Source organism: Cryptomeria japonica, chromosome 1, assembly GCF_030272615.1.
Source record: "Cryptomeria japonica chromosome 1, Sugi_1.0, whole genome shotgun sequence".
Classification (NCBI taxonomy): domain Eukaryota; kingdom Viridiplantae; phylum Streptophyta; class Pinopsida; order Cupressales; family Cupressaceae; genus Cryptomeria; species Cryptomeria japonica.
This window is the reverse complement of record NC_081405.1, coordinates 672,816,361-672,888,449: the sequence shown is the minus strand read 5'-3', so window position 1 is coordinate 672,888,449 and position 72,089 is coordinate 672,816,361.

Here is a 72,089-nt window from a genome sequence, read left to right as displayed (position 1 = left end):
ATAAATCCTAGTAGTAAATTCCCTCAAGACATTCCATGCATTTTGAATATTTAAGTTCTTTATTTATTAGACTTCAAAACTAACTTTTGTTCAATTACTGTAAGTATTAAAGGGTAAAAGAATTTACCTACCAAGTAAATGTGTTTAGATTCATAGTTATTCATGTGCTGCTAAAATTAGGGTCAATTGCAATAAACAAGCACATAGATGAAATTATGAAGCAAATTGAAAGCTAAATAAAAGCAAACCAAAATCTCCTTTAAGATGTCCCATCTTCCTCTATTTTTGAGGACCTTGAAGGTGTTGAATTTTTTGGCTCTCAGAGGAGCAATGACCTCCAAAGTGGAAACTCAAAAGTTGAGTAGCTACTTCACGATAATTCAAGTGATGTATTGCATGATTGATTGTATGCATGATTAGCTAAAATGATGATTTAAGCTACATGATTGATAAATAGAAACTAAATTAACATGCTACTATTGATATAGTTGTCAATTATGCTAGATGATTAAGATATAAAATTCCTATAGTAATGATGTTAAAATCTAGGATGCAAGGGATCTTTGTTGCTCCAAAATGAGGGGTATTTATAGGAATTCCAAGGCCAAAGCTGAGGTGGCTGGAATCAACAGTCTGGATTCGATCTGAAGATATCAAGGGCTATAATTGAGGAAGTTGGAGAAGATGTTAGAGGAAGGGACACATGTCATCTCTATGGTGACAAGTGTCAAGGAACCTTACTCATGAGAGGGCAAGTGTCCAAGGGGGAAGACATGCTGCCAAAGTGCCATGTGTCTCAAGGAGGGGATATCCAACCCACAGGAGGTTAGAATAAAAGAGGTTAGGATGTGCAAGATAGGATAGGGTTAGTTAAACCTAGGATTAAATAACATGGGTTAGGTTAGGGGGTGGTTAGGATAGGTGGTTATAAGTTAGGAGCCATGTGCTCAATTTGAATTTAGAAATTCAAATAATTGAGAAAATGGATAATTAATCTCAACAAACTTGGATTTGTTAATTTTAATTATGGGATTAGAAGAATTGATTTAAATGGAGGGAATTAATAAATGCAGAATTAATTAATCAAAAGGTAGATGTGAAATAAACTATATAAATAAATCATTTAGATTTATTTACTAGAAGATGAATGGGGGAATTAATGAAATTATTTGTGAATTCAATTAATTGGGAAGGGTTATTAATTAAACAACTACGTATTTAATTAATTATCTTCAGATCATTTTTAGGTGTATACACTTTGCCCCTCTTTGAAGCGATGTGTGACGATGCATTGGTTCAAAGAAAATATGATTCAATGATGTTGTTGATATGATTCGATGTGGATTTGATCTTGATATGATAAATTTTGATTTGATGCACATGATTTGATATGATGCCCTAGACGTTGATTGATAAATTGCAATACGAGGATGTCCCCTCGAGAGATCAATTGAGAAAATTGGTGGTTTTGTTTGATTGTTTGGATTCGGTGTGAAATTGATTTCTCGATAAAGATATTTGATTTATGCAACTTTGGTTGATAAAAATGTCAGTTCTCTAATTACTTTGATATTTTGCTTGATTTGATGATTGATAGAGTTTGATTGACCTCATGTTTGATGAGGGTCAATGATGTAAACTTGAAGCTTTGATAATCTGATAGGATGAGTTTGATTGACTTCATGATTGATGAGTGTCAATGATGTAAACTCAAGATTGGATGATCTATTAGGATGAGTTTGATTGACTTCATGATTGATGAGTGTCAATGATGTAAACTCAAGATCAGATAGACTAGATGTGTGACCTCGTGATGAATGAGTGTCATTGATGAGTGCTCAAAGAGTTTGATGGAAATCTCTAATGAGATGACAGGATAGAAAATCAATTGATCAAAGTGATTGATTGGATAAAAAACTGACATTTTGTTGATATCCCATTGCAGGAAGATTTAGATTGTTGCATTCGGGGGAGTAGCATGAGATTCAGTTAGCCCGACAACATCTGGAGAGAGTTATGCTCATCGTCCCAGTTGAAATTGATATGAGAGATTGACCATTGATCCGATTTTGTATACACCATTGATAAGACATTAATGATTCCTGCAATATATTTTTGCAATGTATCTCAGATATTTTTGTGATATCATTGTACCTTGGACATTGATTCTTTTGTATGATTTGATATGCAGTCAATTCTATTTTATCTATATGATTTATGAGATTATGTTGTGCATCTATTTACATGATGTATGCTTTACTTTCTATATGGTTATGGATTATAGATAATGGATGTATGCTTTCTATATGATGATACAATATTTACATGATGTGTGGGTATGTACTACATGATGCTGATGGTATTGAAAAGCACTGAGAGGGGGGGTGAATCAGTGACACCAAAATAAGCACAAATTTAAACACTAACTGGTAGATGAACTTAACTAAGAATTTGAACAAAATACATGCTATCCAAAATGAAATAATAGCATCCACATAAAGTAGAACATCCACCATAACACAAGTGTTTATACGTGGAAAACCCAAATAGGTAAAAACCACGGTGAGATGGAACTCACAAGTTAACTATCTGTAATAATACAAAACTGACCGGTTAAGGTCTTACAAAGAGCTCTACTAGGAGTGAATCTTGTTAGAGATCCCAAGATTGATTAGAAGCTTATACCCTATTAAGAGTAACCTTGCTGGAAGATTTTAGAACCCAAACTAATGGATCACCTTGTTAGAGGATTTGTACAATGAAGCTTGTTAGAGCTTACCTGGTTAGGGGATTTTATTTTGCTGTAATGATTGGAAAACAACAAGAAAGATTTGATCTATTCTGAGTAGCACAAAACTTGCTTGATCAGATCATTCTAAGTACATTCAACACTGCTCTCCATCTTAAAAACTTATCGATCTTCAACAAAAGTATTCGCATAGATCACCTCTTCTATATTTGTTCTCTCTTCATCATCTATGAAAATGATTCACTAAGATGTCTTTAAATAGACATACAAACCTTATGTCGGCCTAAGGAAATCACAACACAATTTCCTAGGTGCAATGTATCTAGACAAGTAAACATAACTCGTCACAAAAATGACCGCTAAGAAAACGGTGCTGGTAACTCATCACAAAATTAGATACCGGTTAGAGCAGTCAATATTGGTTGGAATAAAACTAGTGAACCGTTGTCCTGGAATCTTCCACTTGATCTTCATCTTCATTTTGATGCCGACTTAGTGTAACCACAGGTTATCTCTCAAGCACATATCGGTTGAAACAAAGTACCGGTTAGAGATAGACCTTAAACATATCGGTTGGTAGTATAAACCAATTGAAGTTACACTAGTAGTCAATGTAATCATATATGTGTGTGAGAGTGTTTCATTAATGACAACAAGTGATGAATACATTACAATCATCATCAAGCCAACAATCTCCCCCTTTGGTATTGATGGCAACACTTAGAAAATTTTAGAGTAATACAATACCGCTAAGTGTGCATACACAACATATTTACATATGTACTCATATTCCCCTCTTAATGCAATACTCCCCCTTAATGCATGCATAAATACAAAAAATTTTAAAACACACACATACATATTATTACTCCCCCTTTAACAACAATGCCAAAATGATAAAGTAAAAAATATATACATATATATAGAAAATCTATATCAAAGTGTGCAACATATAGTACAATTTTAAATAAGTTCTTGCATTGGCTATTCTCATGAAAATATTATTGAAATTCTACTTCATCTGGGATAGAGCATTCTTCTATGATTCCGGTATGTTATCTGTATACTTAGAGGTAGACAGTAGCTGGGAATAGAATTCTTCCATTGAGTCTAGCATGCAGGTTTCAAGAGTAGCAAGAATAGCTTCTGCACTGGAGTAGGCTCTCTGAAGAATGTCAACCTGTGAGGTGAGTTGAATCTTGAGCTCTCTTAGAGATTGGAATCTCTTAGCTCTCTCATTATCATTCATGTTCAGTCTGTCATGCAGTTCATCTATAGACCGATTAAAGGCATGAATGGAGTCCTGGAGTGGGACATATGCCTTGCATAACCTTTCTATTTCCCACTCAGTTTCAACTTGATTCTTAGAAATATCAAAATAAAAGAAAGTAATATTGGAGCTAGAGGCAAGATACTTTCCTCCAGATTCAATAGCTTTCTTTAATAGACTGCCATTATGAGATAAAGCCACTTTTCTATTTTCAATTTGCTTAGCCAATTTATCTCCACATGCCTTCTTGTGGCTCTTTTCAGCAGATATTTGAGTAGCATCTTCAAGCGGTTTGATTTGATCAGATGAATTTGCAACTAACTGACCAAGTTTTCTAATAGGAGTAGGAATATGTACGACAGAGGTTTCTGGTAGTAAACCAGACAAAATTTCTACTGTATTCTGGATTGTCTCTACCTCAATTCTTTTCTCTTTCAATCTCTTCTTATGTGCGCGAGATTGCATAACATTAGCAATCTTCATCATTTTTGATGCACTCAAGATATTAATGTCAATAGGTCCTGAAATACTTAAAGAGTCTTCATCATCATCATCAAGTAGTTCTTGCTTTACCGGTTCAGGGGGTATACTCTTAATGATGGCTCTTTCTGTGTTTTTCTCCATTGTATCTTCTGTTTGTTGAGTAATAGTTTCCTCAGTAGACTCCTTTTGAGTAATCTCAATGACTGGTGGAGATTAGGGTTTCTCCAGTTATTCAGTTGCTGGTTCACTGACCACTTTTAGTTGATTACTCGGTTGATCACCTGATGTAACTTGTACTTTTGTGATTGTAGGAGGATCCATATTTGGTGCAGTGATGTCTCCAGATAGGTCTACTGTGTCCTGAATATCTTCATCAACAAGAATAATGGAATCATCCTTCTTCTTGGTTGGATAGACTATGTCAGCTTGAACAATTTCCTCTTCATCCATTTCTGGTCTAGGAACATCTTTTGTAGTATCATCTGTACTGCTTGAGTGGATGACATCTTCCCTCTTTTTGATTATACAGGCTAGCTGACGTGTCTCGGACTCAACAACTGACCTTTTTGCATAAAGAAGCTTCAATCTTTTTAATTTAAAATCAAAATATGCTTTGTATTCCTCAGTTGGAGCACTAATTCCTTTTGATGATAGATTGGGAAAATACTATACAAATACTTCATCAATAATCTTCTTTTCTAATTGAATGGCTTCTTCCCATTTATCTAACAAAGTATTATACAAAGAGACTTAAATATCTTTCTCCAAATCATGTGTAAATCTACTGTAATGACCCAAATAGGTTATTACTAGTTGGAGTACTTGCTTCTTCTCATCTTCAGTAAAAGAATCATAGTGTTCTTTGACATTGTCAAACGTGTTTCTTCGCAATGACTTCATTGTTCTCTCAAATGTTGTGTTGGGTTTGTAGGTGGCAATATTTATAGGTGTAGTTGCCTTTGGCACTACCTTTACCTTCTTAGGTGTTCTGCCGGTTGCTTTTTCCTTATTTGGTTCTTCTTTTGAATCTGTACCCTTGGACTCTGGTTGCAAAATCAGTTTCCTATTCCTCTTCTTTGGTGCACTCTCCTTCTCAGATATTTTAGGTGTTGGTTCCTTCTTGGTTAGGACACTCCTAATCACCCTTGTACTCTTCTTCACAGGAGATTTTTCATCATATTTCTTTTGCTTTCCTTTCACTTTTGCTAAAGGTGCAGTACCGGTTTCAATTGGTGCAGCTTGGACTACCAAGGTGTCCAATTTTACCTTCTTTTTATCTTTGGGAAATGCTAACAAGGTATTAGCATAGCTGACCAGTAAATCATGATTGACCTCGTAGCTCATATCTTTCATTTCTTCTTCTCTAGGTTCAATTGCTTGCATCAAGCAGAAGTTAGTGGTAACTGTGAAGATTATGTCTTTTGCAAAGTGTTTAACCACATCTTCAGGTAACCTCATTCTCAAGCTCATCTTCTTTTGGAATTCATTAAAGTACCTGTTCACGGCAGCTGAAAAGTATTCTTCATAGCCTTAATGTTGTTCTTGATCTGTGAATTGACCGATTGTTCTTTGGACCAATCAATGTTACTTATACCTGGTAGAAAGTTCTGAAAGTAGAAAAATAACACAGCTAACAGCTGACCATATTTGAACTTCTGAGAATTGTCCTTCTTAATGGATTTCAAATTTTGAAATAACTGGATTCTGATAGCTTCACAAATATCATAGTCTACAATATCAACTATCATTCTATGTGTTGTATGAATTGCTACAGATGGAACACTGTTAAGTCTAATGGAGTAAAATACTCGGTAGCCTATCACCATTGCTGCAAGTTTCACTGCAAGGTCTCTAATATTGTTGATAGAAAAAGCATGCCCATTAGATGTAGAACTAGTTAACTTATAGACAGTATCTTTTAAAATTCTCCTCAACACAGGAATTTCACCGGTTGAGCAATAACCCGTTACAACCCTAATAGTTTCCTTGGTTATTGTGTGAGTCCTCTCCAGATACATATTCTCTCTATGAACTCGACTCAAAATTATTCTAATGTGATCATCCTCAAAATATTCAAGAAAGTAGGCAGGATTATGAAACCCTTTTTCAAAAACCCTAGCATATTTAGTTTCAATCTTTCTGTCCTTATCACATAGTGATTTCAACTAAGTATAGATGTGTAGAGTTCCTAAATCTTCTATTTTACAATCTATATAGTTGGACAAATCACCTTTGACCACAACACCACTCAGACTTGCGACAATGCATTATAAGACATAATTTCGTCTGCCTTTAGAGCTTCCTCAGGCTCAACAGTGATCATCAACCTCTCTACAGACTTAGAAGTAGATGCCATTCTAGATAAACAAGTTTTGAATTGGTATACAAAGAAATACCTTGTATCTTGCACGTCGCTTCATTTCCCAGTTGAACTGTTCAAATGCACACCCATTCTCTTTTTTGCAACTTCTGATTCAACTTGATTTCTCTAATCACAAAGCAATTCACCAATTTATACCAAGACAATCTTGTTCAGCTCTACAATCGCTTCAATTTTCCTTTTTCGAAAGAGTTAGGGTAAAAATGATAAGGTAAAACTTGTTTTTATCCTTTTTACCAACCATAATAAATTCTCACACTTTTAGGTTACAAACCCTAATTTCACAGCTTAAGTGAAATACCGGTTAATAACATGTCAACAAAAAGTCACCAAAATTCAAAATTCAAAAATTCTTTCCCGCTCATTTTACAAAAGGGCTCCGGAAATGTTTTACCGTTACGCTCCCCTTAGCCATGTTAGACAGGCTTAAGTCATCGGTGTTGGATTCTCTTCACTGGGTCAAGGAATGGTTTCCTCTATAGGCAATTCTTTGTTTTTCTTCTTCCAAGTCCAGTTCATATCTTCTTTGGTTTCCTCAATATCAATTTTTTGCTTGCCTTTATGATCCTTGAAAGAGTTGACCAGTTTACTATTCCTTTATCTGCAAAACTTTGCCAAGTGCCTTGGTTTGTTGCAGTGGTAACAGACCATACCAGATGATCTCCAGGGTCCTGCATTTCCTCTTCCTATTATTTTTCTATAGTTCATAGCCACATGACCAAAGTTATTACAAAAGGTACAAACAACATTTGTTACCTTTTTCCATTTTGAATGGACTAAACCGGTTGTCATGGGATCTTCGCCAGATCCTGTTCACCTGATTATCAAAATTCCTTATCTAGTCACCATTTGGTCTAGGATGCATGTGTGGTACAGGATTTTTTGTACCATGTCTGCACTCAATATGTTTATGCCCATACATTCCAAATGTGTAGCAATGTCCTTCAAACTTTCTAGACACATAACTAGCATTAGTATTGTAACTTGCATTTTTGTTAGGTTTGTTCCTACAAACATTTGCAGTATGACCAGGCTTATGGAAAATAAAGTAGACGTGTTTAAAAGCCTTCTTACCGATAGTCTTATTGACTTTAGAAGCAATTTTGTTCTTTGGATAGTTTCTCTTTGTACCAGAGGATTCACCTTTTTCATTTGTATGAAAACCAAGTCCAGAGATATCACCCTACATTCTTTGTGATTGAATTTGTTCTTCCAGCATGGTAGAACTTTTGATGAACTTCTCCAATTTCTCATTGGCTTCAGTAACCTTTTTGACAAGATCTTCATTATGCTTAGACAGGTTCTCTTGCAGAGATGATGCCAACTCAAGATCTAGCTTTAGGTTTTCCTTTTCTTATGTTTCAACAATCAAGTCCTCATGTATAGTATATTTTTCCCATTTGATCTTTATGATCTCTTGATCTCTTACATTGATAAGATCTTCAACAGCTCTTCTGGCTTCCAGTTCCTGACTCATGCAGATAGTGAGACCTTCTAGCTCTCTCCTTAGATTCAGTTTCTCACCTTGCAACTTTTTAACTTCTTTTGCTAAAGCATCAATATTGGCTTCATCTAAAGACCTGTTATTAGATATTTCTAATAGTTTTTCAGATAACTCTCTCCTTTTGGTTTGAGAAACTTTTAGCTTGCCCCTAAGGGATTCAATCTCATTTCTGCTAGCATCTAGCTCTCTAACCATCTCGAAGTAGCTTCTATCCCCCATGGTAGTTTCAAGATTTCCTTCTAAGTGGTTAGGCTTCAAAGAAGTTAGGCTCTGATACCAATTGATGGTCTTGAAAAGCACTGAGAGGGGGGGGTGAATCAGTGACACCAAAATAAGCACAAATTTAAACACTAACTGGTAGATGAACTTAACTAAGAATTTGAACAAAATACATGCTATCCAAAATGAAATAACAATATCCACATAAAGTAGAACATCCACCATAGCACAAGTGTTTATATGTGGAAAACCCAAATAGGTAAAAACCACGGTGAGATGGAACTCACAAGTTAACTATCTGCAGTAATAGAAAACTGATCGGTTAAGGTCTTACAAAGAGCTTTGCTAGGAGTGAATCTTGTTAGAGATCCCAAGCTTGATTAGAAGCTTATACCTTGTTAAGAGTAACCTTGCTGGAGGATTTTAGAACCCAAACTAATGGATCACCTTGTTAGAGGATTTGTACAATGAAGCTTGTTAGAGCTTACCCGGTTAGGGGACTTTATTCTGTTGTAATGATCAGAAAACAACAAGAAAGATTTGATCTATTTTGAGTAGCACAAAACTTGTTTGATCAGATCATTCTAAGTACATTCAACACTACTCTCCATCTTAAATACTTATTGCTCTTCAGCAAAAGTATTCGCATAGATCACCTCTTCTATATCTGTTCTCTCTTCATCATCTATAAAAATGATTCACTAAGATGTCTTTAAATAGACATACAAACCTTATGTCGGCCTAAGGAAATCACAACAAAATTTCCTAGGTGCAGTGTATGTAGACAAGTAAACATAACTCATCACAAAAATGACCACTAAGAAAATGGTGCTGGTATCTCATCACAAAATCAGATACCGGTTAGAGCAGTCAATACCGATTGGAATAATAATAGTGAATCGTTGTCCTGGAATCTTCCACTTGATCTTCATCTTCAACTTTATCTTCATTTTTATGTCAACTTAGTGTAACCACAGGTTATCTCTTAGGCACATACCGGTTGACATAAAGTACCAGTTAGAGATAGACCTTAAACATACTGGTTGGTAATGTAAACCAGTTGAAGTTACACCGGTAGTCAATGTAATCATATATGTGTGTGAGAGTGTTTCATCAATGACAACAAGTGATGAATACATTACAATCATCATCAAGCCAACAGATGCATGTGCCATGCTTTCTATTTTTAAGCACATAGATGAGACAATATAGATGAAATTGTTAAGCAAATTGAAAGCTAAATAAAAGAAAACCAAAATCTCCTTTGAGATGTCCCATCTTCCTCTATTTTTGAGGACCTTGAAGGTGTTTAATTTGTTGGCTCTCAGCGAAGCAATGACCTCCAAAGTGGCAACTCAAAAGTTGAGTAGCTCCTTCATGATAATGCAAATGATTTATTGCATGATTGATTGATGCATGATTTGCTAAAATGATGATTAAAGCTACATGATTGATAAATGGAAACTAAATTAGCATGCTAAAAGCTATTCTAAACATGCTAATATTGATCTAATTGTCAATTATGCTAGATGATTAAGATATAAAATGCTTATAGTAATGATGCTAAAATATAGGATGCAAGGGATCTTTATTGCTCCAAAATGAGGGTAATTTATAGGAATTCCAAGGCCAAAGCTGAGGTGGTCAGAATCAACGGTTTGGATTCGATCTGAAGATATCAAGGGCTAGAATTGAGGAAGTTGGAGAAGAGGTTAGAGGAAGGGACACATGTCAATTCTATGGTGATGAGTGTCAAGGAACCTTGCTCATGAGAGGGCAAGTGTCCAAGGGGGAAGACATGTGGCCAAAGTGCCATGTGTCTCAAGGAGGGGATATCCAACCCACAGGAGGTTAGAATAAAAGAGATTAGGATGTGCAAGATAGGATAGGGTTAGTTAAACCTAGGATTAAATAGCATGGGTTAGATTAGGGGGTGGTTAGGCTAGGTGGTTATAAGTTAGGAGCCATGTGCTCAATTTGAATTTAGAAATTTAAATAATTGAGAAAATGGATAATTAATCTCAACAAACTTGGATTTGTTAATTTTAATTATGGGATTAGAAGAATTGATTTAAATTGAGGGAATTAATTAATTTAGAATTAATTAATCAAAAGGGAGATGTGAAATGAACTATATAAATAAATCATTTAGATTTATTTCCAAGTAGATGAATGGGGAAATTAATCAAATTATTTACGAATTCAATTATTTGGGAAGGGTTATTAATTAAATAACTGGGTGTTTAATTAATTATCTTCAGACCATTTTTTAGGTGTATACAACCCCTTCATGTATTTCAAGCAATATGAATTAATGTTTAGTTAAAGATTGCCTTCAATTCGAGAAGTTGAATATTTGATTATTCTTTATTAGTTTTGAAGATATAGAGGATACAAGGCATTGAGAATGGCCAAATCCATAGTCAAAAACATTTACCTTCTATCCTAAAGAAACAAAAGACTAGTAAAAGTGATAAGTTACTTTTAAAATGCAAGTAATTAGTATAGATAAATTTAATTAACATTTAAATTTAGAGGTGAATTTCTTAGTTAAATCTTCTTACAATCTAAATGGTATAATCTATTTTGGAAGATCGGTAGTATTAATTAGGATGCAAAGAAATTTTATTTGAAACCAAAATAGTCGTAGCATATGGAATGAAATAAAAGCTGAAATCTTTTTACGTGAAATTATTAAACTTGACCTACCTTGCGGATCTCAACTTAGAACTTATCTTTTGATGTAAATGTCTAATGGAACTTAGTTTCGAAGATGAATTAAGGTTAGAAATTAGTTGTTCTAGATTATTGGATCCTTGTCCTTATCAAACAAGTGAGTATTAAATTCATTTCCCAAGTATTATTATTTGATAATTTAATATTATTTCAAGCAATTTAGTACCTTGCAAGTATTAGGATTCACATTTAAAGTAATGTTATCATTTGTAGATGAAATTTATGTTACTTCATATGGAAGAATTAGTTGAGCTTATTATTAAATAGTTTTTCCCTTCAAACAAGTTGGTATTAAACTCATTTCTAAAGTCTTGATATTCAATCATTTAATTTTCTTTCAAGCAAATTAGTACCTTTCAAGTATTAGGATTCGTAGTTAAAGTGTAATGGTTTGTTCCAAAACAATTATATCTTGCAAGTAATTCAAATCATTTTCATAAGTTATATTTAAAAGTGTCATAGCTTCCAAGCAATTAGTACTTTCATGTATTTAGTTCATGTTTCAAAGTTTTAATTATTATCATAATTTTCCTTCAAAGAAAATACTATTCCAAAGTAGTTGATTTGTCATGTTCCTTTCATTTACATAAAATTTACACCTTAGTTTTTAATTTCAAGCGATAACTCCTTGTATATAATAGTTTCCTTTTCAAGTTGTATTAGTATATTGCTTTGCTTAATTTTCATGAATTCAAAGTTAAATTCCTAGCTAGACAACTAAACAAGAGCAGTTGAAACCAAAAACCTTAGCAGTGTTTGGTATCTATGGTGCCTCTGGGTCACACTTATGGGTAATGTCATCATGTTGAACTATTGCACTTAACACCTAATAAAGCTGCAAAAATGACGTTTGTGGCATCATTCCTATAAACCGTCGGGGATAAATAAGGGTCATTTGGAAGTTAAAATCCAAGGGGCGGGTAATCCCCCTTGGATCAATAATGTAAAAAGATCAATTTTAAATGAATTTACATCCGCTCAATTAAACCTTAGAAACCCCATTAGGGTTGGTTGTGTGTGACATTTTGGAATTTATTTTTCTTGATGGATTTTGGTGGATGATAATAGGTTAAGGGTGAAGTATTTAATAGGAAATAGGACCTATTTGTTTTAGGCCACAAGCATGAGGCCACCTTGAGCCTTTCTGCTATAGAGCTACCATCGTGGGTAGCAACTGCAAAGAAACTATTTGGGACATTGATCCTAGAAAGGATTGCATACCCACCGAATAGTTTACATTAAACCATAGTTAGAAACCATAACTACATAATTTATGCCTTGATCCCGTGCCAAAACGGGTATGTAGGTAGTCTAGGGTTGAAGTTGTCCCTTGTACTCAAGAATTCGGGGATGGGGATTAGGATTTGTTTAAGGGTGAGTTGATCAAGGTTTTTTAAGCTCCTTAAGCCCCTCAATCAAAGGGTACAGATGATGCTAATCGGAAGATAAGATTAATTCACTGCATACTCAAAAGGAATCTTGTATGGATTCACTTAACTTCCCCAAGCTTTAGGTCTAATTCTGAAGTGGAACTCAATCTTTTTTATGTAATTATTTTTATACTCCTAAGGACAGTGATTCGGTGCACTCCTAGTAGGGGAGTGTAGTCTTTAGAGAGCGACTCAAGACCTAGATGGTCCCGATGAGTCTGAAGTCTCTGGCCAGAGCATTTCCTATTCTTATGAATAGATGCCTACTTTGTTTGGGTAGATGCATATCTCGGATTGGATAGATTTAAACCTCATATCCCATATGGATAGATGCCTAACTCATATGGTTAGATTCCTAGTCCCGTATGGTTAGATGCCCATCCCAGTTGGATAGATGCCTATCTCATTTGGATATATGCACCTGAGTATGCGATTGAATCAAATACAACTAAGAATAAGTAATCAATTAAAAAAATCAGTTTGAATTTTGGGTTAAGTAGGTTATTACAAGATCCACTTTAGATTAGGATAGATACCTAGATGCAAATGGAGAACTTATCACTACTCTCTAAGACCTAGAGAATGTTGAAAATCATAATAGAGATCTAAAAGAAAATGTTCAATTGGCAAATGAATGCATCAAAAAGTTAAGAGAGCAAATCAGAAAATTTAGAGAAAGACATAAGGAAGACAATGAAGAACTCAAGCAAGCAAACAATACTATCGCAGATCTAAAAGCCAAAATAGAAGAAGATGAAAGAACCAAGGAGTACTTAAACAAAATGGTTAAATGAAAATCAGAGGAATGCAAAAAGCTTGAACAAGAAGTCACAACTCCAAAATCAAATATGGAAAAATCAAAAAAACAAGAGGACAAACTTAAAATGAGTCTAGACAAACTTGATTAGATGTTAGTTGTGTAGAAGTCTCCAAAAAACAAGAATGGCTTAGGATTTGAAACTAAAAGTTAATGATGCAAGACAAAAAGAAAATTAGGACCACCTCTGACAAAAGAAGTTGAATCTGGTAAGTCCACTAAAGATAACAAAGGTAAGTCATCGATTGAGCAACTGGTAAGTAAAAGAAACATTTATTTTAATGGTTATTGTTTTAATTGCAATAAATTAGGTTATAAATAATTTGAATGTAGAAATAGAATGAATCAAAATAATAAACCTTTCGCTAGTAAATGTTATACTGGTAACAATTATGGGCACGAGGCTAGTCAATGTAAAAATCATACTATAATAGATCAAAATAGAAATAGTCACTTTGTAGGTCGCTATTAAACATGAAAAATGTTTGGACATAAGGCTAACTAGTGCAAGTCAAGGCAAGGTCAAGGAAATGATAAATGCTACAACTATAACAAGCCTGGACACGTTGCAAGATACTACAGAAGTGGAGAAGCTAAAACAAGTATTTTGGTAAATAAAATCAACAAGGAAGATGTGAAGGCCAAGATGAAGAAAATTTGGAGGAAGAAAGGAGTCAAGGCTGCACCTAGCTTTGGTGCAAATATTTGTTCTGGAAATTAAGAAGTGAGAGAGTTTGGCCTAGGGGGAGCAAATCACAAAATATATTTTCCCTGCCAAAGAGCACAAGGCTATAGTTATAGCATGTTGAAATATGAGAATCAATGAAGATTATGGTGGAAATCATTATAGTGCAGTGAAGTGTAGAAATCCACAAGGTCTCCGTGGGCTCAGACATAATGAGTAATCAGTGTAGACGTCCAAAATTAATTAAATTAAATATTTAATTAATTTTATCCTTTCAACATAATTAATTAATTTAACTATGTTAACTTTATTCCTCTCAGAATTAATTTAATTTAATTTAATTAATCCAGTCACTATAGTCCAGATAATTGATTTATTCAATATATTAATTATTCCCTATTCTTCTAAAAATTCTTAAATTAATCATTTCTCTTAAATCCCCTCTTAGTTAATTAATGATAATTAATTAACTAATTCATGTGATTCCTACAAATCACTTTCCCTAATTCTTCATTAGCCCAATTAATTCTTGTAGAAGCCTATTTAACTTTATTTCCTAATTTTTAATATCTCTACTCATTGTTTCTCCTCTTATCAAACCCTCCTACAAATCCCACTTATCTCCCAATCCTCCATTATCCCACCTAATCACCTCCTTAATCATTTGCTAGTGGCTAATCTCCATGATTAGCCACCAAGTCAACCAATAGCCATAAATGGCTAAGTCCACTTGTCCCCCTCTCACCTTCCAACCTTAAATGCACCTAATTGGGTCATTTCAAGGATTTTGAAATCTCACACTCTCCCATGTCTCTCATCTTCCCAAGAAATTTTAAATTCCTTTTCCCATTTCCTTTCCCTATTCAAGTCATTATTTGAGAATTTTTATTCTCGTGTTCATCCCTCGAGGAATTTTTAATTCCTTCTTGTCTTCACAATGTACTTAGTGTTAGACAAATCTGATACCAGGAGTAAACTGAGAGGGGGGGAGTGAATCAGTTTACCATCAGAAATAAGAACTAATGGATATCTGATGTAGAGTGGATTGTCTCTCACCGGTTTGTGCTACCTTGTCTAGGTATCTCCTCCAAGCTACACAAGAACCGTCCAATGATTCTACACCTCACACCCTTTAAGGGTCTACAAGACTTACCCTCTCTGACCTTCTCAGGGTCCTTAGGCTAGGATAAGCTCTTGTTGTTTTGTGAGTTCCATTTTCTTGGCTAGGAGACCTTGTTTTTCCACTCCCTTTCACACTCAACTTGAGAGTTCAACCCCTCTACCACAGGATCTTCATTCCCCACACTACACACATTAGGATGAATTATTTTGGAAGGATTCCCAACCCTATTCCTTACTCAAGAGCTTTGACACTTACCGTTTTGGTGTTTTACAAACAAACTGCACTTTTAGGCCTAACCAGAGACCTAATTCCAGTAGCCTTATCAGCGAGGTATTCTGCATTTACCAGTTAAACTTCCTTGACAAACCTATGAACTCTTTTACATTCTAGACACCCTTTTGGGGTTTACATACAATATTTCAAAATTAGAGGTGGGCTCTCTTACTAACATATCTAACCCTTACCAATTGAATTAGGCCTAATTGCCCCTTTCTAGGCCTTAAAAAAAGGGATTGATCAAAACTCCTTCATCTGACTGTTTGCTTGAGTGAATTGATGATAGTTTGGGTTATGTGCTTCCATATGGAATTCTAATCCAATCATACTTCCCCTTCACCCATCGGATTCACCCAATTAGGGCCTGTTATCCATGATTCCTAACACTTGCCAACTCAACGTGCCAAACTTAGGGTACAGTGGCAAATATTTGATTTGGCTTCCCTTGTCTCAAAACCAAAAATAAAACATAAAATACATTGCAACCTAACATTCCACAAGGTTTAAGAGAGGAAATCCACCATGGAATGTTAGGTTGGAGCCATTTTTCTCTCAAAACCCTGGTTTTTAGGGCTCTTGAACCCACCTGAAACAAAATGAAATTTATTCACAACCTAAAACACTTCAAGACTCCAAATCAAAAACAAAATGAAGGTAAGACATGATTCTAACAATCCATGACCATTTTTTGGGATTCTCAATCCATACAGGTCATACAAACCTGCAAAGAGCAGCAAAAACTCGAAAGAACACACAAATGGGAAACCAAAATTGTTTATTTGCTTCAGATCTTCAACAAACTTCATCAATCAATTATCATTGGCCTTTCCAAGCCTTATACTAGCCTTGGAGTAGTTACAAATGCTCACAACTAATTGTTTCAACCAACTAACCATTGGTGTATGAAAATGTTGCAAAGTTGTTGTGAGCAACTTTTGCAGCTTTTGCAATTTGTTGCATAGATGAGCAACTTTGCTCAAACCCAAACTTGGTCACTCTCAAATGACTCATATGACCTTAACAATTTTAAAACAACATCAACCAGCCTACATTACTCACAAACAACTTATCCTATTAAGTGTTCTACATGGCACCCTTAAGAGCTCACATGCCAACATTGGCCAAATAAAGACTCTTAGGGCCCTTACAATCATTTTAGCACACACTCAATGGCCTCTTGGCCTTATTACAAAACTAAAAACATGATTCCATCATCCTGGAAACAAAATCAACAAAAAATTGCTAAGTGCCCCTACACCAATATCAAAACCATTAAACCAGAGCATAAAGAAACCAACACAATAAGGGATAGAACATGAAAGCACAGTATACACAACACCAATATTTTGATGTGGAAAAACCGGTAAAGGGAAAAACCATGGTGGGAAACCCTACCCACAATCAGATAATACTTCTAAAGTAGTATGTGAAATTATAATGGGGATTGCACTTGCAATCAGGCCAACCGCCTAGAGCTCACTGCTCATCACAAAAAAAGTCTCACCGACTTACAAAAATATCAGACTACAATCTGAAAAGAATGAACCGTGAAAGTAGCATCTCCTAATGCTTCATACAGTTCTGGCTAAACACAGATGTCTGCCCTACACTACAAAAACCTTCACCAAATGATATATCACTTGTTTGCACATAAACCTTCCTCTGATAATGCAAACATAACCATCAATCCCATCTATGTATCGATATTCAAATTACATGAATAAATCACCTATAAATACATATCATCAACCTTATTGACAAGGTCAGCTAAACCTTAAACCCATAAACCCATAATAACAAAAATTATATTACATGGTATCATCGGACTAATATTATGATTTACATTACATATCATGAACCTAAATCAGGTAACCAAACAATTTCATCCATCAGAAATTCCACTAAGACCAAAATCCAACACGTTTCACCAATCGGTAGAAACCCTTAGTGAAGTAACACATAAAGTCTAACTGGATCCAAATAGGACCACCATAACAGCATGCCAGTCAAAGAAAAGTCACCAAACACTCAGAGTATGATCAAGAAGCACCTTCAACATGATAAAAACCGATTCCATAAGCCAGACCAAAATCGTCTGACCAAAACACCAAATATCACATACCGGTAAAGCTAACCGATACTGCGAAATACCAACTGAGAAATTAAGCGATAGTTACCAGAGAACCAAAACATGAACCAATAGAATATGGAAAACAAATAACCATCTAGAGTAAGTATCCAAAACTGATTCCAGAGATCTGATCATACCGGATCAAAATCATAGCCAAAACCAAGATGATCACCAAGACTAACCAGGATAGGTCCAACTAGGATAGCCTCCAATCAAGATAGAATGTTGAAATCAATGACAACACTTAACCAAATTTAGAATATTGCCAACAATCTCCCCCTTTGGCATTGATGGCAACACTGAATGTGAAAAATATCCAAGTGCCAAGGAATGCCAACAATCTCCCTCAAAGATATGACTAATTTTCACATGAATACCACCTCTCCCCCTTTGACATCAATGACAAAGGACATATACCAAATCAAAAATACTGAACCAAACAGCTGACTACTCCCCCTGAGTAGTAGCATCATCTCATGAACCCAGATTAAATAAAATATCTGATAAGCTTACCAAATTGATGCATTCCTGCATCTCTAAGTCTCTTCCGGAGGGTTAGTAACCCCCAACTGGTCTTTGAGATATTCAAAAGTATCTTTAGGAAATGGTTTAGGTAGAATATTTGCAATTTGCTCCTTAGTAGGCACATAAACCAATCTGACTTCCTTTGCTTCAACTTTTTTCCTTCAATATATTGTACCATATAGAAATGTGTTTTGATTTGGAATGAAATATTGGATTCTTTGACATATCAATAGCAGTAGTATTACCACAATGAATAAAAATAGGCTCATCATAACTTACCCTTATATCTTTTAGCATGTGTTTCATCCATAAAATTTGAGTACAGTTGGTAGCAGCAGCTACATATTCCGCTTCAGCAGTAGATAATGAAGTACATGATTGTTTCTTGCTAAGCCATGATTCCAACTTCTTCCCAAGAAAGAATTCATCACCAGTAGTATTCTTCCTATCATCCACATCTCCTACCCAATCAGAATCTGTATATGCACATAATCTGAAGTCATCATTCTTTGGATACCATAATCCAAGGTCTGTTGTACTTGCCAAATACCTGAATATCCTCTTAACAACAATATCATGAGTTTCTTTAGGATCTGACTAAAATCTAGAGGCAATACAAAAAACATTCTTAATATCAAGTCTAGTCTGAGTTAAGTACAACAATCCACCAATCATTGATTTGTATCTACTTGGATTCACTTTAGGGGATTCTGTATCCTTTGATATTTGCAACCGATTATCATAGGACTACCGACATGTTTGGAATTCTCAAGCCCAAATTTCTTAAGTAACTCCTTAACATACTTAGTTTGACAAATGAAAATACCTTTATCAGTCTAAGTAATCTGCAAACCTAAGAAATATTTCATCTCACCAATCATAGACATTTCAAATTAATTCTTCATATCATCAGCAAATTTCATGCATAGACTATCTTCTCCTCCAAAAGTGATATCATCCATAAAGACTTCAATGATCAGTATGTCATCATGCTCAATTTTATAATATAGATTACTATCTACATTACCTTTTCTAAAACCAAGCTTAGAAAGATATTTGTCCAATCTAGCATACCATGCACACTAGGGGCTTGTTTTAGTCCATATAAAGATTTCTTCAATCTGCAAACCATGTCTTTGTCTTCTGATAAAGAAAATCCATTAGGTTGCTCAATGTAGACTTCCTCTTCAAGATCTCCATTCAAAACTGCGCATTTGACATCCATCTGATATACTTTGTAGTTCTTGTGTGCAACATAAGCAAGAAAAAGTCTTACCACTTCAATTCTTGCAACTAGGGCATACGTCTCACCATAATCAACTCCTTCTTCCTGTGAATAACCTTTGCAAACCAATCTAGCCTTGTTCCTCAAAATTTGACCTTCCTCATTCAATTTATTCCTGTAAACCCATTTAGTTCCAATATTGTTCTTGTATTTAGGTCTAGGAACTAGTTCCCATGTCTTATTCTTTTCAATATTATCTAATTCTTCTTCCATTGATTTTATCCAATTTTCATCTTTACTTGCTTCAATAAATGATTCTGGTTCAATTTAAGGAATCAAACATACCTCTTCAGTAGCTAGCCTTCTCCTAGTCATCACACCTTTGCTTTTATCTCCAATGATATGATCTTCAGAATGATTTAGTTTCACATACCTGGGAGTCTTTGAATTTTCTTTATTCACTCTTTTTGTTGTTCCTCTGTCACAGTTGAGCTTTCTGATGTTATCGGAGTGACAAGTTCATTGTTTTGAGAAGCTTCATGCATTACCAATTCAGGTCTAATAAATTCATCTTCTGGTCCACAATCATATGATCTAATTTGATTACTGCCATGTTCATCCACCTTGACATTTATGCTCTATGTTATCCTATTCAATCTTTTGTTATAACATCTATATGCTTTTCTCTTAGTAGAATAACCCAAAAATATTCCTTCATCACTTCTAGGATCAAATTTTCCCAATGCATCATCTCTTCTAATGTAACATTTACTTCCAAAAATTCTAAAATATCTGACAAAAGGAGTATGACCAAACCATAATTCATAAGGAGTCTTACTGGTATCACCTTTTATGTGTACTATGTTGAAAGTGTATACAGTTGTATTGACAACGTCCCTCCAATAAATATCAGACAATTTAGCTTCTGACATCATAGTCCTTGCCACATCCAATATGGTTTTGTTTGTCCTTTCCACCAATCCATTCTGTTGTGGAGTCCTAGGTGTAGAAAGTTGTCTTTTGATTCCATTCTTCTCACAAAAGTTGTTGAATTCACCTGATTTAAACTCGCCGCCTTGATCTGATCTCATACACTTTATCTTTAGTCATATCTTAGTCTCAACCATAGCTTTAAAGATTTTGAATTTCTCAAAAGCTTCAAATTTTTCTTTCAAAAATGCTACCCACATCATTCTAGAATAATTATCAATAAGTAACATAAAGTATCTATCGCCTTGAAAACTTTTAGTCCTTGCCAGTCCACATAGAATAGTATGAATAAGATCAAGAATCTCATTAGATTTATCATTTATGCTTCTAAAAGAAGTTCTAACTTGCTTACCCATTTGACATTCTCTACATACCAAATTATGAGGTTTGACAATTTTGGGAAAATCTTTGATAGCCTATGTTGAACTGATCTTCACTATGTAATCAAAATTTACATGACACATCCTCTTATGCCATAACCAGCTTTCATCAATCTAAGCAATCAAGCAATCTTTCTCACCGGAGTTCAAATGAAAGATGTTTCCATTGGTCTGGGTTCCGGAAGCAATTTCCAATCCAGATCTATTGATGATCTTACATTTTCCATCCTTGAATTGTAAATGAAATTCTCTATCCACCATCTGAACTACACTTAAAATATTATGCTTTAAGACTTCAACATAATAAACATTGTCAGTGTTAGTATTACCATCCAATGATATTGTTCCCTTGCCTTTGATCCTACATGCCTTGTTGTCTCCAAATCTGACTAATCTGCCATCAAATTCTTGTAGTGATAGAAATTTTCTATTGTCATCAGTCATGTGATGTGAGCATCCACTATCTATAACCCATTCATCCTTTTCTTCAATTTTAGCAGCTAAAGACTTTTCCTCAGTATGAGTTATTTCAATGATAGGTTCTGGATAATCATCCTTGATAGCAATAAAAACCCAGTCCTTATCGGAGGAAGCTCTATTACCGGTTCCACTCATAGGTTCATCATCATCATCAGTAATACCAAAATCATCATCACCAGCATAATAGCATGATTTATCCTTATTCCTTTTGAATCTAGGTTTGTTCTTATATTCTGGATTAGGCTTATTACTCTTCACAATCTTTCATGATTCCTAGCAGCTCTTTTAGGGCATCTAGAAGCAAAATGACCAATCTTATTGCATGAAAAACATTTAAAAGGGACTTTTCCTTCATACTTACTTTCAGCTAGTCCTTTAGGAATTATTCTAGCAATTAGGGCTTCCAGGTCTTCAAGTTCTCTTTCTTCTCTTTCAATGTCCTCCATATCTTTAGCATAAATCTCCTTCCAATCTATCTTTTTCTTATCAGAGGCAAATGCTTTAAATTCATCTCAGTTTTAGTAGCACTCTGATCTCCAAGTTCCCCAAGCTTAAAAGCAATCAATTTCCCAAGCAGTGTATCTCTAGTAACAAGGGTAATTGACATTGTCTAAAGTCATTTATTGCGGTAGCCTTCATCTTATAAGCCGTAGGTAGAACTCTCAAAACCTTGGCACTATCTCATCCTCACTAACTGATCCACCGCGGCATTTGATTCCCATAACAATCTCATTTACTCTATCCATTAAAGAACTTATCTTCTCATCTTCTTCCATCTTCAAAGTTTCATACCTTACCCAGAAACCTTCAAGTTTTGCAATTTTCACAGCCTGGTCGCCTTCATAAAGAATTTCAAGCTTTGTCCAGATTAGCTTTGCATTCTCCAACTCTATGACATTCAATAGCTTTTCATCAAATAAGGTGCTTAACAATGATTATTTTGCTCTGACATCATTTTTAGCCTTCTTTTGTTCATCAGCAGGTGTTGGTGTTCTAGAATTAGGATGATGAGGTATACACCCTTTCTCCACTATCTCCCAAACTTTAGCTCCAAGATATTTGAGATGAATCTTCATTCTCTCCTTCCATATATTGTAATTTGTACCATCAAATTTGGGACTGTCCTTCCAATAGGGATTAAATGTAGAACTAGATGTAGTTTCCATTAGATCTCCTCAAGCGGTTAAGCTTCTGCAAAGAGGACTTTTTTTTTTTTTGATACCAATTGTTAGACAAATCTGATACTGGGAGTAAACTAAGAGGGGGGGATGAATCAGTTTACCATCAGAAATCATAACTAATCCATATCAAAACCATTAAACTGGAGCATAAAGAAACCAACACAATGAAGGATAGAACATGAAAGCACAATACACACAACACCAATATTTGATGTGGAAAACCCAATAAAGGGAAAAACCATGGTGGGAAACCCTACCCACAATCAAATAATACTTCTGCAACAGTATGTGAAATTACAATGTGGATTGCACTTGCAATCAGGCCAACCGCCTAGAGCTCACTGCTCATCACAAAAATAATTCTCACTGACTTACAAAAATATTGGACTACAATCCGGAAAGAGTGAACTGTGAAAGTATCATCTCCTAATGCTTGATACAGATTCAGTTAAGCACAAATGTCTTCCCTACAATACAAAAACCTTCACTGAATGATATATCACTTGTTTGCACATAAACCTTCCTCTAATAATGCAGACATAACCATCAATCTCATCCATGTATCGATATTCAAATTACATGAATAAGTCACCTATAAATACAGATCATCAACCTTATTGACAAGGTCAGCTAAACCCTAAACCCATAAACCCATAATAACAAAAATTACATTACCCCTTATCACTGGACCAATATTATTATTTAATTTACATAGCATGGACCTAAATCAAGTAACCAAACAATTCCATCCACCATAAATTCTGCTAAGACCAAAATCCAACACGCTTCACCAACCGGTAGAAACCCTTAATGAAGTAACACATAAAATCTAACTAGATCCAAATAGGACTGCCATAATAGCACAACAACCAAAGCAAAGTCACTAAACACTTAGAATATGATCGAGAAGAACCTTCAGCATGATAGAAACCGATTCCATATGCTAGACCAAAATCTTTTGACCAAAATACCAAATATCGCATACTGGTAAAGCTAACCGGTATAGGGAAATACCAACCAGGAACATAAGTGATAGTTACCGAAGCACCAAAACATGAACCAATAGAATATGTCAAACAAATAACCATCCAGACTAGGCATCCAAAACTAATTCCAAAGATCTTATCATACTGGATCAAAATTCTAGCCAAAACCAAGATGATCACCAAGGCTAATCGGGATAGCCTCCAACTGGGATATAGTATTGACATCAATGACAACACCTAACCAAATCCAGCATATTGCCAACACTCATGATATCTTCCCCATGTACATTGTGGAGTGTGGACACAAGAAATTCCTTTATGGAAAATCTCTTGGTCTCCACACCTTGTCCTCTCATGCCCTCTCAATCCATGTGTTTCCTCTCCTTCAAACTCCACCCTTGATCCATCTATAATCTTGACCATCCATTCATCCCCCCTTCAATCTATAAATTGGGTTCTCCTCCCCTTCATTTCACATCTTCAACTTGTACAATCTCATGATATCCATTTGAACTTAGAATTCATCCTTAGCAACCTCATCATAGTCATTTTGTACCCATAGTCACTTAACAATCAAATCTCCTCATCCACTTTTGGCATCCATCAATTCATCTCCTATCCATTGTTGTGTATCTTGAAGAGAAATCCTCAAATTCATTAAGGACCAATCCAAATAAGCCAAGGAGGGGCGCATTCTTGGCTTCATCAAAGGTCCAATTTGAGGAACAAGTGGTTTCATAGAAAAGGTATAAGGTTATTTAGTGTTTTATTTGAATGTTTACACTTGTTTTTTATTTAAACTAGCCTTCTCACCATTGCCTTGTTTCCCCATGCTTCAATTAGAAAAGTGGTACTATATTAGCTCTCTATATTTATTACATGCAAGTGGATTAAAAAAGGGTTAAAAGGAGAACTCCCTAAGTTCTTTCTCATTCGAAGAAAAAGAGATTTCAAAGAGAAAAAATGGCACTTAAGGGTTAGGGTTTCCCAACAAGTAGCAAAAGGTATTTTTCTTGCAAATTCATTACTTTCAGCATCTGCATCCATGGCTACTCCCACTGTTGTTAATATTAACATTGAAGGTCGACCTAGCTTCAAGAAATACCCAAATAAATCACTTGAAAATGATCCAAAGAGTGTGCTTTCAAACATTCCATTTGGAGTCCTAATAACTGAGGACATTATGGCATATATTCCTATGAAGTTGGAGGAATACGATTATAGAAAAATGCAAAAATTAGTGACAGACGAGCTGATCGAAGATAAATTTGAATTCAAGCCAGAATATCAAACCCTAGTTGACAAAAATATGGACGTATGGAACCATTTTCTCAATTTTTATTTTGATGACAAATGGGCCATAATGGTTATGAGGAGATTTTGTGATGAATTCATATGGATTGAAGAATCATTCTAAATTACAAAGAATGTGATGAGGGAAGTCATTGAGTTAAGTGACACAAGTGCACTTCCGACACCTAAGGCTGTAAAGAACAAAGAGGTTGAAAATTTAACCAATTCAACCTATGACAAATGCTCTTTATCCGTTAGCACTGTTACACATCATGTTGTGTAGTATGCATCATTGATAATTGGGAACAAGATCTACTTATTCAATAGGGATAACTCAATTTCAGCCACAACAATCAACATGGCATATGAAATGGTAGAGAAAAACAAAGATTATGATATGTGCAAGATTCTAAAACAACAATTTCTTGAGAACCTGAAATAATGCAAAGAGAAGAAGCATCCATTCAAATATGGAACCCTAGAACTATGCATCCTATTCTATTTCATGCAGGAGATTCCTGAAATTGGGAAGGTGTTTTGGATTCAGGACATTCCCATGGCACATCAAATTGCAGAATGATTGAGGAGATTTCAAGGTTACAATGCACAAGAAGAAGCATTTACCTCAGTTTTCTCCATTTTCTACCTTAAAATGCATTACAGAGTAAGGATTCCCAAGTCTATCATGCAGAACTAAAAAGATGATATCACATTTGTAATTTCAATAGATAAGTGCATTATAGAAGTCTTTATTCCAAGAACCAATTGGATTTTGACAATAGGCTATGAAGTCTCAAAAGAGATGTTAGAAGGACTTGCAAAAGTTTTATTAAAAATTTTGGTAGATTAAACTCAAAAAAGGTTTGGCACTGCTCAATAAAAGTCCACGAAGATCCACATGGAGCAAACTAAGAAAGAGAGGAAGAAAAATGTTCTAAAGGTTATTGGTGAATCTATGAAGCAAGTTGGTGTTACTGCCAAAGAAGTTGAGAAGGTAAAGAGATCCAGCAAGATGGTTGCATCATCTGATACCCCTATCAAGGAGAAGATAGCTCCAGTAGAAGTGAAGGCAAAATTGACTAAGAGGAAAAAGGAAATTTCCCTCATCCACTCCGTCCAAAAGAGGAAATCCTAAAGAAGTTAAGCACAAGATCATTGATGTTGAAGAAGAAGAATCAGAAGAGTTGGAAGCAAAAGGATTCATAATTTACGTCTGGAAATGAAAAGGTAAGCAAATTGTCAAACATCCCCTAGAACTAGAATCTATGCTTAATATGATAGCAATAGAAGGAGAGCTAAAGAAATTAGGTAAAATGTATACTGAAGTTGATGACAAGGATAAAGAAACAATTATAAAATCTTTCATTAAGTATTGCATTAAATTAAATGTTGTTCTAGAAGACTTTAAAAAGGATATTCCTCAAGAGCTTTGGGAAGATTTGGATAAGATTAGGGAAAAGGCAATTATAGAGAATCAAGAAATTAAGAATCATGCTCTGAAAGTTATTGGAAATACCCTTTCTAAGGAAGATAAGGCTATGCTTATACAAGTATGAAAATCTAAGTTCGGAACCAAGTAGTTATTAGATGCTATTATGGAAGGAATTTTTGCAAGGTGTGTGCCCTTGGTCTCCTTGTGTTGTAAAATATAGCGCTCAGGTTTGTGACATGGCTTAACCGCCTCATGTGGATTCTATAAGCCTAGTGGTTGTATCAGGCATTTACAGGTCGATCTTTCGGTGCAATGACAACCACACTTGTAATAGGAATGCAATATTTAGAAACATTGAAAGCAGAAACTATAGAATTGGTTATGAGCATAAAAAGCAAGTTTATATTATTGTCAGTTATTGATGCTTCAAAAAATGTATCTACTGAAGCTATCCTTGATAGCATTGTGAATGAAAATATTGATATAATTGTTATTGATAATATTGTTCCTAATAATGTTGAAATGGATGAAAATCCTCCAGTAAATGTCTTTGAAGTCATTAATATCCCCTAGACAACTCAAAAGAGAAGGAGGACATAATGGAAGAAGAGAAAGAAGGAAAGACATCATTTGAGAAGTGTGTCACAATGAATGACACCAAAGGAAAAGAAGGGGTAGGTACTAGCTCTAGTACCTTGGATGATTTGTCTAAAAGCTTACTTGCTTCACCATTATCTTTCCATTGTAATAATTATTCCATGTAAATTGTTGATTTCACCCAGATTGATCCGTTCCAAAAGTTCCAGATTGGAGAAGCCATTCAAAATTCTACTAAGAAATATGTTTTTTAAAAGATTAAGGAAAAGAACAAGGTGATTGAAGAGGTAGTAATAGCACTGCAAAGTGTCATCCTAGATATTTATGTTGATCCATCTGCCTCTAGCCTAGATAAATGCCAAACTTTGATAAATTCTTTGAAGAACTACTCAACTGCTATGGAAACCAAACTTGCTTGAGGGAAGGAAGCTAAGAAAGAAAAGCTCCTATTGGACCTAATATTTCTCATCTTATTACTCATGGTCAGGCATGTCTTTTTGGTGGAAAGACAATATATCTATTCAGTCTATAATGGCTAGAGGCCACAAAAAGTATTCGTGAAGAGATTGACTCAAGTGAGTCAAAAATTACACAAGCATTTCAAACTTTTTAGCTATCTCGAGATCTTACCAGCTCTGATAGATAAACCATTGAGGAATTGCACAATAAATATTTTGAGCTATAGTAGCAGAGGGATAGCATTATTCTCCCTCTTGGTCAATTAAGGGACATGTGCAATGACTGTATCTCTCTGTTGAATAGTGCCCCATCTAAGACACAACAATTCACTTTCCTTGAGCCTAGCTCCATTGAAGAAGCAAAACACTCTCTCATTTCCCTCCAACTGCAAGTATAATTTTTGACAAATGTCATCTAGGAATGGGAGAACAATAAAGGTAGTTGGATTGAACACATTCATAAAATCAAACAATCCTTCGGTTAGTTCATTTTCTTCTTATGGGGAGTTTCTATGTACAATAATTTATTTATGTACTCTTTGTCATTGATGTCAAAGAGGGAGTGATAGTTTCACATAATATTTGAAGGAAATAGAAAGACATTTTTTTTGTATAAATGAATATATATGAGCAATTATGAACAGTTTTGTATATGTTAGTCGTCATGTTGCCAACAATGACAAAAGGGGAGATTGTTAGAATATTATCATTGATGTCATTGATGATTTTGTCATTCTAAAACATTAGTCCAACATATTCTTGTTTGAGCCCCTCAAGCTTTGGTATTCACTTGGGTTCGACATATTTCTTTTGGTCTGCATTGCTCCGCAATACCATATATCTCTATATTATTTTAGGAATTTGTTTTGTATGAAATATAACATCTGTTAGTAGAAATCAAGAAGGAAGACTAAGAGGGGGGTGAATCAGCCTTCACTAGAATAACAAACTTAATCACAAAACACAGATCTGATAAAATGCAGTAATAAGACAGATCAACAAATTAACAACACAACACACAACACCAAGATTTTGACATGGAAAGCCTGGTTAAGGGAAAAACCATGGTGGGAACCTACCCACAGTAAGATGATACTCTATAGTAGTATGTGAAAATATTACAATGGGGAATGCACATGCATTCAAGCACACTGCCTAGAGCTCACTGCTCAAATATAATGGCCCAAAAGGCTACAACCCTCAAGGAAGTCTTACTGACTTACACTAAGATTCAGACTGCAATCCGAAAGAAATGAACTGAAAGAATAGCATCTCCAAATGCCTGATTACAGTTCTGGTTAAGCATAAATGTCTGCTCTACAACAAAAATCTCACCTCAATCTCAATACTGAAGGATAAATCACTTGTTCACACACAAATCTCTCTTTGATAATGTAGACACAACATCAACACCTAAATTACATGACTATATCACCTATTTATACAAATCATCAACCTTGATAATAAGGTCGGCTAAACCCTCAACCCTCATTTATAAATTTACATCACACGATACAAAGATTGACCACCAGACCAATATAATGGTTTATATAGCATAACATGGTCCTAAACCAAATTCCCAAATGAACAACACCACCGAAAATTATGCCAAGATTAACCGCAACACACTACACCACTAGAAAAACAGCATAACATGAAAATCATCACCAGTTGATGCAAACCACCAACAAATCACACAACTATAAATGTAGATCACCAAAACAAATAGGACATAACTAACAAACACTAACAAGCACATTAGAATCATCCAGAACAATTGCACCAATACCACTTTGCAAATCTTCATCGGTCAACATCTGAAAGCTCAAGAACACAACCAATCAGCAACTGTCACGAAGAAAGATAACTTTCAGAGCACCAAATCCTGATCCATATAAAATGAAGATAAACAAGATCATCCAAAACAATATCCCAAAATCTCAGCACATGATCTGATCATATCGGAATATACCGAAAGATATACCAAGCTCTGCAAAACAGTGATCAACAAACAAAAACTACAAACTTGATCATAAGATCTTGGAGCAAATCATAGGAATATGTTGACATCAATGACAAAAACATATACTAGCAGTAGCAATGACCAACAATATCCAACAATCTGCCCCTTTGGCATTCATGGCAACATATGAATGTGAAAAACAATCAATGCAAATAAAGAAGATATCTCCAGGAAACTCCCACTAAGATCAAGATAGATAAAGTAGTTTTTCGCATGATCTATCTCCCCCTTTGACAGCAATGCCAAAGCTCTAAAATAGATAACCAAACTCTCTCCCCAAAAATAGAGACATGAATCTCTCTTCCCCATAAATACATAACCAGATCAACAAACTACTCCACCAAAGGAGCAACACCAACTCACCAATCTGGATAAAAAGATAAGGCTCTTAAATCCACCAAATTAATGCAACTTAATGCATCTAGTTCTCATTAGAAGGGGTAGATACCCCTGACTTGTCTCTCAAATAGACAAATGTATCTGCAAGCAAAGGCTTAGTGAAAATATCAACTATTTGTTCCTTTCTAGATACATACTCTAGCTTCACCTTCTCTTCACTAACTTTCTCTCTCAAGTAATGATATTTGATTGACACATGTTTAGTCCTTGAATGTTGCATCAAATTCTTTGACATATTGATAGCACTAGAATTATTACAGTATATAACAGTAGGCTCATCATAAATAATTCTAATATCTTTCAACATTTGCTTCATCAAAACAACTTGAGTGCAATTATTGTCTGCAACAATGTACTCAGTGATGGACTTGTAAAGCACTGAGAGGGGGGGTGAATCAATGACACCAAAAACAATACTACTTTAAACACTAACCGATAGAAATACTTAATAAGTTTGTTAAACAATATGTAGGTAAACCAAAATGATATAACAACATCCACAATAAGTAAAACATTCACCATAACACAAGTGTTTATACGTGGAAAACCCAAATAGGTAAAAACCACGATGAGATGGGACTCACAAGTTAACTATCTGTAGTAATAGATAACTGATCGGTTAAGGTCTACAAAGTGCTCTGCTAGGAGAGAACCCTGTTAAAGATCCCAAAGCTTAGTTAAAAACTATACCCTGTAAGGAGTAACCTCGGTGGAGGATTTCTGAATCCAAACTAATGGATCACCTGGTTAGAGGATTTGTAAAATGAAGCTTGTTAGAGCTTACCCGGTTAGGGGATTTGACTTTTGTAGTGATTAGAAAACAACAGGTGGTGTGATCTAGTAGTAGCACAACTTGCTTGTATAGATCCTCTTCTGTGCACTCAACACTTCTTTACCAACATACTATGCAACTTAATGCTTCTTCCTTCGCACATAACATATCTCCTTCGCTCATGCAAAATAATTCATTGTGATGTCAATATATAGACATTTATATTTCTTGTCGGCCTCTAGAAATCATATCACAATTACCTAGGTGCAGTGTATCTGGTCAAACAATCATAACACATCACAAAAACATTGCCAAAAATTGTCAATAAGGATAACTCATCATGACTAGTGATAACTCATCACATAATCAATGAATACCGGTTGGAACAACAATACTGATTGGAGTTAAACATATAAACCATTTATCCTTAGATGCTCCTTTGATAATCTCTGCTAGATCTTCATGTTGATGTCGAGTTATGTATAACCACTGGTTGTCTCCATGCATATATCAGTTGTCACCATGTGCCAATTAGATATAAACCTCTAATATATCGGTTGTAATATTAACAACTTTGAAGTCACGCCAGTAGACAATATGAACATATGTGTGTGTATGTGTTTCATCAATGATAACATATGATGAAGTTATTCATTACAATCATCATCAAGCCAACACTCAGCTTTAGCAGTAGATAGGGACACTGAATCTTGTTTCTTGCTAGCCCATGAGACCAACTTCTTACCTAAAAAGTATGCTCCATCAGTAGTTATCTTCCAGTCATCTACATCACCATCCCAATCAACATCAGTGTAGGCACATAGCATGAAATCATCATTCCTCAGATACCATAATCTATAGTCTATAGTTCCCTTCAAGTATTTGAATATCATCTTTAAAACAATGACATGACTCTCTTTTGGATCAACTTGATATCTAGAAGCCATGCACACAGCATGCATAATGTCCAACCTAGTCTAAGTAAGATATAACAGTCCACCAACCATATATCTGTACAAACTTTGATTAGATTTAGGAGATTCATCATTTTTAGAGAGATTACAATTGGTCACCATAGGAGTTCCAACCGGTTTGGAGTCATCTAATCCAAACTTCTTCAGCAATTCCTTCACATACTTAGTTTGAGATATAAATATACCTTTTCCAGTCTGTACAATCTGCAAACTGAAGAATTTTTTTATCTCACCAACCATAGACATCTCAAATTCCTTTTGCATATCATCGACAAACTTCTTGCTCAATTAATCATCACCACCAAAGATAATATCATCAACAAATACTTCAACAATCAGAATGTTATAATTTTCTATCTTGAAATATAGATTAATGTCAACAACACCTTTACTAAATCCCAATTTCAATAAATATTTATCTAGTCTAGCATACCAGGCTCTAGGAGCTTGTTTCAATCCATAAAGAGCTTTCTTCAGCTTACAAACCATGTCCCCATCATCTTATAGTGAAAATCCATCAGGTTTCTCAATGTAAACTTCTTCCTCAAGATCACCATTCAAAAAGGAAGATTTGACATCCATCTGATATACCTTGAAATATTTATAAGTAGCATAAGCAAGCAACAGTCTAATAGCTTCAAGTCTAGCAACTAGAGCAAAAGTCTCCTCATAATTAATCCCTTCTTGATGTGAATATCCTTTGCATATCAATCTAGCTTTATTTCTAACAACTTCACCGACTTCATTCAATTTATTTTTGAATACCCATTTAGTATCAATAACATTCTTATCCTTAGGTCTAGGCACAAGTTTCCAAGTGTTATTGTTTTCAATCTGACCTTGTTCTTCTTCCATAGCTCTCATCCAACTTTCATATTTATAGGCTTTAGCAACATCTTTAGGTTCAACTTTGGAAATCTAACATACTTCTTCAACAACTACCCTTCTTCTAGTCACCACACCTTTATTCTTATCACTAATAATCTAATTTTTAGAATGATTGAGTCTTACATACTTCAAAGTCTTCTGATTGTTCTGATTCTTAGGTTTCTGAAATCCTTCATCGATAGTAGCAACATTCGGATTCACAGTCTCTATCGGATCATTTTGTTTAGGCTCTTCAGGCTGAATAGGGGCTAAAACAATATGATGTTTATCATCATAACCACATGCTCTGATCTCTTTCTCAAGGTTCTCGTCCACTTTCACATTTGCACTTTCTACTATCTTTCTTAGTCTCTTATTATAGCATCGGTAGGCCTTGCTCTTTGTTGAATATCCCAAGAAAATTCCTTCATCACTTCTAGCATCAAACTTTCCTATATCCTCATCTCTCTTGATATAACATTTGCTACCAAATACTCTGAAATATCTCACAGTAGGAACATGACCAAACCAAAGCTCATAAAGGGGCCTTACTAGTATCTCCTTTGATGTGAACTTTATTGAATGTGTAAACAGCGGTACTAATAGCTTCTCTCCAATAGATCTTCAGAACATTCCCTTCAATCAACATAGTCCTTGAAGCATCCAAAATAGTTTTGTTCTTCCTCTCAACAACTCCATTTTGTTGAGGGGTTCTAGGAGCAGATAATTGTCTTCTAATCTCATGCTTCTCACAGGATGAATTGAAATCACCAGAACAAAATTCTCCACCTCTATCAGATCTCAGACACTTCACCTTCAATCCAAACTTAGTCTCAACCTTAGCTTTTAATACCTTGAATTTATCAAATGCTTCTGATTTCTCCTTTGAAAAGACAACCTGCATCATCCTAGAATAATCAACAATTAGCAGCATAAAATATCTATCACCCTGCACACTTCTAACATTTGTAGGTCCACATGGGTCAGTATGCACAAGATCTAGCAATCCATCATATGTATATTGTTTGCCCTTGAAAGAAATTCTTGTTTTCTTACCCAACTAACATTCCTTACACACCAGATTAGCAAGCTTAACAAACTTAGGCAGATCTCTAACAACATGTGTAGAATTGATATCAAATTTACATGACACATTCTTCTATGCCATAACCAACTCTCATCAATCTGAGCAATCAAACAAATTTTCTCACCAGCATTCAAATGAAAAATGTTACGTTCAGTTTTAGTCCCAGATGCAATCTCTATACCGGAGGCATTTAAGATCTTGCTTTTACCAACCTTGAATTGTAGATCAAAACCTTTATCAACCATCTGACCAACACTCAAAATATTATGTTCCAAACATTCAACATACAAGACATCATCAGTGTTATGCTTACCATCAAAAGAAATAGAACCTCTCCCATGAATCACACAAGCTTTTTCATCTCCAAATCTAACTATTCCACCATCATATCTTTCTATTCTTATAAATTTGCTTTTATCACCGATCATATGATGTGAACAACTGTTGTCAATCACCCATTCATCTTTCTCTTCAACCTTAGCAGCTAAAGCTTTCTCTTCAATAGTACAGCTAGTGGAATCAATAGGTACAAGTCCATCTTCCTTAATTGAAAGGAATACAACTTTATCTCCTTCAGATTCTTCATCTGTAATACCTTCATCAGCAACATAATAACAGTTCTTTTGATTCCTATACTTATGGTTAGGTTTTTAAGGATTATCATACTTCTCATGCTTGTCATATCTATCATTCCTATCATGCTTATCAAACTTATCATGTTTGTCATACTTAGCCATTCTCTCCAAGCATCTAGAAGCAAAATGTCCTATCTTATTACAAGAGAAACATTTCAAAGGAAACTTTCCATCATACTTACCGACACATTTAGGCAATCTTCGGGCAATCAGTGCTTCAAGTTCATTGAGCTCCCTTTCTTGCTCTTCCATCTCTCTCCTCTCTCTTTCATATCTAGATATTATGCACTCATCAGGATCATATTTCTTCTTACCGGATACAGATGTAGATTCTCTAAATGTTGTCTCAAACTTTCCATGTGATTCTTCAAATAAGCTCAACTGATCAAATGCAACAAGCTTTCGAACTAGCATATCTCTTGTCACTGTAGTCACACTTTGGATCTCATCAATAGGAGCAACCTTATATTTATAGGCATTAGGCATATATCTTAGCACCTTAGCAACAATTTCATCTTCCTCAATGGTTCCATCAGCACATCTGATACCTAGAAAAAGGTCATTCACCTTATCCATAAAAGAGTGTAAGTTCTCATCATCTCCCATCTTCAATGTCATGTACTTTCCTTTCAAACTCTACAACTTAGCAACCTTTACTTGTTGTATACACATAAAAATGGCTATGAGCGATTAAATAAATATTTTATATTTATTTAATGATTATTCTACTATTAAATAGTTAATTTGAAAAGATTAATTTATTTAATTCATTTCGTGTTTTTCTATCAATTAATATTTTATTAATTAATTCATCTATTATATTTCTCTAAATAATTAAATATCTAATATTTAATTATCTCCTCCAATCAATTAAATATCTAATATTTAATAGTTATTCTCCTATCTTATAGTATCAAATATTAAATGATTTCCTAAATTATTTAATCTTTCTTATCCAACTCATCCTCCATCTCCACTTCATCTTCCCTTTGCCAACTCATCCAACATGTGGCTAAGGAAATTAATATTTCTTAAATATTAATTCATCATTTATCTCCAACCTCCAAATTCAATGAATATTGTGTACGTACACATATTCCATAATCATCTTCTATATTCTCTCCAACACCCCCTACAACTTAGGAAGGACTTGAGTCCACTTGTCCTCTCATGCCTAAATCTTCTCTAACCATCCCTACATTCCCTCAGTCATCAACCCAGTCAAGGTGAGATGAGTGACACTTGTCTTCTCCTTCCCCCTTTCTCTCAACCTTCACCTTTGCTCACAGCCATCCAAACTGCAGATTTGATCATGACCGTTGATCTAAGCCACATCATCTTATCCTCTCAAGGTCTATAAAATTAAGAGCTTCAGTTGAGAGAGAGTTAGAATTCAAGTGCATTTTCAAGCAAATCATTTGTAAAACTTATGCATCTATGAGTTTTAATCTTGAAGCAAAATAGCATAATCATTTAGCATAATCATGTAGCATTGTATATCATAGCATTTGTTAACTATCAGTTATCAATCCATTCTTCATATGACATCTTGGAAGCTATCAGTACATTGTCTGAGAGCACACCATCTGCAACTAGGAACAGTGGAGTTAGGACACAATGAGACATAAACCATGAAGGTAATATTAGTATTTTTATTTCATATGTATTTCATGTAGTTTCATTGGTTGAGTTTGGATTTCCTGTAGTATTTCCATTGGTATTTTGTGAAACTAACTTGTTGCAGGTAGCATTCTGAAGATGAAATTCAAGTCAACACATTCTGGTGCCCACCGTGGGGCTCATGGACCTCGCATATACCTTTAAAAAAATGTCACAAAAAGTAAAATTAACACATTTGTAATGCAGATTCACGCATGTGTGAATTTCGACAGTGCTTTTATTCCACAGGTTAGCGCATTTGCATATTAGGTTAGCACATTTGCATCTCAGGTTAACGCATATGCCATGCAGGTTAGCACTTTTGTCTGAAAAATCTGTGCATTTGCACTACAGGTTAACGCTTTTGTCCTCTAGGTTAGCGAATTTATTAAAGTAATCACGCTTTTGTGCCCACAGAGCAGCACTTTTGTAGTCCAAGTTAGCGCTTTTGAGGGGAAAGATAGCGCATATGTTGGAATAGTGCTTTTGTTTGCAACTAACACAATTTTTCTTGCAGGTTTGAATGTCCAAGAAATTAATTTTTTCGGACTACTAACATGCATGTGCAGGATGGTGTTTAAGGCAAATTTTATGGATTTCCTCTCTTAGTTAATTAAAAGCCTTATTTTGGGAAGTAATATATCATGTCTTTCTCATTTAGTCTAACTAAGAGGATAAATTGACAGCATGCAACTTGTATTTTTAGTAACTTCTCTAAAATAGTTGCATGTAGACTTTAAAAAAAAGCTAAAATAAACACCATGCTTGTTGGAGCAACATCTCCAAGTAGAGGATAAATCACATTGCTATTGGAAAGTTAAAAAGAACATTTATATTTCATGTCTCAAAAGTGGTAGGTATATGCTCTCCCCTTAATTGGGTGACCAAAAAGCCAAACCCACTCTTTTATGCTTTCTTTACTTTCAAGCAATTAAATCCTTTAGAGGGTCTGCCTTCCCAAGCTACCTTGAGGGGGCCAGTGAGAGGGGAACGACCTAAAGTGGAAACGGGCTAATACCAAGTCCTTCCAATCCACTCTAAATAAATTGTGTTTGTGACGAAAGTCTCAAACAACATGTGTTGATAAGTTCATACTGACACTATGTTTCCCCATAAACCCTATGGTGCATAACCTCTATAGGCTGGGAACCTTCTATATTTACAGAGCCGAAAGTGTTGCATGTATGGCCACATGACTGAAAGCCTTTACTAAAAACCACTTGTACTAGTTGCCAAAATCCTTCTAGTTGTTGGTGTAGGAGGTCAGACCTTTGAAGAGGCTCACACACATATGGTTCTTAGTAGAGATATAAAGTTTTCCATGAGGAGTTTTCATGGAAATTGGTACTTGGTTTCCCTGAAGAAGTGAGTGTCAAGGGTGGAGCCAGTGGGGTCAAGCATCTAAATATCCGCTTTGAATAGTGTAGCCTCGGGGGAAACCCCATTTGAGATTCAACAACTATTGTCTCAACCTGCCATAAGATTTGTACTTGCTTGTGTATTTTGTTTATTAAACATTGTGTCTTCTATGTTTGTTACATGTTCCAAATGGTCAAAAATTTAAAGAAAATTATCATCTACAAGTGAGCAAAAATCCAACAAATTGCTGGAAAAAATTGATCAAAAGGGTATTACAAAAGCTTTCCAACATTTGAAGCACTAGATCAAACTAAAGTGTCAAAATATCAGTATCAAAATAATTCTTGAAGTAAATTTATCTCTAAACTATCACGTATTTTCAAACTAGCTCAACAACTGGGTCACTGATCCAATAGGTTATTCCCAAAAGGTTTCTATAAACATAAACATTCAACAAGCTACTGATTCAAACATCTTAAGTACAAAAAAAATCAACATCATTGTCAAGTCTAGTTCCTGGATAATCAAATCCTCTATCACGAAGCTTGATCAATCTATACTAGGTTCATAATCTTGGATATATCTTTCCTATTTTGAACCTAGGTTATATCAAAATTAGAATCGCACCAACATTGGAATCAAAAAAACTTGTAAATGGTCAAATGCTTATATGACTTTTTTGTATCACCTTAAGAAAAGAAAACCCAATTATAAAGATACTCAGAAAAGAATAAGATTTTTGTATATCAATTGCAAATCTTATTAAAACATAGGACATTTCTACATCATTTTCATCACTACTTACGTGGTTTTGGTACAGAGTTTGACGGTGAAATTTTGCAAAGACATGCTTTTCAACAAAGAGACACTTTATCACAATGAACAGACAATAGCGGTAAAATCAACAAAGCATATCTTCCTAAACCAATAATCACTTATTGACTTTGTCCTTTGGAAATTTCAACAACTTTGAAATAATCACATGCCAGTTTGGACTAGAGCTCAATACGAACAACTTAGAAAACAACAACAAATGGAGGAAGAAGATAATCCTGTATTCCAAACTTTTGGGTTTACCATTGTTGATAAAGAAGTAGTCAATAGCACTATTAGAGACCTTGAGAAAGATTTCAAATTTGATAGGCTAATGGAAAAATTGTTGGTAAAGCAAAAAGAGAAATATCTCTTGATGTTGGCAAAATCTGGAGCTAAACTACCACAAGACTTTAACATAGAAAGCTTGAAACAAAATGTGGAGGCAAGTAACCCCCAAAACACAAATGATCCAAATAACGAAGAATTGAACAAAGAAAGTCATTCAGAAACAAGGAAAGAAAGGGATGACACAAGAAAAGAGCACAGTGATAAAAGAACTCACGAAGAAACAAGGAGAAACTATGTGGATAATCTATTGTTAAACCTTACTCAACAAATGCAAACTCTACAATAACATATACAAGACATGCAAAATGGAACAAGCTCCAAGAAGTATTCATTAGAAGATATATGCCCATATCCTTTCGATAAGAATTTGAATATGATACCATTTCTACAACATTGCAAGATTCCTAAATATGACAAATACGATGGAAAATCCGATCCTCGAGATCACATTAGGGAGTTTTGTACTGTGAGCATGGAATTTGCTCACAATGAAACTTACCTTATGCGGATTTTTCCTAGGAGTTTAAAAGGACAATCAATGGAGTGGTTTTCAAGATTACCTTCCAGAATCAAATCTTTTGAAGAACTTGTGAATAGATTTATTTCACAATACTCCTACAATATAAGGAATGAGATAACAATGTTGGATCTCTGCAATGTTAAACAAAAGAATGGTGACTCTTTTATGATTATCTTACAATGAAGGAAATGCATGTTTAATAGGTATCCCTGAGATGTACTTGATCAAGAAAAAAATGGACATATTCATTGATAATCTTATCAGTGAAATGAGTTATCGACTAAGAATGCAATGTCCGCCTTCTTTTCCCAAAATGATCGAGAATGGTTTGAAAATAGAGAACGCGATGGTAAAGAAAGGAGAGCTAAAACTTTACAATAATTCATACAACAACAACAACAATCACAAACCTAGGTTCTGGTCAAACAATAGGAATGTCAGCAGTGAAGGGAATGATGATAATAGTGCTACAAAACAACAACAACCAATTTTTAATCTATCAAGTCAAATCCCAAGCAATAACAATCCAGAAAACAATACAGCCAAGTCCTTCTTCTCTAATCCTCAGAGGAAATTCACAAACATTGGAGAACCTTTGGAATCAGCTCTAAAAACTCTGCTTGCCAACAAATTGATTGTTTTACCAGAAGAAAGAAGTTATGAACTACCAATCAAGCCAAATTGGTGGAATGACAATCATTTTTGCAATTACCATCGGAATAAAGGACACCAAATAAATGATTGTGAAAGATTGAAACACCTTATCCAAGATCTAATCGATAATAGAACCATCATAGTGGATAGCCATAAGAAAAATCAATCACACCTAGCTTTCAAAACTCCACTTCCAAATTATGACAAAGGTGAACCATTCCAATTAAAAGATGACAAAGGAAAAGCCAAAGTGAATTACACCTATACATATGATGATGTGGTAAATGTTATCATTTTTAAAGATAATCCATCTTCAGAGCCGATCAATGTTATTACAAGAAGCAAAGCAAAAGTTACCTTTCCAGGTATAGCAAAAGACCCAACATCTACTTCACAACAATACAATTTAGTAGAGCAATTACAAAGAATACCCACTCAAATATCAATTCTATAACTTCTCAAGGTTTCACCTATGCATAAGGAAATTTTGGAGAAAGCTTTAGTGGAAACAACAGTTTCAAAAGATTTGGATATAGATCAATTCCAAAACATGGTAGGACACCTTATAGCTCCTCATTGCTTATCATTTTTTGAAAATGATGACGCATCCTTATAACATCCTCACAATGCTCCCTTACATGTTGAAGTCACCATCAATAAAACTCATGTTAAACGTGTACTCGTAGATGGAGGAGGCGGCTTAAAAATTTGTGCATTAAGTTTGATAAAAGCTTTGGGATATTTAGAAAATGCAGTAGACCCGAAAAAGAAAATAATCATCAAGGCTTATGACAAAGCAAAACGTTCTTCTAAAGGAACTATTGTGCTACCAATAAAAATAGGACCTGTGGAAAGGAATACATTGTGTCAAGTTTTAGATTTGAACCTCTCTTACAAAATTATTCTAAGAAGACCATGGATTCACAAGATGCAAGCAGTTCCTTCTACATATCATCAATGTGTAAAATTTCCTCATGAAGGACAAGAGATCATTGTAATTGCAGATTCTAGTCAATATTGCAATAATTTGAAGCCAACACAAGATACAAGAGTTCTACATAGTAGAGAATCAGTATATCCTACCAAAGAAATTCAAGAAAAGTTATGGGAAACTTTTGACAAAAATCTCTAATTAAATGATGAAGGAATGGGAAAATATTCTTTGCATAATTTTCCACTTTCCCCTAAGTCATATGGAAAGCCTACAGGTATTCAATCAAATACATCAGAAAGATCAAAACATATGTTTAAAGAAACATTTGTTAGTGCTAGAACTCTTGAAGAAGAATGAAGACAAAGACATTCTTGGTTGGTTGTATAAGGATGAAGATAAAACTATAGCAATAGAAACAAAAGTCAATATTCCCATAAAATAATATGGCAAAGGTTATGAAATCATGCAAAAAATGGGATATGAAGGAAAAGGACCAATTGGTAAGCGACATCAAGGTATTTCAGAACCTATTTGTCCACACTCACAAACCAAAGAAGATAAATCCAGGCTTGGATATCTAAAATCCAATCAAAAGCAACATAATCATCAACAACAAAAGTGGAGAGATAAATCAGTTTCTGAAGAAGAAAATTGGCAAGAAAAACTACATCAAGCGGCAGAAATAATAACCAATAAACAAAAGAAGCAAGAAGAACATGAAAAGAAAGAAGAGGAGATTACCATCAAAGGTAAAGAAAAATCTTGTACACAAGTTCTGTAAATACAAACAAATGCAAAATCTGAACAAGATATTCCAAAACCAGTAAAAATAGAGATGGCAGAAATCAAGGAACTTTTTGCACCATGCAACACTCCAATATGGTATAGTGGAGTAATCCTAGATCAGGATTCAGAGATAGATTCAAATGAGTATGAGTGGGGTCCAGATGTCTTATCTACTACATCAAGTAAGGAATATGATGAAGACCAAGCAGTTATCATGAAAGAAGACTTGTCTATTACAAAACAAAAGATGGAGTTAGAAAGAAGGCAAAAAAAACTTAGAATTCAGAGAAAAGAGGCGTATGCAAAAAGGAAAGGGAATGGAAAAGACAAAGAAGTAATGCCACAAGAAATACAAACAAGGGTAGATCAAGCATCTGGAAATATAAGATTTTCATCAAAAGAGGAACAAGATGTATTCAGATGTGGCAGAACCATAGAAGAATTAAGAGATAGTCAAGATGGATTGACTATTAGTCCAAAAGAAGTTAAGTTTGAAAGGAGACAAAATCTAGCAAAATAATTATCTTTATCATATACACGAGTATGTCAACTCCAAAATGAAAATGAGGTCAATCAAGAAAGAATTTGCAGTATTAAAGATGTGTATGTTGATATAATTCATTCATTCAAGGGACAAACGTCAATTGAAGAACCACTTGAGTGTGAACTACAAAATACTAATATTGATTTTGTTAGAAGTAATTGGAAGACACTTGAGAAAGACAATTCTCAAAAACATTTAATCTATGACAGTACCTATTCTATGCCAAGTTATGATCATTATGTCATGAATGTTGAAGCACCTAATGATGATAGTGATTATGATTTACCCCTTATTCATCCTGAACTAATTGATTGGGATAATTTAGACAACCCTGAACTGAATGTCTTTTCCAATGATCATGAATTAGTTGTGTACCTTAATGTTGTTGAACCCATCAAACCTAAGATATCTTCCATTACAGAATCAAGTGATGTTTCTCGTAGTCACAAAAGTGAAATAAAACAAGGAAAGAGACCTATTGTTGAAAACCATTCCATGGCAACACTAGATCAATCAAAAGAGAAAATAAAGGACATATATGATGGTGAGAACCTCTTTGAGGCACCAAAAGATGGAAAGTTTGACATTCTTCCTGCATATTTTCAGGAGAGATCAACCATCTTGATAGAACCAATAGAAGAAATAAATATTGGTACATCAAAGGATCCTAAAATACTTCATTATGTTGCCTCATTATCAGAAAAAGAGAGGAAAGAATACATGGAATTATTTAAACAAAGACAAATAAATTTTGCTTGGTCATATGTAGATATGCCAGGACTTAATCCAGATCTTATCATGCATCATCTTAATGTGGATTTAAAAGCAAAACCAGTTAAGCAGAAGCTAAGAAAGATGCATCCACACATTGCTCTTCTTGTAAAAACCGAGTTGAAGAAACTATTAGAAGTAGGTTTTATAAGACCTGTTACTTATCTAGAATGGGTTTCAAGTATTGTACCAGTGTCAAAACTAGATAAAAGCATAAGAGTCTATACAGATTTCAGAGATCTGAATAAAGCATGTCCAAAAGATGATTTCTCGCTAAAAAAACATTGATATTATAGTGGACTTATCAGTAGGGCATGAGATGTTTTCATTAATGGATGGCTTCTCGGGATATAATAAAATAAGAATCACACCTAAAGATCAAGAAAAGACAGCTTTCACCTGTGCATTGGGAACGTATTGCTGGAATGTTATGCCATTTGGGTTTAAGAATGCAGGAGCAACTTATCAAAGGGCTATGACAAAAAATTTCCATGATATGATGCATACATTTAAGGAAGATTATGTCGATGACATACTTGCAAAATCTCATACAAGACAAGAACATTGGAACATCTTAAGCAATTTTTGATAGGCTGGAAAGATATCAATTGAGATTAAATCCAAAGAAATATGCATTTGGGGTAACCTCTGGAAAACTCCTTGGGTACACTATATCAGCTCATGGAATTGAAGTAGATTCTGAAAAGATCAAAGCCATCAAGGAGATGGAGTCACCTAGGAACATAAGTCAATTGTGATCTTTACAAGGAAGATTGCAATCAATCAAGAGATTTGTCTCTCAATTAGCAGATCGATGTATTCTATTCACCTATCTTCTACATAAAAAAATTCCATTCAAATGGGATCTAAAATGTGAACAAGCTTTTTTGCAAATAAAAGAATATCTTATGAGTCCTCCAGTACTAGTATCACCAACCAAAGGGAAACCATTGTTTCTCTATATCTCAGCAACAAATGTATCATTAGGAGCTCTCCTAGCTCAACATGATGAAGAAGGAAAAGAAAGAGAAGTTTATTATATCAATAGAATGCTTGTTGGTTATGAATTAAATTATTCCTTAATAGAAAAGACATGTCTAGCAGTTGTATTTGCAACTCAGAAGCTATGACATTATATGTTGATTCATTCTATAAAACTAATAGCAAAGATAGATCCCCTCAAATATTTGTTGAGCAAGTCAACTTTGACAGGGAGACTAGCCAAATGGGTTATGATACTGAGTGAATTTGATATAGAGTATGTTGACCAAAAAGCTATCAAGGGACAAATCATTGTTGATCAATTGGTTGATGCACCTTTACAAAATGACATGCCTTTGCACATCGAATTTCCTGATGCAGATATCTTGACAGTAAGTTCAAGTACAAACTTTTGGGAATTGCATTTTGATGGTTCTTATATATAATATGGATCAAGCATAGGAATATTTTTCATCACACCTTAGGGACACACAATTCTGAAATCATATAGACTGCGGTTTCCATGCACCGATATTACTGCACAGTATGAAGCATTGGCTATTGGGCTTAAAATGGCCATTGAATGGAATCAAAGAACTACATGTCTATGGTGATTCACAACTTATCATCAACCAAATAAATGATGAATATCAAACTAAGGATGTTAAGCTCATGCCATACAAACAACTAGTGGAGGAGTTTAAAGAACACTTTAAAGAAATATCATTTACCCAGATTCCAAGAAATGAGAATGAAGCAACAAATACAATGGCTACAATAGCATCTCTCTTGCAAAATAAGGAGAATCAACAACATTACGAATTTCTCATGGAAGATATCTTAACCCCTACCATTCAATCCATGTATACCTACCGAATTTTCCATATATCATGAACCAGTCAATCCTCATACAGTCAAACTTATCATGATTTAAAATAAAATATCCTTCCTCTTGACTTCTCTCGCAATCAAAGAAGGAATTTTATCCGTCAGTCCTCTTGCTATACCATTATTTTTTATATCCTATATAGGCATGATTTAGATGGTACATTGTTGAGATGTCTTGAACAAGAAGAATCTGAGAAAGTTCTTAATGACATTCATGTAGGTATTTGTGGCACACACTCAAGTGGTTTAACACTGGCTAAGAAACTTCTTTGAATGGGTTACTATTGGCCTACTATGGAGAGAGATTCATTCACATATGCTAGAAAATGCAAATAATGTCAAATACATGGGAATCTCATTCATACACCAGCACAAGAGTTATATCCTATGACAGGATCATGACCATTTTCTTAATGGGGCCTTGATTTGGTAGGAAAGATAAATCCCCCATCTTCTAATGGACATAAGTTTATTCTAATTGCTACTGAATATTTTACTAAATGGACTGAAGCGGTGCCTTTAACAACAATGACAGGAAAACAAATATCATCATTTATTTTGAATTATATAATTTGTCGCTATGGAGTTACTATGACCATTATCACTAATAATGGAAGACCATTCAAAAATCAAGATGTGAAGGAGCTATGTGAACAATTTCATATCCAACATAGGTTTTCTACTCCATATTATCCACATGGAAATGGTCAAGCTGAGGCATCAAACAAAACTATCTTGAAAATCTTGAAGAAAATAGTCAATGAAGCTGGAAAAGACTAGCACATTCAGCTAAATCCTACTCTTTGGGCATACCGAACTAGCATCTACACTCCAACAGGGGAAACTCCATATTGTTTGGTCTATGGATCAGAAGTCATACTACCTATAGAAGTAGAGATACCTTCTCTACGAGTATCCTTGCAAGGTCTTATACCAGAGGAAGAACAACGAGTCTCTCGACTCCAAGAACTTGAACTGATTCAGGAACGTCGCCAAAATGCAATAGATCATTTAAAAGTATATCAACAAAGAATGGCAAGAAGTTATAACCACAGGGTCAAGCCACGTATTTTTCAGATTGGCGATATAGTTCTAAGGGAGAATCCAAGAAATCAGCAAGACCGAGACAAGAAGGGAGAATTTGAACCAAATTGGCTAGGACCTTTTGTCATAGTAGCAGCATATGAATCAGGAGCATACAAGTTATCTACCCCTGAAGGTGATTGGTTTGATGAACCTATCAATTCTATTCATCTCAATAAATTCTATGCTTGAGATATAAAGTCCTGAAAAAAACAATTAAAAGCATATAAAGTCCTAAAAAAAATCAGTAAACATCCAAAAAGCAAAAAAATCCCTTAAAAATCAAAATATGAAAAAAATACAATAAATTTAGATGGTGAAAACCTGGTAAACAGACACTATCTACAAAGTAGGTTCCACCATCTATGAGATCGCTTTGCACACATATCCACTTCATCATATCCAATCTATCGCTTCCATCATATCCTAGCTTATCTATTTCATCTTTCACATCCATTGCTCTAAACCATTAGCAAAAAATATGCAGCTTACCAACAGTTATAAATTTTTAACATACTTGTCATAGTCACTGTCTTAGATTTTATCAGAATCAATCAATATGCATTCGTATCCCTCCATGGTTTGGATCTTGATCGATTCATACATCCATAATAAAGTTTTGTTTCTGTTGGGGGCAAAATCCTAATTCCTTTTCCTAAGGTGATCTCTTGAATCTTTGAAAAATCCAAAACATTCAAAAAACTTAGCAAAACCAAAAACACCTAGAGTTTTGAAAAAGATAAACGAGCAACAAAGCAACAGAAATCAAGGCATTTCATCAACAATTGAATCATGAAACTTGGAAACCAATGACAAATCAACTAGCAAGTAATAAAGGATTATCAAAGATCATTCATCGAGATGATTATTCCAGTTAATGACCATAAGAACATGTGAATGACATACACGATTCAATGTTTATATCTTGATTATATTGCTAATCATGTACTCTATGCAACTCAAGGATGTCCATGACTAGAGAAGCTATGATGGGGCATGATTATTTTCTTCGATTGTTGTTTATGGTTTATCTCTTACGATGGTATGTACTTGTCTTAGGATATGATAAACAAAAGATCAAGGAGGACATTCCAAGTCATGCATGAAAGGAGATAATCCTTGTCTATTTTGCAAGCAATACTCAGGTCAACTTGATCCATTATATCAAGTTGCTTGTATTAACTTGCTATATAAAAATCCATGTAAGAAATACTCAAGTCATCTTGAATCATTATGTCAAGTTGCTTGTATTTTCTTACAACATTTTAAAGCTCAATGATGAAATCAAGTACTGTTACAAGATAACATATGAAGAATGGCAGTATCATTTTTAGTTAGATCATTTCATTAGCTCATTATTCATCTACATTATAAGCATTCAATGTCAGTTGCATTATAAGCATATCATTTAATTAACAGATCAATGGTCATGAATAAAGATTGAGTATACTTGAACAAACAAAAAAAAATTGCATTTAATCATCATCCATTTTCATTTAGTTGTATATGAATCATTGCATTAATTTGCATTCACCATAAGTGAATTTCATTCATCATGTAGTGTATCATCATTATTATTTGCATTATCATTAAAGTTCATTAACGATCATTTAGTTACATCTTTGCACTTAGATTCATAATCATTATAAGAATTACATATAAATCAAAAGATGAATCAATCATTCATTTGCATTTCTGTATAGATCATTGCATTTGCATCATTTACATATCATTTAAGTTAATAATCATTTTCATTTGCATCCAAGGTCATCAAAATCAAAAATCAATAATAAAAAAAGCATTTATCATTGCATCATCATAATGAAAAGAAAATATCATAACATCATCCATATAATCAATGCATATAGATCATCATCAAATAGAGTAACATGCATAAATATCATCAACCATATAATCAATGCATATAGATCATCATCAAATAGAGTAGCATGCATAATAAAGATCATCATCATATAAAATCCATGTCTGCATATAGAATCATCATAAAACAATAAAAAGTCCAAGTATACAATGATATCAAAGAAACAATAGAAGTGCCTCCAAATCAAGTCACGGTTGTCCTATACCACTACCACCTGACTCTATCTGTCTTTGTGGATGTGGGTGAGAATATCCTCCAGATACCTGTCTCCCATGATCACCACTCCTCTGAGGAGGTCCCATGACCCCACCACTACTAGTATCCATCAACACGGTGGTATGATAACTACCTGCTCTCTGGCTCTTTGCAACTACCTCCTCATATCGTTTTCGCTAGTGGGAAGTCTCCTTCTCGACCCGAACTAATGCTCTAATAGTGTCAGCTGAGAGAGTACCTGATCCAACCTGCTAAATATGATCAAGAAGACCCTGAGTATCCTATTGTCTCCTAACAGTTCTATCTCTCTCAGCCATGACAGTCTACACCTGTGCTCAAATCTGATCATTCTATGCTCTAAGACTATCAATGGTCTCCTGCTCTAGCATATCATGCCTTGGTGCATCCCGCTCTAGCAAATCCTGTTGTGGTGCATGAACCCCAATCCCCTCCTCACCACCTCCTTGTCCAACTACTCGAATATCAGTCCGAATAGCTCTCAAATCCCATCGTCTAATAAGAGAAACATGATCCTCTGGATCCTCATCATCTCCACCATGAGCTGCAATAACCCTAGGGTCTGGCTGAATCTGACCAAAATCAATGCCTCTCCCACAACCCCCATCCAATCCAGTCATCCAACCTCCTCATGTCAATGGCAACCCTCTTGGTGCTCTCATCCCCGCCCTGCCATGCTCCCTCCCAATCCGTCCAACATCCCTCCCACCCATAGGACATGGTCTCCCAATCTTGCCAACCAGTCCAAACGGTCCTCCACGGACTCTCAATCAACCTCCCCTCCGTCCAAGTCTCCTACCACCCCCACCTCCATCTCCATCTCCCCTAGCCTCTTGAGCATCTCTAAGCTCTCGTCTCCATCTCCATCTCCTAACACCTGGATCATCTGAATCATCATCTTCATCTCCTGAGCTAGGAGGATGATCTATTGGATTAGTAATACGAGGAAATGGATGTGCTAGTATGTACTGAGTATAATCTGCAGTAACCCCAGAATCAAGAATGTGCAATCTCATATCATAAGCCACTCTCGAAGTAGCCAGAAACTCTGCGTGAGCAATCTCAAATGACAAAGAAGGTCCCCAATCTCTCCTATCTTTGTACCATCGAGCATATATCGTCACACCAATAGGCATAGGCTGGATAATCCCAAATTGTCTAAGAATGCAACTAATCAACTGTCGTTCAATAATATAAAGAGTCCAACCAATGAGATATCTACTTTGCATGATAAATGGTAATGTCCATGCATCATCCATCCATGGCTCACAATCAACATATGGTCTCCAAGTAATGCTATCCAATGAATCAAGCACCCAACGCCAATACTCCATCTTACCCAGCTTATGCTGAGTAAGGATACCTGCATAAAAATACACATACGGCTGCCTCTCTCCATGAACTCTGTGATGGATAGGTCAAGTAACAGCAATGTGCTCCTAGCACCAGATCTGCAATAAAGTGCATCCTGTCGACAAACTAGCACTCTCATCATACACTACCTGATGAAGATCATGAAATAAATGTGCCGACATACACACACCCCAAGCATATCGAGTAAGATGTTGCATCATACTCAAGAGAATCTCACCCTATCCAACAAAAAAACCTCGTGATCGCCTATCAAGACAAATAAATCCTCCAATCAAACCAGCAATAATCATAGGGAGAGTATCGTAATACATCACCATATCCTCCCATCGGATCTCTCCTCTAGCAATGCTATCATCAGCAAAAATGGCTCTGCAAGCCTCTGTCCCAACACGATCCTGAAAATCATATTGCACTAACTCGCCAATCACTGGGATGTGCAGAATCCTATAGACATCCTCGAGCGTCACACTAATCTCACCTGTGGGCAAGTGGAAAGTGTTATGCTCACTGTGCCATCTCTCAGCTAACACCATCAACAATCCTCTATTATGTGTAATCTCAGGCATATGCAACAGATGACATAAACCACATGCATCTATATGTCTAACCTCTACCTATGTCAGCTCTGGCACTAAATGACGTATTGTCGGTAATTTCTCTCGACACTGGAGAACATCAAGTTTCTCCTATTTATCAAGAAGAATTAGATCAATCATCAATTATCTATTTATCAAATCAAATTGAAGCAATTTATGCTATCAAATCTATTAAATCAAACTGAAGCAACTTAAGCTATCACATCATTTTTAAAACCTATGAATCATGGTTTTCTATCAATCACTGAGTTCAATCACAACTCTGCTAAGCTCTTGCATCAGAAACTAAATCGATTTCTTAGAGCTACTCTATCAAAACAAATCAAATCGATCGTTCCAATAATATCAATCAATCACATTCCTATTCATCATACATGAGCATTAAACACATTAAATCTAATCATCAAAGTGATTTTTAGCTTTTGCACTTATCAAAAACATCAATTTTAAGCATATGCACTATCCTATTGAGCCAAAGCGCTAAACTAAAGCATATGTGCTATCTTATTAAGCAAAAGTGCTAAAACAAAGCATATGCAATAACTTTTTCAACAAACGCACTAACCCTATGAATGAATGCGCGAAACATGCAAAAGCGCTACAACACAATGCATATGCGCTAACAAACAATTCATAAGCGCTAACCTATGCATATGGGCTATCATCCTTAACATATGCGCTATCCTAATGAGCATAAGCGCTATCATGAGAAAATGTGCTAAATCTAATGGCATATGCGCTAAATCTAAATGCAAAAGCGCTAACCTAATACCGAAAATCGCAAAAAAAAAAAAAAAAATTCAAAATTCAAAAATGAGCCTAAAAACTTGAAAAGTTGCACGACAAGTTGAAAATAAAGCTTGGGATAAGATACATACTGGATACCCATACTCAGGAGGTCGTTGATATCGTCGAACACGCTCAAATCGATGGTTCTCCACAGGAATCACCACTTCGCCACCTCACCAAGAAAATTTTCTTCACAAGCTGACAAGGATAACAATGAAATTGAAATTAACCTTGGTTAATTTTATATTTACTATTTGAAGAGTAATTAATGCTATTCAATGGGGCAATTTAATTTGTTTTTTACAAATGAATTTAATTGAGGGGACTTTTTTATCAATTATCATGAGATCAATCGTTCAAACCAAATTTTTCAACAATTTCATGATCAATCTCCTGAGGGGGCACACAATCACGATTTTTATCTCCATCAGGCGCACTATCGAGACTTGAATTAATCTTTGAAACAATGTTGTCTTGACATCATTTCAAAGAGGGGCAAAATGTATAAACATAAAAATGGCTATGAGCGATTAAATAAATATTTTATATTTATTTAATGATTATTCTTCTATTAAATAGTTAATTTGAAAAGATTAATTTATTTAATTCATTTCGTGTCTTTCTATTAATTAATATTTTATTAATTAATTCATCTATTCTATTTCTCTAAATAATTAAATATCTAATATTTAATTATCTCCTCCAATCAATTAAATATCTAATATTTAATAGTTATTCTCCTATCCTATAGTATCAAATATTAAATGATTTCCTAAATTAATTAATCTTTCTTATCCAACTCATCCTCCATCTCCACTTCATCTTCCCTTTGCCAACTCATCCAACATGTGGCTAAGGAAATTAATATTTCTTAAATATTAATTCATCATTTATCTCCAACCTCCAAATTCAATGAATATTGTGTACATACACATATTTCATAATCATCTTCTATATTCTCTCCAACAACCCCTACATCTTAGGAAGGACTTGAGTCCACTTGTCCTCTCATGCCTGAATCTTCTCTAACCATCCCTAGATTCCCTCAGTCAGCAACCCAGTCAAGGTGAGATGAGTGACACTTGTCTTCTTCTTCCCCCTTTCTCTCAACCTTCACCTTTGCTCATAGCCATCCAAAACTAGAGATTTGATCACGGTCATTGATCTAAGCCACATCATCTTATCCTCTCAAGGTTTATAAAATCAAGAGCTTCAGTTGAGAGAGAGTTAGACTTCAAGTGCATTTTCAAGCAAATCATTTGTAAAACTTATGCATTCGTGAGTTTTAATCTTGAAGAAAAATAGCATAATCATTTAGCATAATCATGTAGTATTGCATATCATAGCATTTGTTAACTATTAGTTATCAGTCCATTCTTCATATGCCATCTTGGAAGCTATCAGTGCATTGTTTGAGAGCACACCATCTGCAACCAGGAACAGTGGAGTTAGAACACAATGAGACATAAACCATGAAGGTAATATTAGTATTTTTATTTCATATGTATTTCATGTAGTTTCATTGGTTGTTGGATTTCCCGTAGCATTTCCATTGGTATTTTGTGAAACTAACTTGTTGCAGATAACATTCTGAAGATGAAATTCAAGTCGACACACTTGTTTATCACCTTCATACAACACCTCAAGATTCATCCAAATCTCATGTGCCATTTGAAGTCCCATTACATTTGTCATCGAAAAATCAATAAGGGCACTAAGCAATGCTTCTTTCGCTCTAATATTATATTTTGTTTCCTTAACCTCATTAGGAGTAGATGGTCCATTCTAAGGAACAATATAGACATTCTTTGTAATCTTCCAATAATCTTCACCAAGACACTTCAAGTGAACTTCCATATGGTCCTTCCATATAGCATAGTTACTTCCATCAAATCTTGGACTATCCTTCTTAAAGATTACACCTTGAGCTGCCATCTCCTCAAGCGGTTAATTTTCTACCGAAGGATCTAGCTCTAATACCAAATGTAGTAGTAATTAAGAAGGAAGATTGAGAGGGGGGTGATGTTAATCCTATGAGGATCCAGTTAATACTGAGAGGGGGGGTGAATCAGTATTAAGACCAATTCAAACTTTAACTCAAAATCAAACTTATTTCATATCTAAAATCATTTAACAAATATCTCAACTTCTGTAATCAAATCTAATAACCTCTTTATCAAATTTTCTTAACACATTAATCAAATTATTTACCAACACTTTCACCTCCAAAGCAATTATATAAACTTGATCAAATACCAACTCATTAACCTTATCAATAAGATCAAATACTTTCTCAAACAACTTCTTATTAGTACTGGTAACCTCTGATAAACTTCTGATAAAACATCATAATCGGTTTCTCAGAAATAATGCATGAAATGAAATATAAACAAGAACATCACATAAAAAAGAATTCCACACATGAACACCATAAGTTTTTGACGTGGAAACCCAAAGAAGGAAAAAAAACACAATGGGAGTTGGCACCCAAAAATATTTGTACTCTTTTGAAGTATGCCCTGTTAGGAGCTTACAATATGCCCGATTAAGCATAGACCCTATTAGGAGTCACCCAACTAGGGGATTTGCCTTGCAGCTCGCTTAGGAGCTTGGTGATCTATTAGGATCAACCTCATGAGAGGATTTAACACTCTTTTGAGAGCTTCCCTATTAGGGGACTTAAATGTTTAAGGCCTGTTAGAACCTACTCGATCAAGAGATTTAACCTGTTGCAACTGTTAGAGAACAATAGTAAGAAAATGATCTATTTTCTTGCACTTCTCTGCTTGCTTGATCAAATCCAGTTATACACAACACTCTACAACTCTCAAGAAGATCTCACACTTCACTTGGATGGCTTAACACATTCTCAAGACTATCAACACAATAAACATCAACTGTGTCAACCTAAATGGCCATCTCAACTAGGTCAGCCACAAAACCTAATTACATCATGAATTAACAATTAGATACAAAAGATCATCATAGATCACTATATAGATCATTACAACAAATTTTAATGCAATTTCAACTGTTGGTTGATTGTAACCCATCACGGAAATCCGATCGGTATCCTTAACACACTCTACTAAGTGTTTTGTTGATTCCCAAGAAAATCTTCTTTGAATTGCACAAAAATAGCTACCAAATATTTCATGCGGGTTGTGTCTTGTTACCAACTTTATGTAGACTCACTGTCGATCACTGTTGTAACAGAAATCAATACCGGTTTGATGATTTCTTCACCGGTCCTTAAACCCTACTAAAACCTTAGCAAAACTTCATCAGAAATTTTAAACACACCTTTCGGTAATCATCACAAGTTCGGGTTCCGGTCATATACACCTTTCCATGATATAAGTTTACCATCCAAACCGCAAATCACCAGTCATCGCTGATCGACCGATCCAATCAAAATAATTATGATTAAAGTCCTAATTCACAGACTTTAGTTCACTACCGGTAAACCATGTCTTCCGGTAAACCAAATCATTTAGATGACAAAACAAAACATCAAGAACATCAGTAACATCAGTTGCCAGCAATGACAACATAAATAACTGATCATGTCATCTATTCATAGAATCTCAATCTCTTCATCACAAATAGACTTCTATCCTTTACCGGTGCAGTCATCCAACTTCAACTACATCACCTGATCTGCATCAGTTATGCCAAATGCCAATAGGTGAATCAGCCTTCACCAAAATAACAAATTTAATCACAAAACATGGATCTGATAAACTTTAGTAATAAGATAGATCAGTAAATTAGCAGCATAACACACAACACCAAGATTTTGACGTGGAAAACCTGGTTAAGGGAAAAACCACGGTGGGAACCTACCCACAGTAAGATAATACTTTGTAGTAGTATGTGAAAATGTCACAATGGGGAATGCACATGCATTCAAGCACACTACCTAGATCTCACTGCTCAAATATAATGGCCCGAAAGGCTACAACCCTTAGGGAAGTCTCACTGACTTACAATAAGATTCGGACTACAATTCGGAAGAAATGAACTAAAAGAATAGCATCTCCAAATGCCTGATTACAGTTTCGGTTAAGCACAAATGTCTTCCCTGCAAAACCAATCTCACCTCAATCTCAACACAGAAGGATAAATCACTTGTTCGCACACAAATCTCTCTCTGATAATGCAGACACAACATCGACACCTAAATTACATGACTATATCACCTTTTTATACAAATCATCAACCTTGATAACAAGTTCGGCTAAACCCTCAACCCTCTCTTAAAAAATTACATCACATGATAAAAATATCGACCACCAGATAAATATATGGTTTATATAGCATAACATGGTCCTAAACCAAATTACCAAACAAGCAACACTGCCAGAAATTATGCCAAGATCAACCGCAACACGCTACACCACCAGAAAAATGCATAACACAAAAATCATCACCTGTTGATGCAAACCACCAAAAACTCGCATAATGATCAATGCGGATTGCTAAAACAAATAGGCCGTGACTAAGAAACATCAACAAGCACTTTATAATCATCTAGAATAATTGCACCAACACCACTTTGCAAATCTTCATCAGTCAACGTTTGAAAGCTGAAGAACACAACCAATCAACAATCGTCACGAAGAAAGATAACTTGTAGAGCACAAAATCATGATCCATCTGAAATGAAGATACACAAGATCATTCAAAACAATATCCCAAAATATCAGCACAAGATCTGATCATACTAGAATATACTGGAGGATATACCGAATTTTACAAAACAGTAATCAGCAAACCAACACTACAAACCGGATCATAAGATCTTCCCAATCTACAATCATCGAAGAAAGTCATAGGAATATGTTGACATCAATGACAACAACATATCCTAGAAGCAGCAATGACCAATAATATCCAACAACATCTATATCCAAGATTTTAGGTGTTAATGTTTTTGTTGTGGCACAATTATTGGTCTAGCAATAAGATACCTTGCTTATCGACATTGCTCTGTGTGAAGGTTTTGATCTAGTCTGCTCCAAAATCATCGACAATCTATTAGCTTTGACTAATCACATTTATTCATTGATGCATGGAGAATTTCCTTTTTTCTTTGGTCAAATTCTCTAATATGATAAGTTTCATTGATCTGTATAGTGTAAAGGTGTTTGGGCTAACCTTTACTCCGGTGAAGATAACTTCATGAAGACTTAGCTGGATATATATATAGTTACTTTGTGAAGGATTAAAATGATGATCTTTTTGATCATTTTATGTGAATGTGAAAGTGATTATAATGAATATATATAGTGAATATGAAAGTGATTATTTACAGCAAATGTGAAAGTGATTATGCACCTCAATGAAATTGTAATTCATGCATATGATAGATGCAATATTAACAATTAATATTTTGTAATATTGGTTATAAGCTATCCTCTAGCAATGAGCCGTTATATTTTTAGGATAGTGAGCCCATCCGAAAATGAGCCACCATATATTACTATAACCAGATACATAATATTTAGAGCTAATCCTCTCCGTGGTTTTTCCCATCTTGGGTTTTCCACGTATAAATATTTGAGTTATGTGGTGTTTTGTATTTCTTCTTACTGATCATTTTATTTCTACAACTAAGTTATGTTATGTGGTTGGTTGTTCAAAAGTTTTAATAAATTTAAGAGAATATTGATTCACCCCTCCCCTCTCAGCATTCTGGATGTTCAATATACTAATGATATTTTGATAATTAATAATAAAATAAATAGAATTTGGTTAGTGAAAGATTGGTCACCACTCTTCAACTCCACATATATGATCATCTTCAATAATGCAATCTAGATTGGGTATAATAACATGAGCCTCATAATTCAATCAAAAAAGCTTGACCAATGACCTTTGTTATTGGTCATTTCCAATATATGTAGTAGAATATGATATAACACCATTGGATTACTTGCATCTCCTTCTTAGATGACCATTCTAGTATGACCATAGTGAAATTTATGATTAACAACTAAACACTACCAAATCCAAAAAGATGGTAAGGTGTATAGGCTTACTTCTACTTCTAGTGCTAAATCGCCATTTGTCTGAAGTAAACATGATATTAAATAGATCAACTTATCATAATTATAAATACTTTACATAATTCACCAAGCTAAGGAGGATAATCAATATAAGTCGCCAACCCCTTTGATGAGAAATTTAAATTAGAGAGTTATTTGATGCTTTGAAAAACCAAAAAATTTTACAGCTTTTATAACTATCAATCATTCTATAAAATTGGTTCTTGGGTCTTTCTTGCCAAAATTTCTACCACACTACCTCTCAAAAATTGAATTTTTATAAAGAGAGAAGCAAATAAAAAAACTTATGAAGAAATGGAAGTGCAGTGTCCTATTGTATCCTTGTACAATTTCATACTCATTTGGAGCTCACTTTGGTGCTTCTTCTTGTTGGATTATTGGGAGAGATTGTTGGATTTAGTTGATCATTGTTTTTGCTAGGATATGTTGTTGTCATTGATGTCAACATATTCCTGTGATCTATTCTGGTGAGTTTGGGAAGATTTTCTAATCCGGTTTTATAGTTTTGTTTTGTTGATCACTATTTTGTAGAATCTGGTATTTCCTCTGGTATATTTAGGTATGATTAGATATTGTGTTGAGACTTTGGGATATTGTCTTGGATGATCTTGTGAATCTTCATTTTAGATGGTTTGTGATTAGGTGCTTTGCAAGTTATCTTTCCTCATGACAGTTGTTGATTGGTTGTGTTCTTGAGCTTCTAGATGTTGATCAATGAAGATTTGAAAAGTGGTGTTGGTGCAGTTGTTCTAGATGATTCCAATGTGTTTGTTGGTGTTCCTAGTCATGTCCTATTTGTTTTGGTGATCTGTGTTTATCTTTGTGCGAGTTTTGGTGATTTTTATGAACCGGCGATGACTTTCGTGTTATGCGATATTTCTGGTGGTGAAGCGTGTTGCGGTTGATCTTAACAGGATTTTTGGTGGATGTGATCATTTGGGAATTTAAACTAGGTCCATGCAATGTAATGTAAATCATAATATTGATCTGGTGGTTGATCTTTACAATTTTGTAATTGTATTTGAGGGTTGAGGGTTTAGTCGACCTTGTTATCAAGGTTGATGATTTGTATATATAAGTGAGATGCTTATGTAATTTGTGTGTCGGTATTGTCTACATTATCAGAGATAGATGAATGTGTGAATGAGGATATATCATTCAGCAAAGTGTTGAGGTGAGTTTGGAGTTCTAGAGAAACAATTGTGCTTAACCGGAACTATCATTAAGCATTTGTAGATGCTATCATTGCAGTTCATTCCTTCCAAATTGTAGTCCGAATCATATTGTAAGTCAGTGAGACTTCCCTGAGGGTTGTAGCCTTCCAGGCAAATATATTTTGAGTAGTGAGCTCTAGGCAGTGTGCCTGAATGCATGTGCATTCCCCATTGTAATATTTTCACATACTATTGCAGACTATCATCTTACTGTGGGTAGGTTCCCACCGTGGTTTTTCCCTTAACCATGTTTTCCACATCAAAAATCTTGGTGTTGTGTGTTGTGCTATTAATTTGGTTCTCTGAGTATTACTGCAGTTTATCAGTTCTTATTTTAAATTTTAATTTTCTAGATGTGGTGAAGACTGAATCACCCCCCCCCCTCTCAGTCTTCCTCCTTGATTGTTGCTAAAACTTCTTCCATGCCCTTGATATTGACTAACTCTTTTCAAACCAATGACAAATATAAGGACTCTACACTATTTATAACTCTCTAACCTAGATCCCAGCCTAGGAGAACTAGCCCTAGTCCATCTAGACTAGGGTGCCTAGTGTCTTAATCCCCTAAGACTAGGGTGCCTAGCACGAAATTCCAACCAAAAGAGACCCAAATTTGAACCTTCTAATGGTTTAAAAAAATTTAGCAAGAAAGTGCTCCTAATGTCGGCCTTCTTCAAGTGTTTTAACATGTTTTGTGAGGTTGGGTATAAATAAAGTCTTAGCCCTCATTTGAAACATCTCTCAATTACATCTCTCTACAAGTTTCCAATTCAATTCCAATTGAGCAAGCAATCGGGTATTTTCGAGGCAATGAAGGAGAGTGAAGTATTCAGATATTCAATCATTCAAGATGGTAGCCATCATCAATTTTATGTGAAGGAATACATAATCTTTCACCTAGCAACATCAACCTTTCATTAGACTTTAAAGCAGAGAGATTTATAGCAAAGGTATAATATTTTAATTATGCATTTCCTTAAGGTTTTCAACCTTTGTCTTGTTGGAAATTTGAGATGATTGTTGGATATATGAGTTGTGTTGGAATTGATTCCAAACTCGATGGTTCAAATGGAGTTTGGATATGATCGTGTACTATTGCAGGTTTCTTTATTTAGTGTTGTTACTTTTGATGCATGTTTCTCTATTTAGTGTTGTTGAATTTGTGTTGGTGGAGTTTACCTAGAAAGTTACAATTGTGGCAAGTTCAATATGAAGGAAAGAGTACTTAATGCTCCAATAGTATAATGCTTTGTGTTCCTCTGGATGGTGAAGATTATGTTTTATGTTCTTAGATATATTGTATTCTTTCTGAGGATTTTGTATCATCTGGTTTTCTGGTTCATAGATTGTGGAATTTTATTGTTGTTTTTCTCTAACAATAAAGGCATCTATCAGACTAGTCCAAAAAATGCTTAATGGCCTCTGTGTAGTGCCCCTCCCTGATTCATCCCTTATATGAGGATGTAATAAACACTTTTGGATTAGTTCATGTTTATTTCCTATGATAATTTATCTTAGACGTTTCATATTAACAAGTGATACATTATGATTTATGAGGATGATGATACATCCTGGATTATTATGATGGATGAAACTATATTTGATGATATATAAAGCACTTATTATACATGTGTGATTTATATTGCTTATGGTGACGATGGTATCTTGTTGGTGTTAACACCAATTCATGATTATTTTGGATGAGATGATGTGATTGTTGTGATTGTCTTACTACTGTATTCATGATGGAGATGATGTCATATCACTCATTGCAAGCATGATATGATATGATATTATATGCAATGTGTAGTACCCCTCCTTGATCAGCCTCTTTTTGTATATTTTGAATTACTTCAATGGCTGTTCAGTGGAAAATTATTGTATATTGATTTAGATTATATGCGATGTTATTTCATGCTTTATCTAGATGTATGGTTTATGCTTTTATGCAGTATTTCAGTGCTTATGTTTAATGTTATTTTATGGATCATTATCATGGATTGACACTTTTACCTTATATTGTGATGCGTTATTTATATGTTGCGTGTTTGCAAGTGTATTGGGATGCGAGGGGATGATTTTCCTTCACTCACTCCAGTGAGACAGGGAACGTCACGATTCTCCTTCATCATTGTGTGTGCCATGTTTGTATATATATTTGTCTATATACGCGTGTGGTTCTTTGGTGCAAGACATTGTAGGTATAAGTACCGGGTAGGTACGGGGTATCGACTCCACCTGGTTTCACAGGTCTGAGAATGCCTTATATGTCTGATAGGAGTGGAGGAGATAGTTGTTGTACCCTAACTTGACCCGCAGTTACACTCATGTGAGTGTTGTCAGTCGGTTGTCTTTCTCGTCTGGCTGGTATGCGAGTCATAGTGCTTTGGTTTGGTCATTTGTGATTTGTCATTTGATCATCCTTTGTTTTACGTGTTTCTGTTTATCTAAATGGTTATTTAATTAAATGGATGATGCTATCTTATGTTGGAGTAATTAGTTAATTATTATGCTTTGTGATTATTGATTTATTAATTAATGAATTGCTAGATTAAATGGTTAAATGGCTTATTTCATTATGAAAAGTGCATTAATATATTTTGTGGAAGGAAATAAATAATTGCCTAGCCATTTAATTCTGTATGCTTATGTTGAAAGAAAGTATTTTGGAAAAATAGAAAATAAAATAAAAAGCTTTTCTTTTTACCTTTCCATTTCACTTTTTCATTTTAATTGTTGGAAAAGAATTGTTTTTGGAAAAAGAGAAATCTGATTGTTTTTACTTTATAAATATTTAAATTTGACTGGATGGAATAAGTTTTTAACCTAGAAAGTTTAGGTTAAAAGATAATTTTCATGCTATTTCTAATATTTCACGGGAAGAAGGAAGAACGGAATTTTTTGGAGAGAAATTATGGAAAACTTCCTAGAGGAACTGGAAATTCGACCTGGTTTGCAAGACTGGAAATTCTTCATCTCCTTGCTTGCTATTGCTTCAAGGTTGGAGGTTCTCTTCTTCATTTTGAAATTTGATTTTTGAATATTTCAGTTTCTTCCTGTTTGTTTAAAAATACAAATCTGCCTATAGATTTTTGTGGAATGTTTGGGTTGGAAGAAAGAATGCCTGATATTGTTGATTTTGTGAAGCTCTTGTCATATGGTTGCATTTAAGAAAGAAATGGTTCATTTCTCTATTTGTTGTATGTTGTGTTCTTGAAAATCAATTTCTTGTTTTATCTCTTCTTTTGGGAAAAAGAATGAATTAGATTCAGTTTGTTGTGTGCTTCCTAGTATCTAATTGCCCAAGATTTGGGGTTTGTGTGGGAAAAGATCAGTTTTGCCCTTCAGTTTATGCAAGAAATTCTTCATGTGTATGGAAGTGTGGAAATTTGGTCTTTATCCTTCTCTTTTTTGTTTTAATATTCTATTGTTGCCTAACCGATATGTATTGGGATCATTGTGTGATTTCATATCACCATTTACCTTTCTGGAAACTATCCCTAGTGTTTTGGATTTTGGCACTGTGTGTTTGTGTCGTGAAATGATTTGGGAGTGTATCGGTTTACTTTGTAGTCATATCGTTTTGCATCTTATTGTTTTTATTATGCTTTGGAAGCATGTTTTTACCCTCTGTGTGGGCTTTACCTTACCCCATGGCGAGCTAGTCCCACCACGCGGGTCAGTAGTGTATGTTGCCCATAGGTAGCAGTGCTACTGATCGGCAGTACTTCTACGTAGTAGCAGTACTACCGATCAGTAGGATTGTTACCATTCGGTAGTAGTACTACCGATTAGTAGGACTGCTATCGGTCGGTAGCGGCTGCTACTGATCAGTAGGACTGCTATCGGTCGGTAGTGGCTGCTACCTACGGTAGTAGCACTACCGACGGTATCAGTACTACCGGTCAGTAGGACTGCTGCCGGTTGGTAGCAGTGCTACCGGATGGTAGTGCACGCTACTGGTCGGTAGGCCTGTTACCAGTGGTAGCGGTACTACCGGTAGGTAGTGTTTGTTGCCTCGGCAGCAGCACTACTGCGGGTTGGCCTTGGCCACCACTTGTTCTTTTACCCTTACTGGTACAAACCGGTTAGTGCAATAAAGTTATTTTTTATAAAATGGAATATATTTTGTGAAGTGGTTTTAGTGTTAAATGAAATGGTGATTTTTCATGTGATTTTTATTATGTGGTTTAATAAATTTATCTATGGAAATCAAGGCATGAATTAGGAATTCAAATTGGTTAATTTGGATATATTCTAGAAATAAATTAAATGCCTGTTGAGAATTCATGTTTTTATTCAGTTGAGTATTTGATGTGAATTTTATCCTTGATGGATTATTGAGTTGGAAATTGAATGGATGTGAATGGTAAAAGAGTGCTTTATTTAATTTTCAATCAATAATGTTGCAAGTGCTTATGATGCTGATTTTCTCAAGATTGTCTAAGTGTGGACTTAGTGAATTAGTTATCCGTGCAAGTGTATATTGTGTTATTTCTAGTCTGTGGTTCAGTCGTCCTGTGGTGGCGTATTTGGTACCTTTGACCAAGTGATATATGTTTGCTTCATTTTTCGCAACCATGTAGTGTCTTTGCCTTATGGTTAGCCAAGAGTCAGTATGTCCTTGTTTGACCACTTGTTTCTGAAAGTGGTGTAATGGTTGTCTACTTCGCCATAGGGTCCTCAAGGAGTGACCTTGTTTGTTTAGTGTCCTTTGAGAGAGTGGCTTTCAAGCAGGTTACCCCTGCGAAAGTGAGATAATAAGTGATAATCTAATTAATTGATTAGGTGGGTAGTTCATAACATTAATAAGATAAGTTACCTCGCGAATGGGTGAGTCCTTGTACTAAGGCTTATCATGTAGTGAGAAGGCCTGGAATGGTATACCGACCACCTTGTCTTCATGAAAGGCTGGAAGGGTCCGCATGAGACTTAGTTGGAGCTGGAGGTTCAGGAGAGGTTACTAGGACAAAGAGTCAGGACCTATGAGATCCTACCGAGGTAACCATCAAGCTATGCGATGACACTCTCTCTTTAGGTACACTTGTGTTTCGTGATGGCAGTGCACTTATGTATTATGATGTTGAGTCACCTGGATTATTGTGGAGTCATATTGTGTTGTCATGGAGTCGTATTGTTTTGTCGACCATGTCATGCTTTTGCTTGCTTGAGGGTCCTCAACTATCTCCTAGCACAATGAGGTGATTCCATTTTGGGAATTACATGGTTAGGTGGTAGTGTCACTTTCCATCGGATGTTCTTGTTCGTATCTTCATGCAAGGATTGGCTTTGCAGGTGCTTTTGTGGTCCATGGCTCATGCATAATCTAATGTTGGAGATCATTATTATTTGGAGGCCTAAGTGGTCATTGTATCATGATCTTTTGTAACCTTGTAATTGGTTAAGTTGAATCTTTATATGTATATTGAGAAGCTATGTATTGGAAGAGCAATGTAATCCTAGGATTGGGATGTTATTTATCAGTTTCCTTTATGTCATGAGTACATGCTTATTGAAGTGGAATTATATTGTATCCTTTCTATATTTCAATGGCGTAATATGTTATTGCTTATGGCTTCTTGTGATCATTGAGTTTATGATGGATATTAGATTAATCTTAATTGTGGAATATATCTTTTGGTTAATTCTTCATTGGTAACCCTTAAGGAATTCTGGTGTAAGTCTTCCGCTTGTGTTATCGTGCATGTTGTGTTATGCATTTATTATGTTTATACTTTAAAAAAAAAATTATTTCACCCTTGTTGTGGGTATTTCTTTGGGGTTCATGGTAGGGCATTACATTTGGTATCAGAGCCCATGTTTCAACACTGGGTAATCTGTGTTTTTAGTGAGCCCATTCGCCTTGACCTTTTGTGTAGGTCTTGTGGTGTGACTTCACCAGAGGCAGAGGAAGAGGACGAGGTCAAGGTTCCGACCGACATAGTCCTTCACCCCCACCCACTCATGCGAGTGTGGATCAGGATCAGTCTGTTCACCAGGAGGAATAGCATTCGAGAGAGCACATTCCCGAAAGGGAGGAGCTCCGGCAGATGCTTCGAGAGGTTCTAGCAAGACTAGGCCCCAGACCTGAGGTGGATCAGCCCATCCATGCCCAGGTAGAGGAGTCACTTCAGAGAGAAAGAGAGAGAGAGAGAGAGAGAGAGAGAGAGAGAGAGAGAGGAATCTAGTCCCAGACTACTGCACCTTTTTAGGGTCCTCGGGCACCCGCCAAGGGTGGTCAGCAACAGCAGCAGCTGTCGAGACTGAAGCAGTCTCAAGGCTAGCAGGGTGGCAACTCTCAGCTTTGGAAGAGAAGGAACTAGCAGAGGGGTAGACAGAGCTTTCTAGGGAAGTCTTCTTAGGGAGTATCTCAGGCCCCTAGTGGGGAGAGCTTTCAATAGTCCAGTTTGCCGTCTGGAAGTAGCAAAACTCGTAAAGGAGCTTGCTTTGTATGTGGTCAGCTTGGCAACAAAGCCGCTCAGTGTCCCCAATGTTCACACCAGTCGGGTAGCCAGAGGCCAGTCGCATCAGAGCTGACAGTGGGAGATGCAGGTAGATCCCATAGAGTATTTGCAGTGGTGGATGACTGCCAGGCTGAGCATCAGAGTACCATGATTGATACCACAGGTGTGTTGTGTGGTATTCCTATCTCTGTAATTTTTTATTCTGGTGCTTCAGATTCTTTTATTTCTTCATCCATTATGGAATGGTGCGGGCTCATGTCTACTAACCAGGAAGATAGGTGGCAAGTAGAGTTGGCTACCAGTGTGCGAGTGTTTGTAGATGCATTTGTTCCCAGTTGTGAGTTGGACCTGGGATCCTTTGTCACTTTAGTTGACCTTCGAGTCATTCCTTTGGGGTCCTATGGAGTTGTGTTAGGGATGGATTGGTTATCATCTCACAACACTTGTGTCGACTGTCGTCTGAAGACAGTAGAGTGTTTAGATGACCATGGCAGGAGAGTGGGGATCGTTGGAGTTCAGCGATCGATATCCTTACGTATGATTTATGCTATGCAATTTAGGCGGTGCATGCATCAAAGGTTTCAACTTTTTGCAGTTTCTCTTAAGGATGTGGATGAGGAAGAGAGTCGAGAAATCACTCTTGATGGTCACATTATTCTTAGAGAGTATGATGATGTGTTTCCTTTGGATATTCTCGGTATGCCTTCGAAGCGAGACATAGATTTTCGCATTGACTTGGTTCTTGGTGCAAAACCTATTTCAAGGGAACCATATCGGATGACTACTCAGGAGTTCAATGAGTTGAAGTTGCAGGTTGAGGAGTTGTTGGCCAAGGGGTTCATTCATCCTAGTGTTTCTCCTTGGGGTGTGTCGATTATCTTCATTAAGAAGAAGGATGGTTCTCTTTGATTATGCATTGATTATTGACAGTTGAATAAGGTAACCATCCGAAATCGATATCCTTTGCCTAGGATTGATGATCTTTTTGATCAGGTGAAGGGAGCCAAGGTGTTCTCTAAGATAGATCTGAAATCTGGGTATCATCAGTTGCGCATTCATGATGCAGACATTCATAGGACGACGTTTCATACTCGTTATGGTCACTATGAGTTCACAGTGGTACCATTTGGGTTGGCAAACATGCCTTCAGTATTCATGAGTCTTATGAATGGGGTTTTTTGTACCTACCTTGACCACTTTGTACTTGTGTTCTTGAATGACATACGGATTTATTCTAGATCTATGGAAGAGCATGAGGGTCACTTGCGTCAGGTATTGCAATGCTTGAGGGAGAATCAACTTTTTGCAAATTTGGCGAAATGTGATTTCTTCTAGTCAGAGGTGACCTATCTTGGTCATATAGTTTTGGGAGAATGTATATTCGTGGATCCTTCTAAGATCCAAGCCATTGTTGATTTGCCAGGATCGACCAATGTTTCTAAAGTTCAAAGTTTCATGGGTTTGGTCGGATATTACCATTGCTTTGTGCAGAGCTTTTCTCGGATAGGCCATCTAATTACTTCTCTTCAGAGGAAAGGGAAGAAGTTCGCTTGGTCAGAGCAGTGTGAATTGGATTTTCGTACCTTGAAGGAAGTCCTTGTCAATGCTCTGATTTTGGAAAATCCTGAGCCATCCATAGATTTCATGGTATGCACAGATGCCTCTTTAGAAGGTATAGGTACAGTGCTTATGCATGATAGACGTGTGGTTGCCTATGAGTCTCTCAAACTCAAGGATCATGAGTTGAGCTATCCAATTCATGACTTGGAGTTGGTTGTTGTAGTGCATGAGTTGGTTAGGTAGAGACATTTCCTGTTGGGGCATCAGTTTGAGCTGCATAGTGATCACCGTAGTTTACAGTATATTTTTATGCAGCCAAACTTGAATGCTCGACAACGAAGATGGATGGAATTCCTCTACGAGTATGATTTTGAGGTTCGTTATATTTAGGGGAAAGAGAATGTAGTGGCATATGCTTTGAGCCGTAGGTGACATGAGGTTGCAACATTGTCCCTTGGTGTGGACATGAGTCAGAGAATTCTGGGATTTCTTCCTCAGGACACTTGGTATCAAGATGTTAGAGTTGTGGCAGAGCCTGGAAGACCATTGGAGGGTAGATATTCTGGATATACTCTTGAGTTAGATGGTCTTCTTTGACATCTTGGATGAATCTATGTACCTCCTTTTGAGGGTCTTCGCATTTTGATCATGACTAAGGCCCATTGTGCACCTTATTCAGCACACCCTAGTGTCAAGAATATGCACACAGATCTTAGACAGATATATCATTGGGGTGGTATGAAACGTGACATTGCTGATTTTGTGTCCAAGTGCTTGGAATGTTAGTGGGTGAAGGCAGAGCATCAGCACCCTGCAGGGCTTTTACAGCCGAATTTGATACCAGATTGGAAATGGGATATCATTTCCATGGATTTCATTGTAGGTTTGCCTGTTTCTTCTCGTCGTCATGATGCCATCATGGTCATTGTTGATAGATTGACCAAAGTTGCTCATTTTGTGCCTATTCGATCTTCTTATACAACAGCAGTTGTGGCTCGAGTCTTGGAAGTGTATATGGTGAAAGTGGATAACAACAATAATGAAATACTAAAAGAATTCAACCACAAAACCTTAGCCTAACAACAACAAAGATCCACCATAACATATGAAGATTACCTAAGACAATGCAAATCAAATGAAATCACAAAGATTATACCATCACATGTCCAATCAGATTTGAATCTCTATTCTTCCTATCTCCATTGATCTTGCTTGATATATTTGCTCTCAGATTTTGTGTGTACAAGAGCTCAACAAAGAACAGAAATGTGGTTACAAGTAGGCTTGATTGCATATGCTAGTTCGAAAGCGTAGTCGGGGTTGAATGCATAATGAGGGTAATCAGGGTGCATAGATTGATTAGGGTTGATAATGAAGGAAGCATCTCCTTATATAGAAGCCACTATATGAAATGGAGGGATAAGATTGAGAGGTGTAAAAGAGGTCGGCTATGATTAGAGGGTAGGTAAAGAAAATAATAAAATAATGAAAGGGGTAGGTAGTGTATGAATTAAGAGATGAATGACATGTGTCATGGGTAGAAAAGGTTAATGAATTAATTAAATAAATAAAGATTTATTTGATTAATAGAAGAAGTGGGATCAATTAAATAAATAAGATATTTATTTAATTTAGGAAAAGGGTAATTTAAATAAATAAATGAATTTATTTAAATGAGAAATAAGGCTAGAAGAGGACAAATGAATTAATTAAATAAATGAATATTTATTCAATTAATAGGAGAATTAGGCTAAAATAATTAAATAAATAAAATATTTATTTAATTAGACTGGACAATTTTAGGTGTCTACATTTTGCCCCTCTTTGAGACAATCTAGCTTGTCGCGTTGTTTCAAAGAAGATAAGATGAACTGATACAAAATTGCCCCAAGATGGGAATGATATGCCCCCTCGAGAGATTGGATGAAAATGTCTAGAAAGATCGCAGACAATCTCTTGATAAGAAAGAAAGGCTAGAACGGACTGACCGGATAGGATGGAGTGACAGAGTCACGGGATAATGAAGACCGACTCGGGAAACAAGGGATAGGGCTAGGGTAGGGCTAGGCTACAAGATAGACCACAAGGGGAAAACATCTTCATTATCATCCACACATCCAAGAGATCAGAGTGCAGAGAGAGAATAGAGTAGTAGCAATCAGCAGCGATGGCATTGGTGCATAGATTCGATCGCGTTCGTCGATTTCAGAGGCCAGTAGATGCAGGTGAGCCGGTAAGTACCAAAAAACCTCCTTATACTTTGTCACAAGAAATGTTGTCATAAATGCATGTTAGGTAGCACATTTAATGCTTTTTAGATATGTCAAGCGGGGGAAAAAATGTTAAGGCGCATCTGTGCTGGTGCTAGCGCGTCTATGCAATATGTAAGCGCGTTTATGTCATGAAGGTGTGTTTATGTCTTCAAGGTCAAATCGACAGTTTTGTGATGAACATACGTTGTCGATTGGATAAGCTGCTGAGAGGATATACTCAAGCAGGTCCTCTAGGGAAGACTAGGATAGCAGATAGGGCTAGGATTGACAATTCTGTGATAGAACATACGTTGCCAATTAGGAAACTACTCAAGAGGATACACTCCAGCAGAGGCCCTAGGATAGGATAGATCAAGGCACTTTGTGATGAATAGTGAGTACCAAGACATAGTACTTTATAATGAACAGGGAGTACTAAAATATGAGCAGCACTTTGTGATGAACAGGGAGTGCAAAAACACGTAGTACTTTTTGATGAACATGGAGTACCACTAGGATAGAAGTAACACTTTGTGATGAACAGTGAGTGTCACTAGGATAAATAGCGTCATATGATAAATATAAGCACTAGGATAAAGAGCAGCATTTTGTGATGAACAGTGAATGCTACTTTGACTAACATGATCGATTTGCTTGACTACAGGAGTACCTACCTATGCTGGAGTCACGAGAGAGATTCCCGTCGACTCAGAGATTACGACCAGAGTTGACATTCGAGGACAGGGCTGCCATTGAGGTTATGGGTCTATGATTTATTATGTATGTGCCTGAGTTTCGAGCGAACATGGGGCTGCTAACTGCACTGGCTGAGAGATGGCACTCAGAGACTTGTAGTTTTCATTTGTCGATGGATGAGATGACAGTCACCTTAGAGGATGTATACAGGATACTATGGATACCGATCGATGGGGAGTTAGTACCCTACGATCGAGACGGAGACATGGATGCACTGAGACGAGTGTTTCACGATCTAGGACTGGAGATGAGGGTTGGACAAGTGGCATGGGACATGATGACAGTGATAGGACTGGCACTACCAGCAGTGCTAGGAGGAGTGATCAGTGGGCTCTTATGTATTAGTTTTGTACCATTTTGTATGATGATGTAGAAACTTTCAGGTAATTTTGTAGCCATATGTATTTTGACATCATTGTATCATGACACTTATGATTATATATATGAGATGATTCATCTTTGCGGTAGCTATATGTATAGACACCTAAAATTGTCCAGTCTAATTAAATAAGTATTTTATTTATTTAATTATCTAAGCCTAATTCTTCTATTAATTAAATAAATCTTTATTTATTTAATTAATTCATTTATCCTCTTCTAGCCTTATTTCTCATTTAAATAAATACATTTATTTATTTAAATTATCCTTTTCCTAAATTAAATAAATATTTTATTTATTTAATTATCCCACTTCTTCTATTAATTAAATAAATCTTTATTTATTTAATTAATTCATTAGCCTTTTCTACCCATGACACATGTCATTCATCTCTTAATTCATACACTACCTACCCCTTTTATTATTTTATTATTTCTTTTACCTACCCTCTAATCATAGCCGACCTCCTTTTACACCTCTCAATCTTATCCCTCCATTTCATATAGTGTCTTCTATATAAGGAGATGCTTCCTTCATTATCAAACCCTAATCGTTCTATGCATTCTAATCATTCACTGGACTACAATACGATCCTACTTGCAACCACATTCCGTTCTTTGTTGAGCTCTTGTGCACATAAAATCTGAGAGCAAATATATCAAGCAAGATCAATGGAGATAGGAAGAATGGAGATCAAAACCCTATTGGACATGTGATGGTATAATCTTTGTGATTTCGTTTGATTTGCATTGTCTTAGGTAATCTTCATATGTTATGGTGGATCTTTGTTGTTGTTAGGCTAGGGTTTTGTGGTTGAATTCATTTAGCCTTTCAATATTGTTATTATTGTCATCCATTTTCACCATATACATTTTGGCATGCCTGGTGGGACTCTTGTCCCTTTTTGCATCTAACATCTTGTTGCAGATGTTGTATTTTGAAGTTGCAGATCTGACGTTTTCGACAATATTTTCGACATTTCCGCGTTTGCACACTTTCGGATCGCGTTTTTTATTTTCTGGCGTGTCTGTGACATCTGGGATCGCGTCTGTGTTATTGGCAATATTTTATTTTGCAGGTTCCAGGAGAGCGCGCCTGTGTTGTAAAGTCACGTCTGTGATGTTTTTAGCCGCGTCTGTGTCCAGAGACCGCGTCTGAGTTCTTTAGTTGCGTCTGTGCTTCACATAACCGCGTCTGTATCACCCAGGCGCGTCTGTGTTGAGGGTAATCGCGTCTATGTTTACCAGTTTCAAGTTTTGGATTTTTCATTGATTCAGTTTTCGGATTTTGCATTTAGGGTTTCAGATCTGGTTTATTTTGAGCTAACATTTTTAGATCTAGCTAACAAAATTGGTGCAGCTTGTCTTGAAGACTAAATCGTTTGGTTGAAGGCCTCTATTTTCACAAAGTCTTTTGGGTTTAAAATTTACCTAACTTGTGTGTTTGCAGGAAGGGGTAATCATTTGAAACAATCCAAACTACTAACAAATCTTTGTTGCAGGACCTTGGCAAGGGTTTTTTTGGATTTTTATTTTGTGCCTTGTTTTCATAGACTAGCAAACACTTCAATTGGTGCACTAAAATTGAATCATTGTCTTTTGTGTCTTGAGCAATAGGCTCTTTTTGTTTAATCCTTAGAGGGCCTGTCTTCCTGTGTGGTCATTAGGACTACTAGTGAGAAGAGAACGACCCAAGTGGTAGCAAAAGAAAAGCCATCTTCTTCCAAACCACTATAAATAAATGTATTCATGGTGAAAACTATGAATAACGTGTGCTGATTAGTTCATACCGACACTATGTCTCCTCATAAACCCATTTGATCAAATTTATTTGATCAGTTGTAGGGCGTAACCCCTACCGGCTGGGAGCCTTCTGTATTTATAGAGCTGAAAGTGTCGCATGTATGGCCACACAAGTGGATGCCCTTACTAGCACCTTTTTGTTTTAGAAGCCCAAATCCTTCTAGTTGTTGGGGCAGGAGGTCGGACCTCTGGTAGTGGCCCACACACATACGGTTCTTAGTAGAGATACAAAGTTCGCCACGGGGAGTTTTCGTGGGGACTGATGCTTGGTTGACCCAAGAAGTGAGTGCCGAGGGTGGAGCCAGTGAGGTCAAGCATCTAAGTATCCGCTCTGAATAGCATAGCCTCGGGGGTAAAACCCCATGTGGGATCAACAACTATTGTCTTGGCCAGCCATAAGAATTGTGCTTGACTTATGTTAAACATTCAAAACATTCAAGACCAAACAGCAAAACATTGTGTCTTTTGTGTCTTCAAGTGTATGCAAAACATTTTACATCAAACAACACACTTTTCTTGGAGTCATTTTGAATCTAGACACTTGCAAACATTGAGTCCTCATCAACATTGTGTCCTCTTGTCATGAAAAACAGTCAAACAGTCAGATTTGGTCACAACAAAACAACTTCACAGATTGGAAAATTTGCACAAAGTTTGCAGAAACGCGTCTGTGTCGGGCATAATAGCGTCTGTGTTGTCTAGCCGCATCTGTGAAGGGCAGAATCGCATCTGTGTTCCAACAGTAAACATTACACTTTGCAAAAAAGTCTCAGAAACGCGTCTGTGTTAAACAGAGCAGCGTCTGTGTCGGGAAACCACGTCTGTGAAGTATACAGGTGCGTCTGTGTCCAGAATTAAAAAAACTGTTACAGTCCAGCAAACAAACACAGTCAGTTTCGGAACTCTTGAGCTTCCTAGGTCATTTCTCCAGGGTTTCATTTAGCATTTAACCTGTCCTTGGGTCTCACAAAGTCCATCATTGCTTCACATCTCACTTTACATTCACAATTGTCTAAACTTGAGTCAAAAGGTCACTTGCTTGTCCTCATCATACTTTGTCAACACACTACATACAACAACACTTTGCTAAGTGGTCCCTCATCAAGGTTTCTTACCTTTGGGTCTCATTTGGTCTTACTTAGAGTCAAGGTCAACTTACCTCATCAAGAGAAACTATCCTCTCTTTGCAAGTCACACCTACTCTACTACATACATACTTGGTCTTACACTTTGGACATTGCAAGTACACCTCAGATTCATTTACAT